At 37.5% G+C, this 72,089-nt stretch overlaps 1 long non-coding RNA gene across 1 annotated transcript; it reads left to right on the top strand.

Annotated features, from left to right (window-relative positions):
* The first annotated feature begins 13,542 nt into the window (after window positions 1-13,542).
* LOC116588294 lies at window positions 13,543-69,547 on the top strand. Its single transcript, XR_004284878.1, has 4 exons — window positions 13,543-13,617; window positions 14,621-14,677; window positions 67,798-67,896; window positions 69,375-69,547. It is a non-coding gene; the product is annotated as an uncharacterized LOC116588294 (long non-coding RNA).
* The last annotated feature ends 2,542 nt before the right edge of the window (window positions 69,548-72,089 follow it).

Genomic DNA, 72,089 nt, shown 5'->3' with positions numbered 1-72,089 from the left:
GATACCAAACCAAAGACACAACAGAAAAGAAAACCACAAGTCAATATCTCTGATGAACAAAGATGCAAAAATCCTCAACAGAATATTAGCAAATCAAATTGAACATTGCATTAAAAGGATCATTTACCATGATGAAATGGGATTTATTCCTTGGATGCAAGTCCAGTATTCACAAATCAATCAGTGTGATACATCATATTAACAAGAGAAAGGATAAAAACCATATGATTTCTAGATGCAGAAAAAGTATTTGACAGTACAGCCATCTATTCATGATAAAAACTCTCAATGAAGTAGGTGTAGAGGGAACATACTTTAAAATGATAAAGGCCATATGTGAAAAACTACCTCACAGCTAACATCATACTCAATGGTGAAAAACTAAGAACTTTTCCTCTAAGACCAGGAATAAGACAAAGATGTCTGCTCTTGCCACTTTTATTCAACATAATACTGAAAGTCCTAACTGCAGCACTCAGACAAGAAAATGAGATAAAAGGCATCCAGACTGGTAATGAAGAAGTAAAACTGTCATTATTTGCAGACAGCATGATACTATATTTAGGAAACCCTAAAGACTCCACCAAAACACTATTAGAACTCAAAAATTTTATAAAGTTGCAGGATACAATAACAACATACAGAAAACTGTTACATTTCTATATGCTAATAACAAAATAGAAAGTGAAAATAACAATCCTATTTACAGTTGTACCAGAAAGGAATAAAATGCATAGGAATAATTTTAACCAAGGAAGTGAAAGACCAAAACTCTAAAAATTGATGAAATTTTTAAAAGAAATTGAAGACAACTCAAACACATGGAAAGATATACCCTGCTTATGGATTAGAAGAATTAATGTTGTTAAAATGTCCATTCTAGGGGTGCCTGTGTGGCTCAGTGTGTTAAGCCTCCACCTTCAGCTCAGGTCATGATCTCAGGGTCCTTGGATCAAGCCCCACATTGGGCTCTCTGCTTGTCAGGGAGGTTGTTTCCCCCTCTTTCTCTCTGCCTGCTTCTCTACCTACTTGTGATCTCTCTCTCTCTCTCTCTCTCTTTGCCAAATAAATAAATAAGTAAAAATGTCTATTCTACCCAAAGCAATCTATGGATTTAATGCAATTCCTATAAAAATATCAATAGTATTTTTCACAGAACTAGAAGAAATAAATAATCCTTAAATTTGTATAGAACCACCAAAGACTTCAAATAGCAAAAACAATATTGAGAAGAAGAACAAAGCTGGAGATAGAAATCACAATTCCAGATTTCAGAATATACTACAAAGGTACTGGCACAAACACAGACACATACAGCAAAAAGAACAGGCTAGAGAGTACAGAAATAAACCCACATTTATATGGCTAATCTATGTACAACAAAGGAGACAAGAATATACAATGGGGGAAAAGACAGTCTTTTCAATAAACGATGATAGGAAAATTGGACAGCTGTGTGCAAAAGAATGAAACAAGACCACTTTCTTTCACCATACACAAAAATAAACTCAAAATGGATTGAAGACATAAATGTGAGACCTACAACCAAAATACTTAAAGGAAAACATAGGCAGTAATCTCTTGGAAATCAACCTTAGCAACACCTTTATGGATGCCCCTCAGGCAAGGAAAACAAAGGCAAAAATAAACTATTGGGACTATACCAAACTAAGAAGATTTTGCATGGTGAAGGAAACCATCAACAAAGCAGAAAAGCAACTACTGAATGAGAAAAGATATTTGAAATGATATATCCAATCAGGGGTTAATATACAAAGTATATAACAAACTCATACACCTCAAAAGAAAAAAAATCCAATTTAAAAATGATAAAGCGAAAGACTTGACTAGACATCTTTCCAAAGACAACATACAGGAGGCTAGCAGACATGGAAAGATGCTGAAAAACATTATTCTTCAGGGAAATGTAAATCAAAACCACAATGAGGTATAATGTCACACCAGTCAGAATGGCTAATATTAAAAAGAGAAGAAATTACAAGTATTTGTAAGGATGTGGAGAAAAAGAAACCATTATTGATGGGAATGTAGGTTGGTACAGCCACTATAGAAAACAGTATGGAATTCCTCAAAAGTTAAAAGTAGGGGCACCTAGGTGGTTCAGTGGGTTAAGCCTCTGCCTTTGGCTCACGTCATGGTCTCAGGGTCCTGGGATCAAGCCACGCATCGGGAACCTCTACTCAGCGGGGAGCCTGCTTCCCCATCCCCTCTGCCTGCCTTTCTGCCTACTTGTGATTTCCCTCTCTCTCTGTTAAATAAATAGATAAAATATTTTTTAAAAATAGAAATATTGTATGACCCAATGATTCCACTGGGTACTGAATATTTACCCAAAGAAAATGAAAACACTAATCTGAAAAGCTATATGCATTCCTATGTTTATTAGAGCGTTATTTTCAAAGGCCAAGATATGGAAACAACCCAAGTGTCCATTAATAGCTGAATGGATAAAAAATGTATTGTATAGAAACAGATAATGGAATATTACTCAGCCATAAAAAGAGATCTTGTTGCTTATTTGCAATAACATGGATGGGCCTAGAGTGGATTATGATAAGTGAAGTAAGTCAGGCAGAAAAAGACAAATGCCTTATAGTTTACTTACATGTGGAATCTAACAAGTGAAACAGATGAACAAACAAACAAAAACAGATTCTGAAGTACATAGAACAAACTGATTGTTGTCAGAGAGAAGGTGGGTTGGGGGATAGGTGAAATAGGTGATGGAGATTAAGAAGCACAAACTTCCAGTTTTAAATAAATAATTCAAGAGGATGAAAAATACAGCATGAAGATATAGTCTATTATATTGTAACAGCATATGGTGACAGTTGGTGACTACATTTATTGTGATGAATAATATACTTTAATAAGACATTTATAAATATGTTAACAAAGAAATGTCATAAATTTCTATTGTTTTCATTTCTCACTACATTCCCATCTCTTAACATAATCTGGTTCAGCTCCCGCTGCTTCACTGAACCTGTGCCCTTAGGACTGTAATTCAGCTCTTCATTGCTATCCTCAAAGGCCCTGTTTCAGCCCTCCTTTTCCTTATATTCTCTGTGGCTTTTGACATGTTTCCTCCTGAAATAATCTGTCAGTCTCTGGGATGAAGCAGCATTACCTTTATGCTTTGTACTCTGTCTTTTTGGTGACTGTTCTTATCAATCCTTTCCCCCCAAACACAAGTTTTTTACAAGGTTGCAACCTTTGCCCCTTCTTTCAACTAATACTTTCTCTTCTGAGAAACTTATCAACTCTTAGTAATACCGGAACTATCTATCATTTCTAGAAGGATGACTCCCATATTTTTGGCGATCATTGACTCTTCTATTAAGATGCAGGCCCACATCTTCAAAGGCCCAGTTGATGCTTCTCATGAATATCCCACCATTGCTTCAAGGACAAGAGATTTAAAATAAAATCCCACATCTTCCCCAACCATGTGTTCACTCACCTGACTTTCAGTTCATAGGTCTTTCAAACCCCCAGACCTGAAATCTGAAACCTACTCTTCAAACCCTTAGGTCTAGCTCTTATCTTCAAGTAGGTTAGTTAACTTGGCTTCTTGAGTATTCTTAGTCTTGATTTCCTTACCCGTAGAATGCGGTTAAGGTGAAACTGAAATGAGACGAGAAGATGTGGTCATGGATGTTACTGTGATCTGTAAATTTAGACTGCTATGTGCATGCTATGTACAACTATTTTCTCACTCAGCCTAGAACATGGCATATAGTAGATACTCTGTAAATATTTGGTGACTTACTGAAATAGTGAATGAACAAATGGTTGAACTATTGCAACCTGTACTTCTTTTGAATGCCTATAACATTTACTGTATGCTGTATCATCCTTTTGGCTCAGATTATGTACTACCCAGTCTTTTGTTAGGTACATATTCACTATATGTGTCCTGACTTCTTGAGCAGATATTCAGATCCCTTGTCTTTCCTTATGTTACTCCCAGGGCCCAGCAATGTCCATATACAGAGCAGATATGAACTAGTAATATTTGACTTTACATCTCATTTATAAATCTTAAGTATATATCAACTAAATTTTTCCATTAAAGGGAATCGATGCATGTTATTTTGCAAGCCCATATTCTTCAGGATTTATTTATTCATATTTTAAATCTTGACTCATATCGTATGGTTCAGAAACTAACACTAAACGGTGATTTTAATGGCATGGTGAGATAGGATTTAGTCAAGGCTCCTCACTTTTCAGATTTGCTTCAGTGCGGTCATAAAATTCCTTCCCTGTTGACTCTCAGTGGCCAAGGGCATCTTCACTTTGATATGTGTAATTTAATCAAGCTGCTCAGGCTATGTTAAACTAATCTATGTGTGGAATTGCAACTACACATTGTACCAGAAGTCGGAGCAATTTTCTTTCTTTCTTTATTCACAGTGGCATTTCCACACTCAAGCAATAACTTTGCTGTCTTTTCTCCCCCTTTCTTAAGGAAACTTGTTCCCAGAGGGACAAACAAAGCAAAGAAACAGTCCCTGCACACTGACCAGCAGGGCAATTATGACAGAAGGGGAAATATGTTATGTCAAACTGCACAGCCTTTGGGTTATCTCGTCTCTGTGAAGAGGATTTTACAGCTGGATTTGAGTGGGTGAAATTGGTATATCACCCACAAAAGTATTTTTATTACCAACTTCCCAGCAGACTTTTACTCATAGCTCTGTCTTTATTATTCTGAATATTGGCACATTAAATGCACTAAGGTTTAATGAAATAGAAAGGAATGGGTGATGGACACTTCTTTGTCACATCTGAGCCAAACAGGGTTTTACATCTCATAAGTTATAGGTGACTGCCACAGGCTTGACTCATCAAATACAGATGAGACACATTGAATACAGATGTCATAGGCTAAAGGCTCAGTATATTTATGAGTCTGAATGACTCTTTAATTTCCCTTTCTCGAATAAACTCCTCCAGGGATGTGGCTTAGACAATTTTTAGTCCCTCATAACTTGTTTTAAAATCACCCAATATAGAATTTTCAATGCAGAATTCTCAAGGGTTTCACTATGAAAAGCATAGATTCTTAAGTTATAAACCTGTACTACTTTTCTAGGGCTGCTGTAGCAAAGTACTACAAACTGACTGGTTTAGACAACAGAAATTTATTTTCTCAGAGTTCTAGAGGCCAGAAGTCCAAAATTAAGTTGTCAGCAGGGCTATGCTCTAAGGAAGATTGGTTCCAGGCCTCTCGCCTAGCTTCTGTTAGTTCCCTGGCTTGGTGGCAGCATAACTGTGATGTTTACAATCCCTATGTGGATATATCTCTGTGTCAAAATATCCCCTTTTTATAAGAACACTAATGATCTCATCTTAATTTGATCATCTGCAAAGACCCTATTTCCAAATCAGGTCACATTCACAGGTCTTGGTAATTAAGACTTCAACACCTTTTTCAGGGACACAATTCAACCCATAACAGCTTCATGCAGTCACTGCAGTAGATGCCCTTCTTTGAGACAGAGCAACAAAAGTCAGCTTGAGCACCACAGGAATCCAGACAACCTTGGATTTGAAGCTCCAGAAATGGCAATACTTCCATCTTCCAAATCATAATTCATATTTTTAGGTTATATTACATTTGGGTTTTTTTTTTTCTTAAAAGGAAGCAAAATGTCCAGACGAGAAATGTTGATCTACAAATAACCATACAAACTAGCTTTTTCCATTTTTTTACCATGAGAAGAAAGATTTGGACATTACCAGCTATACCTAAAGGTTATATACTTTAAAGGTTATCTAAAGGTTAGATACTTTAGAAAACAAATAAGCAGAAAAGAAGCAACTCTACCTGACATTATTTCTTAGGGGAAGGGGGCAAAGCCCTTCAAGTTAACAGGATGCACACCAAAGTAGTAAAGGACAACATTTCAAAAAATGGACTTTTGATTTTTTTTTAATTCAATTTAATTTTTTTCAGTGTTCCAAAATTCATTATTTATGCACCACACCCAGTGCTCCATGCAATACGTGCCCTCCTTAATATCCATCCCCAGGGTTCCCCTCCAAAACCCTCAGTTTGGTTCTCAGAGTCCACAGTCTCTCATGGGTTTGTCTCCCGCTCCGACTTCCCCCAACTCACTTCTCCTCTCCATCTTCCCATGATGTTTTTATAAGTTTAACACCTAACATTGTGGAAACTTTCTCCTTTGAAACATGTAGTTTATTTTCTTTTTCATTTTTATGGCCTCTAGAATATTATATTCAACTCTAGAGCATATCGTGATTCAGGTGGTTTCCCAAGCTAAATATGTTTGTGATAACAAATACAATAATACAAAATAATTCAAAGTAATAATTAACATTTTGTTCTTCCCATGTGCCATGCTTTGTGATAAATTCTTTGCATGTATTAATTCACCTAATCCTCACTGCAACCCCCTAGATAAAGCATCAGTGTTTATCACCATTTTACAGAAGAGGCACAGAACTAACTTCCCTAGGGCCACACTACTACGAAAAAGTGGAACTGAAATATGAAGCTGGAAAGTCTGGCTCTGGAGAATTGGTATATTAACTTCCAAATCTGTAATTTTTAAATGTTCCAGTAAACCAAATTATAAAAACTGAAGTTCTTCTTTTAATTAGCCTTTTGAAATTATCTTAGATCTTACTGCCACCTAGATGAAATTGTTCACTGAAACCATTACAATTTTTTATTCACCATGAGTATAAGGTTTCAGTTTGTTTATATTCACAATTTGGGTTTTGGTTTTTTTTTTTTTTTTTTTGACTTTATGGTACTCTTAACTGGGTAGACCTGACTAAAGTAAGGCTGTTTTGAGGTAGGTTGGTTACTCATATAATCCTCAGGGCAGGGGGAGATTTTATATATATGCATATATATATATATATATATATATATATATATATATATTTTTTTTTTTTTTCCAATCATAGAAGTGAAAACATACACACAAACACATGGACACAGATTTATTCAAAAGAATTCACTTGTGTGATTTGGGTGGTTGGCTGAGTAAGTTCAAAATCTGTAGGACTGGCCATCAAGAAAGGGAGATCACAGAAGGTGGAACTCACAGCCTCAAGTTGAAGCAGCTGTCCACAGGCAGAATTCTTTTTCTCAGGGAATCCTTAGCCCTGCTATAGGATCTTTCAGGCACACTGTCTAGGATAATCTCTCTGAGTTAAAGTCAAATGATCATAGATAATAATTACAGCTGCAAACTCCCTTCAAAGCAACACCTAGATTAGTGTTTATTTAAATGGTTGAAGACTATAGCCTAAAGTTGACATGTCAACACACACATTCTTACATATTTATATACACATGTACAATATGTATTTGTATGTACATGTTTATAAAAAGATAGAAAGTTACTTTTTCCATTTGAAATTGGGTTTTTGGACTGTATAATTAATAATACAAAAAGACGGCTTGGGCATTGTCAAGTGGAACCACTTCTTAATGAGAAAAGGGTGCTTTTTTTTTTTTTTTTAAAGTTTCCAAAGAGGAAGTTTTATCCAAAACTTTTTTTTTTCAAATAAAAGTATTTAGATGAAGAGGACTCAGTTGTAAATTCTTCTAAAAGAATTTTAAAAATTGCTGTTTCTCATATAATTTTACTTGCAAAATCTTTTCCAGGAAAATATTCTACGATGCAGATAAATTTAAGTATTACCAGTTTATGGAATAATCTGGACTTGGTGGGACTCTGACAGAAAACAACTTTCTTTCACCTGTCTTTCCAAATCATCTCTTTTGGACCTCCCATCTACACCCATGGGTGATATCTCAGACAGACCTCATAGCTCTTCCAGTCACTTGCAGTCCGATATTCTGATATTAAGAAAACCACTCCAACCTCTTGACCTCTCACCCAGTAGCTGCCTTCAGCAGCTCCTGGATGGGAAAAGAGAAAGAGTGAAGAAGTCTGAGATGACTGCTGCTATTGTTTCAGCAGATCTCCAGATGCTAGCTCTTCCTGTCATGGGATACTTCAGAGACCTCTGATGCTGTATTCCTCCAGATCACAAGCTGCAATTTCAGTCTGGCTTACTTGGTTCTCCCTCACTTATACCCTAAACAATGTAAACTCCTATAACTGGGGTCTTTCCCCTCATCTGGCAGTGCTCTAGGAAAGTGTCCTTTCGGGATGGCTCTAGTCCAATCAACTTCCATATGATCTACCTAGCTCATGGGAACATTCAGCCTCTGGGGTAACATACCATCTCCAAAGTAGCCTTTCATCCTTGCTTTGCCATTAGCGAAAGCTACAGCCAGCCCCTGGATGATAGGCTACTGCAGACAAGTGACAAATACCAGACACTCCAAATTCTAGGACATAAGATTAGGTCCTCCCAAAACTTTCCAACAGTGTTCTCTTCTCACTTTCCCTTAAGCCCAGCAAGGGTTGAGTGGTGAGCTGTTGGCTCCTTTCTTATAGATAATCTCCATACATGGTGCTCCTAAAGCATCAACTGTTTGGCTTGTGGGGGAGGGGTGATAAGCACAGACCTTCCTACCAAGCCTATAGCTTTCTTCCAAGAAATCCACCCCTAGTCTATCACCTCTAGATCACCATTTTTCTTATTATTAAACTGGAGGTGAATGATAGATCACAGAACCACTCTCACCATCTCTTAGCAAGTTCTGTGTGCATAGTCTATCACTCTTTAGAATCCATGGATGTTTGACACTGTTGACTATTGCTTGGAGCCTCAAGCAGGACTCTGCACTACGGGATATTCCCACTTAACTTCCTTCCATAGTTTAAGGAAACAATTATATTTTGAATAATAAAAAGTATTTCTTTGCCAATTAATCTTTGATGTATCAATACATATTGTATCTACAAACATAGTTCTGAAGTAAATCTTTCATGACATTATGAGGAGAAACTTTTGTCTGTTCTTCAGGCATAAAGTGGAATAAAATATGTTCATGCTTTGGGAATTTGTTATGGCACTTCTGGGCTTGTTATGGACTGAAAGTTTGTGTCCTCTAAAGTTCATGTGTTGAAGCCCTGACCCACAGTATGGCTGTAATTGGAAAAGGGGTCTCGAAAGAAGTAAGGATAAATTAGGTCATAAGTGTGAGTCCCTGATCTGATAAGATTAGTGGCATTATAAGACCAGAGAGTTTGCTTGTTCTCTCTCAACCTGTGTGCACATAAGAGGTCATGTGAGTGTGCAGTGAGATCGCGAACACTTACTAAACCATAAAAAGGAGGTTCATAATGAAACCTACCTTGATGACACCTTGATCTTAGATTTCCTAACTTCCAGAACTGTGAGAAATAAATTTCTGTTATTTAAGACACCCGGTTTATGGTATTTTGATATGGCAGTCTTAGAAGAACTTAGAGGGCAATTCGCAGCTCCACTTGCTCATTCATATTTTCTCATAATAATTGTGTTTCCTGGATCACAGATTAAGAGGTCTCCATCATCATACTAGACTAATCATAAATGTTTATCCTATAAATACAGTCTTGATGACACATTTCCTCTAAGAAAAAGTTATACATGTTACAGGAAGAAGATCAAATAGCAAAGACTCATTTCAGAAAGTAAATCACTTACCAGTTAATCCAAACTGCTAGCAGTATATGAAAAAGAGACTTAATTTGGGAGCAGAGAAATCAAAGTACTAGGAAGAATAAAGTTAGGGCCTAGAGACTTCACATAATATTTGTGTGACTTTAAAGAAGCAACCATTCTGTGAGTTTTTAAAAAAAGAATTTATTATTACACAACCAAACCCATGGCACATAGTCTAGAAAATAGGAATGTAGGCAGCTGCCTCCGTTGGCATCATTATGTGACCACAGCCAAAGAGGGTGATGAGTAGTTAACTCCTGTTGTTATTTCTCTCTATTAAAATTAGTCGCATTAATGGTTCATCATACTGGACGATGGTTCTAAAAGATTCTGTCAAAAGAGAATCTCCTCTACTACTCACTGAAAATACTACTCATCCTTTCTAGTTACTCAATGCCAAATCAATTCTGGTTCAAGACCAAAGCTAATATTAGAAGAAAAAAAGTCTTCAAGTGTTTGTTTATTTTAAAAGAACAAAATCTACCCTAGGGAATAGTGGAAAGTGTAATCCTTCGGTCCACAGGGGTGTGGTGGTAGGTGTTATGTGAGGCCAGGCCTGAGAGAAAAGACAAGGAAAGTTTTTTTTTGTTTTTTTTTTGTTTTGTTTTGTTTTCCCCCATTTTCAGACTAGCCATCTGTGACTTAGAAATAAAAATTTAAAAAAAAGAGAGAGAGAGAAAGAAAAAGAAAAAAAAAGTCTTTAGGAATCTTTGGCTTTCATTTTGCCAATATCTTTGAGAGTTCACTTTCTGTTCAAAATGTAAAAGGGACATAATTATTTCCATGTCTGACTAATATGCACTTGTTTGTTAAGGGCTATAATTCTGTAACCCATGTGGATCATGGTCTTGGTGTGTACTGAAAGTAAAAAATGAGAGCTGTTTTCATCCTGGCTCCTCTGCTGACTGAGTCACCATGTCCTTGGGCAAGTTATTTCCTCTCTGTGTACTTGCTTTTAAAAACAGAGAGATAATAGTGTTCCTGACCTCCTTACCTCACTGAGATGTTGTCACCATTAATAAGCAATAGACCCATATTTTTAGAATAGGAATGAAATTGCTTAAATTTTAAAATACTTTCTCGCCCATAGGTTTATTTTGTACATTTTAAAATTCCTAATTGTATCACAGGGCAGATTTTGTGAAGCAAAGGGCCTCACAAAGGCAGAGTTGTAGTTGACTTTGTGGGACAAATCATTGGAATCTTTTCAGTTTCCTTATGAATAGAACAAAGACTGATGACATTTATTTATTTTAAAGACTTTTTTTCAGAAAGTAACCTCCCAAGTAAATTTTAAAAATTAGAGAATGAGCTAATAAGAAAAAATTATCACATTATAGTAAAAATAACACTAAACTAAGAGTTGGGGGACACAAAAATCTAGATTCTAGATCTTGATTATTAACTTACTTAAGTCAACTTAGCTTCCTAACCTTGGTTATTAGTGTAAGAAATGAGAGCAGATGATAATAGTTATTAGGTCTAGAATACTAAATAGAACAAGGTACAAATGAAATAATATATGTTTCCTTAAAATGATAAAACATCATGTAAATGCTTTAGGTTTTGTTGCTGCTGCTGAACCAACCAACCCCTTTCTCTGGTCACCACAGCATCACCTCATCTGCTTCAAGGACAGTGGTTACACCAATTTTCTTGGGCATAAAAACAGTGCCAACATGTTCCACATAATTGGAGCTCCCACCCAGCCATTTTTCACTTTGACAGGGGGAAAAAAAAAAGGAAGGGAAGGGCCATGTTTCATGGTTAGGCCAACCTTTGATTCAGATGTAAAATGAAAGCTTTGAAGCAGAGGTGATGGGTCTGTGCTGGCTATGAAAATGAACTGTCTCCCTCCAAGAAGCCTTAAGTTTCCCCTATTTCAGGGTGTGTCACAAAGACATAAACAGACAGTCAATTTTCCATACAATAAGGTTTGGAGTATTGCCAGTCTAGTCAAGGGCCGAGGGAAAGATTTGTGGAAGAAGGGCTTTCAACATTTTCAAACATTGAATGGCAAGAAAGCATTTCTTTCTGGATGAAGCTCAATTAGTCTCTGAATCAGCAAATTAAAAAAAAATAATAATAATAATAAGGAAGAACATGAAGTCTCCTTGATTCCTTTGCCCTCTGTTTGAGACCCAAGCATTCTGAATCATCTCAGAAAATAACGTATTTTCAGTTCACCAGAGTCTGTCAGCCTTCCTTAGCCACTTTAGGCCATCCTTACAATTTTTTGTTCTTTATACTGCATTCCTCTAAATTGTACACTTAATGATCTCTTTTCTTATGCCATTGTCTGTTATTTCATGAGGACCCATCTTTGTAACCAGATTATAAAATCTGTGGGTGTAGGAATCGTGCTTCTGGCTTTTCATGTCACTTTATAACCTTAATTCCCTGAGACTCAGACTTGGTGGACTCAACCCTTCCAGGGTAGGGCTTTGTGTGTTTTTGTCTTTCTTTTACTGTTCCCTGAACATCACTCCCCATGACTGACAGTCACACGTTTCCTTTGGTGCTTTGTTCTCCATTCCCCTCCTCCTGACTATGTTTTATGCTTTCAGACACATAAGTGACATCCACAGACCATTACAGAATTGCCCTCTGGGAAGTGAGCCCTGAGATGCTGGCTATGGTGGATCTAGAAAGAATAAAAATATACTCAGTATGGAAAAAGAATTCCAACAATCACCCCATGGTGAGAAATAAATATTGGCAACAGATATAGAAAGGAAAAAAGAAACTATCTCTCAAAACTTAATATCGAGTGGCAACTGTGCATTATTTTAAGTATGAGGTGATTCCAAGAACAAACAGAGAACAGAGAACTTTTAGAAGTTGGGGTTTTAGTATATGTGCTGCCGAAGCGAGCACAAGAAGTTGGGGTTTAACTCCCATCTTTTTACCCTACCACTTTCTACAGTTGCATTAGGCTCTTCAGAGTAGATTACCAAGGTCAAAGAATACTCAGTAAGGGGTAGGAGAGTGTGAGAAAAGAAGCAGCAGAAATGAAGGAAAGATCAGTCACTCTCAGCTGTTCAAAATACTATGTATATCTTCTTTTCCACTGGAGCCAGGACAATGACAGCTAACATACTGTAAAAAGCCAAAAATTTTAGCCCTTGGATGGAATAGAGTAGATTAATAATTCAGCTTTATGTAGAGTTACTGAGACAAGGATGCAGGTGTCTAGGACTAAGGACTAATTTAGCATGAGGATGTGCTAGACTGATGACTCCAAATGTTCACATCTTCTTGTCATCTGTGCCCTTTGCGATACGCCTTTGTACATTTTCCTTTTTATTAGGTGATATCTATTTTTTCATCTCTTGAATCTGGGCTGACTTTGTGACTTGCTTTGGCTCATAAAATGGCATAGAAGTGATGGCATGCTAGTTCTAAGCATAGGCCATGAGAAACCTTTGCTTTACCTCTTCCTCTTGGAATTGGCCTACCAGCAGAAGGATAAGACTGGGTTGGCCTGCTGGATGAGAAAAAAACACATAGCGCAGTCTTCTACCACATCACCTGAACTATATCAGCTGACCACATGAGTGAGATCTTGCTAAAACATTCTATTCCTAACCAATCCAACAATATATGGAAGATGCATTAGTGAACCAAGTGATTAAGCAGTGTCCAGAACTACCTAGTTAGCCCCTAGATTCATGAGCATTGATGAATACAGTAAAAGAGGATACAGAGTCTTTCAATCAATAGTTTGGCCAGGAATTTTGCCTATAGGAAGAGGCACATACATAAATATGAACATAGCCAAGAGCCTAAGCAAGTTACTTTCAGAGTTCATACTTTTACCAGGAATCCAGAGTGGGTTGTTGCAAAGCAAACATTTTTAATAATAACAATAATAATCTTAAAAGCTAACAAATGCTTATTTCAAGGCCACCGTGTTCTCTGATTTCTACAGACATGAGATGCTATTACCCTGGTTTTAGGAGCAGAAGCTGAGGGTAAGAGAAGTAGGTGGGTACCAAGAGCTAAGATGGAAACTGTGGTTGTCTGATGACAAAGCTCAGTTTATGAACACTACACAATAGTGTCACACTGGGGAAGTGGCAGTATTGTCACAGCTTGGTCCTTGCCAACCAAGGACCAAGGTGTGAGGCAAATGTCCTATCCACCGTGGGAATGGGGTTTGGGGTAACTAACTAGGCTTATGCAAAGTTCAAGGAGACAAGGGGGCAGCTGGAAAGAAGGCAGCTGTGTAACACCTGTCAGATATTATTGCAGCAATAAACAAGCCCAGCAAATCCTACTTCTCTCCAGAGAATATTTGTCTCCATGGTGAAATAATGCAAAACTGGGCAAGAGTCAGTCAGAACCGGGGAGGACGGAGGACTCAGGGTCACAGAGGCTTAGCATATTGCTCTTTACTCTCTGCCTCTGACTCATCAATCCCAGAGGAGTAGCACTTGCTTGCTATCAGCTTTCCCAGTCATCTCAACAGACACCAGGAGTGGGGAGCAAATCTGGAATAAATCTTATTCCGTTGGAAAACTCTTTGATTTGGTTGGGGATTTCTCAGTCCCCCCTGTAAGCATGGCAAAATATATTTACCTGTTTTCTGTATGTTTAACCTTCAACTCTCATGAAAATTACTATGTTGAGTGCTCTGGAATATCCTTTTTTCAAGAATCAAGTTATGAATTTATTCCCTTGTATAAAATTAATAGCTAATTTTGCTGTTAGCAGCAACCCTGAGATATGTATTAGTATTCCCATTTTACAGATGAAGAAATTGAATTTTGGGGAGGGGGCAAGCAACTTGCCAAAAATCATAAAGCTGAGCTCCAGTCAAACCTATGTTGGCAACTGTCATAACTCATGCTTTCAACTCTTATCTATTGTCTACAATAACTAGTATGCCAATGGAACTTTTTTTTACTATGCCAATAAATATTCTGGATATGTATTCTGGAGTCAAGGATAAGACTCATTTTGAACTCTTGTCTTTCTTCTCTTTAAGTAACAATTTGGAAACGGCACTGAAGATAGAATTCCAGAGTTGTCAGCACTCTGACAGGTAAGTCCTGTGCATCTCAAGAATTATTTCACTTCTAACATCATCACACTTCCAGATTGCTTATAGCAAATTTCAATTCTGGTGAAATGCAACAGCAAAACCATTAGATTTTTCTCAGGTGTTTATTTTTCAAAATTAATACTCAGGACACAGGTTCCCATTTATGAATCAACCCCACCATTGTTTCTTCTGAGCTATATTGGAAATCTGGGATATGTCTTCACCCAGCCAACTTGCTGTTGCTTAGGACACAGTGACAGGGTGCACTCAGCCAAATGATGCAGCTATGGGGGGAGGGGCCAGTCAAGAGACTAAGCATGTTCTGTGGATTATTTTCTTACACTCAATTCTGTTATGGTGAGTTTCTATGTATAGAATGCCTGGATGACAAGTGGAAGAATATGAATGCCAGATCTTCAGAAAACTCATCATTTTCTTATCATTTCCTTTTTCCTATGCCTTTGCACTTTAAAGTGTTTGAAGTTCATGTTTCTGTTCAACACAAGTCTCACTGTATCTGACCAGAGCATAGTGGAATAGGAGGGCATCCAAGTCCTCTATTTCAATCTTCTCCAGTGCATGGAGTCTACCCACTGCACTCTTTTAGGAGATATGTAACTTTTGTTCAAATATTTTCAGTGACAGACAATTCATTAACTCACAGGAAAGTCCAGTTAATTATTTGAATCATTCTGTTTACCAGTGTGACAGATATTAAACGTCTCCTCTATATGTCAGGCATTGCCCAGAGATGATAAAACATCCTATGTTCCAGAAATTGAGAGTCCAACATTAGAACCATAATCAGCCTCCCTTTAGCATCTAGCCCTTGTATTTTGTTTGTTTGTTTGTTTTTGTTTTGTTTTGTTTTGTTTTTTTGTTTTTTTCTTCTCTCTTTTAAGGAGTGACAAGGTACGTTCAGCTTTAGACACCTGTCCCTGCAAAGTAATGATCCTTATGCCCCTGGGAGAAACTCAATGTGAAGTTAATATCCGTCACATACATCTTTCTGACAGTGAGTCGTAAAGCTTTTCCTTTTGACAGGGTAGAATAGGAAAATAGTTTCTGACCAAGAGAAAATAGGAAGGGAGATCTACTGGTGCTGAAAATGTTTATCATGACTAGACTTTATTGATTTAGCATCAGTGTTAACTGTGCTACAGAATGTGAAAAGAATAGGATTTGTTATTAGCATACCCCTCATGCTAATGACCAGCACTGAATCTTCCATGACTTCTACTGACCACTTCTTACTTCTTAAAATTTCCTTTTCCTTTGCCTCTGTGATTGCTCCATCTCAACTGGCTTCACTGTTTTTTTTTCTGCTGTTTGGTTACTATAAAACTTAGTATTCTCCAGTATATTAAATTTGTCCCTATCTTTTCTTATACATAAGTTCTCTCATGTGGTACCCATTGCTTCCACCAAATCTAAAAGCTGACCATTCTACTCTTCAGTTTGTATCTGCAGCTCTCATATCTCTCGTGGGTTCCACAACTATATTTCCAATTTCCTAATCCACTGTATTTCCTTTAGGCTTATCAAGTTATTCCCTTTTCCTGTCCCCTTTTCAGTCGGGCAAGCTCATATTCATTTTCAAAATTCAATCCAAATGTTGTATCTTCTGGGAGACATTTTATGATCCATCCAGGCAGTTATTAATGTATTCCTATGCATTGGTGAATGGTCAGCAGTATGTGCATCGGACATCAGACATGGTAGATGTGTGCTGAATAATGAATTTACCACATTTAGGAGGATCCAAAGTCTGTACTCCATAGGGTATATAATCCAGAAGAGAAGACAGAGGATGTACATGTTATTTAGGTACATTGATTTTTATAAGGAAGCTATGTGTTATGGTTACCTATACTATAGCTAAGACTATCCAATATCATATTCTGTATCTGTGAAATGTCCTGTATTTACACAGTCCAATATGATAGCTACTAGCTACACATGACTAATAAATAAATGAAACATGTCTAGGCAAGTGAGAAATTAAATTTTTTAATTTATTTGATTTTAATTTATTTAAATTTAACTGTTCAGCTAGTAGCATCTATATTGGAAATGTACTTCTATATGTTGAGGAAGTTTTATCTGAAAGAATGAAATTTATTTTTGCACATGAAGGGTTGAACAGATCTGAAGGGCAGTTAAGAAGTGGAAAGAATATTAGAGTGTAACACTGTAAAGATCCCAGTCTCACAAATTCATGTTCCTCTATTAAACCCACACCCTACCCCCTAGCTTTTGTAAACTTAAGATAGTTCCTGACACATAGTAAGTGCTCAACATGTATTTGCTATTATTATTATTATTATTATTATTATATTGTTCTGGTTTATAGACTTCATAAGTTTTATTATATGAGTTCTCCATTTGTGTACTGTTAGTCTCCATCAATTTCATAAAAGTGGGAACTGTCTCAAATTCTTTTCTGTTCTGCCACAGCATCCTAAAGAGTTCTGTGCAGGCAAATTCACTCTCCATCTGAAACATGGTACATTTTAAGGGAATTAAATTTCAATGAGGACATAAAAGTTCAAGGGACGATCATCTCCACACACCAAGCTTCGGAGCCTTACAGCTCCCAAGGTCAAAACATAGAGTTAAGCTAATCAATTCTGAGAACTTTCAGTTAGTGCTTAAACTAAGTGTTATGCCTCATGTCCTCTGTAGTCTTGGATTCATCTGCAAGCTACTTTGCAGTGAAAATTTTGCCTCTTACAAGAAATGTAATCCCACCTCACACCCTGCTCCACATTGCCATTGAAAAGAAAGCATTCCTGTCCCTTTTGTACAGATACAATTTTACCTTGTTCCTGTATGCTATTTTATATATAACATTAGAAAGGCGTGGGCAAAGGAAGTGCTATTTTGGAAGGCATGCTTATCAACATATAACAGGTGTACTATGCAGGTGGCTTGGCCATCTGAGCAGCTGACTCCACAACCTCATCCCCAAACCTAAAGAAGGGCTTCAGCTTATTCTTATTCAAGATATCTGTATAAAGTATCAAGAGCTATAGATAGATGAGAAGAAATTGGATACAGAGAACTGAAAAAGGGAATTATCAACAAACTGCAGGTGAGAGAGAGGCAGAAAATGACTGACAAGACCACAGCAAGGTCCTTCCTACTACCAAACCTGATTCTACCATTTGTGGTTAAGAGAGACTTCTCACCAAATTTTACCCAGTGTTTAAGACCTCGTTTATATCCCATTTTTCCCTAAAGATCAATGAAGACCTGTTATTGCTGAAACACCAGGATATTTTTAATTTGTATGTTGGCATTTAATTATACATTGTCTTATATTATTCATTAAGATTTCATGGGCTTGGGTTTAGCTCCCCAACCAGAATATAAATTTCACAGGGTGAAACAACTATGACATAACTATTCTGAATTCCCAATGTCCTAGCATGAATCAGGGACCTTCATGGAGCCCTTGATAAAAATCTTCTGATTTGTTCAATTATATGCTAGAAGGCAGACCAAGCAGTGAGACCAAAAAAAAAGGGGGGGGGGGACAGGGTTCAGGGCTTGCCCTAATGAAAGCAGCTAAACTTTCCTGAGATGACTCATACAATAAGAATGCCAACACTAATGAGCGGAAGTGAGGTAAATGGCTTGGACACTTGAACTCTGCTGTTCTCTTATTATTGGCTGACATATGGATTACATTGTCCCCTGACAGTCTATAACGGGCCAAGTTCTTGGAAAAGAAACATCTATTCCAACGTTAAGAAAAAGTCTATATAAAAGGGTTTCTCACTCCAGAGGCTGGTGAAAATTACTAATCAGGCAAGTTGTCTGACCTATGGTCCCAGAATATTAGAACTAGAAAGAGAGTCAGATATAATCTGACCCCAGTCCCATTTCACCATCAAGGAAACTGAGGTCCAGTGATATGAAATGATTTGTTCAATGTGATATACCTGGTTAGTGGCAGAACTGAATCTAGAACCAAGGATTTCTGGTTTCTAAAACCAATGATCTTTCCACATCAGTTTCATGAGGAGAAACAGAATTCTACTGGCCTAGTTAAGTAAAAACTACCTATGGTTAGTCTGTTTTTCTCCTCACTTGATTTCTTTCTTTAACCAGCGTGGACCCCAATCACCTAAACTATTCTCCCATCAAATCTGGATATCAGTTTCCTCATCTACATGTCCGATTGTCCCTGCCCCCAAAACCCTACACAAAGTGAACCCAATAATCTTCCTGTTCCTGTACTTCCTATGACTCCAACTCTCAGCAGCTATTCCAAACCTGGAGCTCTCTCCTTTGCTTCACATGCCTCACTCTCATTAGCAGCCTCACCTGGTACTTCACAGAAGAAATGGATATTTGTCATGTAAAATTCCTCAAACTTTAACCCAATCCACAAATTTACATTGTCTCCACTAAACCTTACTTCCTTCCCTCCATTTTACATCTTCAGGGCCAGGTACTATCAACCCCCTTTCTGCTATATAATCAACCTCTCTCTCTTTGTTGGCTTCTCTTCAGCACATAAATATGTTCAAATATGTCAACATGTCTTCGATAAACCCTGTCTTGACTCTGTATTATGCCTATAGCGGTCATCCTACATATCTTTTTCTTCAGAACCCAAATCCTATGGAGGAGGCTATTCTTGGTGACTCTAATTCCTTGCTTCCCATTTTCCTCATAAAACACTGTAAACTGGTGATTCTTGCCCTTAATTCTGAAAATTACTAGAAAAGATCACCTATAATATCTTAATGTGCAATAATCATTTTTATGCCTATTGTTAATTACGGCAAATATATGTAACATAAAATTTCTCATTTTAGTCATGTTTAAGTGTATAATTCTATGGCATTAAGTATATTCACAGTATCATACAAAGCATCACCACTATCCATTTCCAGAAGTTTTCATCATCACAAACAGAAATTCTAAATACATTATACAATAACTCCCATTCTCCTCTACTCACAGCCCCTTCTTCTTCTACCTTTTGTCATTAGGAATTTTCTTATTCTAGATAACCTCGTGTAAGTAGAATCATACAGTACTTGTCCTCTCGTGCCTGGCTTACTTCATTTTGCATGTTTTCAAAGTAGACCCATGTTGTAGCACATTACCAGAATATCATTCCTTTTCAAGGCTAGATTATTCCATGCCACATTTTGTTTATTGACCCATCAGTTGATAAACATTTGAGTTGTTTCCACCTTTTGGCTTTTGTGAATTATAGTTATGGACATTGGTATACAAGTATCTGTTCTGCTTTCAGTTGTTTTGTGTACATATGCAGAAGTGTAACTGCTGGATTGTAAGATAATAATTCTATGTTTAACTTTTTGGGAACTACCAAATTGTTTTCGACAGCAGCTGCACTATTTTGGTTTTGACCACCAATGCATACAACTTCCAATTTCTCCAATTTCTCCACATCCTTGCCAATGTTTATTATTTTGGGGAGTTTTTTGTGGGGGTCTTTTGTTATTTCTTTGGATAATAGCCATCCTAATATGTATGAAGTGTTATCTTACTGCTGTTTTGATTTGCATTTCCCTAATGACGAGAGATGTAGAACATCCCTTCTTGTGCTTATTGGCCATTTGTATCTTCTTTCAAGAAATGTCTATTCAAGTCCTTTACCCATTTTTGAATTGTATTGTTCAGTTTTTTGGTTGCCGAATATTGTCATTTTAGCCCTTTTCTTATTTGATCTCTCTATAGCCTTTGTCCGAACTCTTAACTAGAATGACCCCTCCCTCTGACTATATAACTTCACTCTTTCCTTTTCTATCCCTACTCTGATCTTTCCATACTGATATCCACACTAGCTCTTGCAGCATTTAACCCCTCTCCCTTCCAACATTTATTTAGCACTTTGTATGTACCAGACACTTTGCTAAGTGTTTAACATATATTTTCTAAGGTAATTAGTGACAGAGCTAGTTTTTAAATCCGAGAAACTGATTCCAGAATTTGTAGTCTTTTCCTATCCACTTTTTTTTTTAAAGTTTTTTTTTTTTTTTTTTTTTTTTTTTTTAATCAGAGAGAGAGAGAGGGGGAGAGAGCGAGCACAGGCAGACAGAATGGCAGGCAGAGGCAGAGGGAGAAGCAGGCTCCCCGCGGAGCAAGGAGCCCGATGTGGGACTCGATCCCAGGACGCTGGGATCATGACCTGAGCCGAAGGCAGCTGCTTAACCAACTGAGCCACCCAGGCGTCCCCCTATCCACTTTTATTAAAGCATTAACTACTAAATCAAGCTGATACAACCCTGTATATGTAAGTTGTGTAATTGAATTGTGTGGTTGCAAGCCAATAGAAACACTTTGACAACTTAAAGTGGAAAGAAATTTGTGGTAAGGTTATGAAGTAATTTGCATAATTGGAAGGAAAGCTGGAGAATTTAGTTTAAGAAGAAAAACCTGGATAGATTGCAGCACTAGGGTTGTAAGAAGTAAGGGGCAGTCTTCTCAGGGCCCAGTAACTTGAATGAGTTGTTTCAGCAATGGGGTCAAGACTGAAATTCTAGAGAATGAGCATCATATTGGTCTGGTTGGGACATGCGCTAACCCAGGTTACATGGGTAGGGAAGACAAGAATAAAACATGGTGATTGGCAGTCTAAACCTGGATGTGCCCAGTGCCCAAAGGGGAAATGTTCACACCCCCAGAGCAAAATAAGAAACAATGATTAAGTGGATGCCAAATCACACATCTACTATACTCCTAATCTTTTACTTTCGCCGAGACCTCTCTCATAAGCTCCAAACCTAAATATCTGATGATGATATCTCTACTTAAAAGTTGTTAACACACACTGATAACTACTTGCTCTTCCCAGCTGGGTAGAAGCCTCCCTTATAAATAACTCTCTTGCTGCATTTCTCACTCTGGAACAAAAATATATGTCCATTTCTCTCTCTCTCTTTCTCTCTCTCTCTCCTTCATGAGACTATGAGCTCCTCCATTGTATTATATTCTTCTTTCTACCCTTAGCACTAAGCATGGTGTCATTAATGTAGCCAATACTCAATAAATTTTTCCTGCCTGATGAATGAACCTATAGACTTGAGGGGAACTAGAGTATCAGACATTTATGTAGCAAAAGATCTTGAACAAAAGAGACCTTGAAGTTTTAGTTAAATGCAGGTACGATACATACCAGAAATATATTATAAGCTGTCAAAGAGTGAAGCTGATGTTAATTGTGTCAATATAAGTATGATATATATATATGGTGTGTGTGTGTGTGTGTATATATATATATGTATATACATATATATATACAGACAACATCTGCAGCATTATTACTATTTCTTGTCACCACATTATATGATGGATATTGAAAAACTTGAAATGTGTGGAAACTGTATCACATGAAAAAAACGTTAACTGAATAGGGAATATTTATAATGGAAAAAAGAGGAATTAAAAGATTTGATCACTATAATTATTCAGCAGGCCCATGAAAAACAGAAAATTAGACTTATTCTGTATAATGCAGATAGAATCAGGATGAAAATGTAGAAAAATAATCTGCAAATAGTTGATCATAAATGGAGTAAGTGGAGAAAGACAACTATCATATGATCTCCCTGATATGAGAAAGTGGTGATGCAACATGGGGGCTTAAGTGGGTAGGAGAAGATTAAATGAAACAAGATGGGATTGGGAGGGAGACAAACCATAAGTGGAATAATCTGTTTTATAACATAATAATACTTCTATAACTGGAAATACTCAGACAAAAATTATGTTGACAAACCTTAACATATTGTTTATATAATAACTTTATTGATTAGTACATTGACTAGATTAGATATCACAAACTCAAATATCCTTGGAAACAAGGCAGCAATTAGTCAGCACAAATGAAATAAGTTGAGTATCAGACAGAAGATGGTGGGGATTGACAGGGGACTAAATAACGTGCCTACCTGAATGTGTTTGAATTTATACATTTTTATAGCATGGAGAAGGTCAAATAGGAACATAAAGAATAGCATGGAGGACATTAGGAGAAGGAAGGGAAAAATGAAGGGGGGGAATAGGAGGGGAAGATGAACCATGAAACTATGGACTCTGAGAAACAAATGAGAGTTTTAGAGGGGAGGGGAATGAGGGATGAGTTGCCCTGGTGGTGGCTATTAAGGAGGGCATGGATTGCATGGAGCACTGGGTGTTATACACAAACAATGACTCTTGGAGCACTATATCAAAAACTAATGACGTACTGTATGGTGACTAACATAACATAATTTTTAAAAAATGTGAGAACTAAATTAGATACTTAAACTGTCAATTTGTACTCCACTAATTTTTTAAGATAAATAAATAAACTTAAGACTTAATTTTTAAAATAATTTCCAACTTGAAGATTCAATATTTTTTTTAGGGGGATAGGTGAGCTTGGTGGTGGGTATTAAGGAGGGCACAGATTGCATGGAGCACTGGGTGTTGCAGATAACATACTTCTTAAACAGATTATTATTGATGTTTAGATATGCAAAAATTTGTGAGGTAGAGAATACCACTGAGAAATGTAGTGGTGAAAAGAGAAGCTATTAGGTTCACTATGGATTCTTTTTCTTTGTTTTAGTTTCAGATTTTTATTTAATACAGAGTGTAATACAGGTTTCAGGAGTAGAATATGTAGTGATTCATCACTTACATATAATATCCAGTGTTCATCACAACAAGTGCCTTCCTTAATACCCATCACCCACTTAGCCCATCCTCCACCCATCTCCCTTCCAGCAACCCTCAATTTGTTCTCTATAGTTAAGAGTCTCTTATGGTTTTCCTCCCTCTCTTTTTTTTTTAAATTCCTTTTAATTCCTTCCTCTATGTTCATCTGTTTTGTTTCTTAAATTTTACATATGAATGGAATCATATGGTATTTGTCTTTTCTCGGACTTATTTTTCTTGGCATAAGACACTCTAGCTCCATCCACATCATTAAAATGTCATTAAAAATGTCAAGATATTCTTTTTGGATAACTGAGTAATATCCCTCTGTGTGTGTGTGTGTGTGTGTGTGTGTGTGTGTGTGTACACCCCATCTTCTTTATCCATTCTTCATTCACTGGGCTCTTTCCATGATTTGGCTGCTACTGATAATGCTACTATAAACACTGGGATGCATATATCCCTTCAAATCAGTATTTTTGTATCCTTTGGGTAAATACATAGTAGTGCAAATGCTGCATCACAAGGTAGTTCTATTTTTAACTTGTCAAGGAATCTCATACTGTTTTCCAGAGTGGTTGCACCAATTGGCATTCCCACCAATAGTATAAGAGTGTTCCCCTTTCTCTACATCCTTGCCAAACTTGTTCTTTCCTGTGTTGTTGATTTTAGCCATTCTAACAGGTGTGAGGTGAGATTTCATCATTGTTTTCATTTGTATTTCCCTGATAATAAGTGATGTTGAGCATCTTTTCATGTAGCTGTTAACTGTATATATGAGAATGAAGACACATCAGTCCAAAACCTATGGGATACAGCAAAGGTGGTCCAAAGGGGGAAATACAGCCATCCAAACCTCACTCAAAAAAACTGAAAAATCCAGAATTCACCAGCTCTCTTTACACCTTAAAGAACTGGAGAATCAACAACAAATTAAGCCAACCCCACACACAAGAAGGGAAATAATCAAGATTAGAGCAGAGATCAATGAGATAGAAACTAGAGATACAGTAGAACACATCAATGAAACTAGAAGCTGGTTTTTTTAAAGAATCAATAAAATCAGTAAATGACTGGTCAAACAAATCCAAAAGAAAAGAGAGAGGACCCAAATTAATAAAATTATGAATGAAAAGGGAGAGATCATAACTAACACTGAGGAAATAGAAACAATCATCAGAAATTATTATCAACAGTTATATGCTAATAAGTTAAGCAACCTAGACAAAATCGATGCATTCCTGGAAACCAAGGTCAAAGAGATTGCTGTCTGTGTTCTCCTCTAAGATTTTGATGGTTTACTGTCTTGCATTTAGGTCTTACATCCATTTTGAATTTATTTTTCTGTGTGATGTGAGAAGGTAGACCAGTTTCTTTCTTTTGGATGTTGCTGTTCAGTTTTCCCAACACCATTTGTTGAAGAAACTGTCTTTTTTTCCAATGGATGTTCTTTATCAAAGAATAGTTGACCTTAAAAGAGCACTATGGATTCTAATGAAATTGCTAAGAGTTTTATAGATGTAAGGATGCTGTGGTAGGCAGAAAAATGGTGAAATCAAATGTGAATATGTTACATTAGATAACAAAAATCTTGTTAGATAACAACTTTTCAGATGTGAATAACTTGCAGCTAATTAATTCAAGTGGCTGGACTTTGATTATCTTGGACTATCCAAGTGAGCCCAGTCTAATCACATGAGTTCTTAAAGGTGGAGAAACTTGTGGCTATGGTCAGCAAGAAGGGGATGTGACTTAACAATAATCAGAGAGAAGAAAGATCAGCAACATTGTTGGCTTCGAGAGGAGGCCACAAGCCAAGGAAGATAGGGATCCCCTAGAAGCTGGGGAAGGCAAGTAAGAAGTTTCTCCCCTGAAACCTCCAGAAAATAATGCATCCCTTTCAAATCCTTGAGTTTAGATTTGTGAGATTCCTGTGGTACATCTGATGCACAGAAGTGCAAGATAAAAAATTTTATTGTTTTAAGCCTGTAAGTTTGTAGTAATTTATTATAGAACCAATAGAAAGCTAATATAGATGCTGGAAGTTAAAAGGATAACACATTTGAGAAAAGAGTCATTTACTGTATAAATGCTTTGCAAACAGGACTTTAGGTTACAGTTAATACACTGTTTTTATGTGGTTTTTTGATAGTGGATACATACCCAAGACTGGCAATAAGCATCTAGTTGTCTAGAAAAAAATTTAATGAAATGAGTATAAAGTATGACGTCTGCTTTGCTCCCAAAAACCATATTTTTACATAATAGTTTATAAAACAATATAATCAAGGGCTAAATTATGTATTATAGCAAAACAAAGGACTATAAATGTGATTACTTAACATATGAGGTTTTTCAGACTAAGCTAAATTTAAGATGTCCTGAATGGCTATAGATACAACTTTAAAAAGGACTAGAAATTCCTCTGTTTTATACTTAAAATTTACTCCTGCTCTGGAAATGACACACTGTTTGTCAGTCATGTCCAGCTTTTTGGCTTAGAAGCTATAGTCATCATGATGATAGGAAGGTGAGAGTGAAGTTTAATAGGACTGGAGATGTCAGAGAAGTGTGTGGGTGTGTTATGTATATATGTAAAAGAACAGAACTTCAGTACAGATTAAAAATTAAAAGGAAATACACCTCCTTGCCTGATTTTTTTTTTAGGAAAGAGTGAGCTTTAAATGACTATAAGTAGAAGATAGAGTTGACTTGAAAAAGAAATACCTAATACAGTTTAGTAAGTGAAAATAATAATGAATAATGTTTGTGAATTTGCAATAGATTATCTTTTTTATTTATGAAATAGTAGGTTCCCTAGGTTGTAAGTCTACAGAACTGAAATTTTGAAACAGCTTGTTTGGATTTTTGATTAGAAGAACAGTAAATTTGAGCAAAATGAAAACAGAAGGATATGAATTTATAGTGGGTGAAACCAGTTGGTATTATATATTGTAGGTTTCCCAAAGAGTTGCTGAAGTTGAATGAGGAAAACATTGAAGTTTCCCACATAAGACAAAAAAGAAGGAAAGTAGTCCAGAGCTATGAAAAGGACCACCCTGACAGAGTTGATGCTGCTCCAGAAAGAGCAGAGAATATATATTAAGGAAAACATAAGGACCCAAACTTTGGAAAGTAAATGGCATTTAGGACTCTTGTGATCCCTAAAAGTTAATTGTAGAGTACAGAGTTCAGTCAAATCGCGGTTGTTAATATGGACAAAATAGCAAAGGATGTTTTCATTCACTTTAAACTGGAGACTGTGCAAGTACTTGAAATGACTTCAAAATGATCTTTATTTCTGTTTAATGCCAGCCAATTACAGATGAAATCATGACAGACACTAATTTTTAGTGAATATTTAACCAAGAACTATTTAACATGGTTTTCCACTGCATCTCCAGCCCTCATATTTGTACTGTCTACTAATGAAAAGTCAACCTTGGTAGTCAGCTGGATATCCCTGAATCAATAAATCTAACTTTTGTGGTTTGCTGTTGATCTTCAACTTGTCCTTCTTTGGCTATAACTAGTACTCACCTAGGTCCCCATTACTGAGTTATTCTTCCTCTAAGACTATGGATGTGCCACCACCTGCACAGACTGCCCTCTGCTCTGTAGTTCATCTCAACAGCCTTGATCTTGGTGAACCCTCTCCCCTAAAACTAGTTTTTAGAGATCATAGGACTTGTGAAAGAAAAACTTAAAGTAAATGAAAATGCCCCAGTTGACACTAAATGAAAAGGGTGTGGGTTCAGATTCAGAGAATTTCCTTGAATTGATCTATACTTGTGCAGTCAGAAGCTTTTTTAAAAATGCCATCCTACTCAAAATTCTAAAAGCATGATTTTTTCCATTTTAATGGGAAATTTATATTTGATTGAAAAGATAGAATAACATTCTCAGTTTAATATTTCTCAGTGAAGTTTGTCATTCACTGGATCATATGCTTAATATAGGTTCAAAACATAGAATTTAGTTAATTTATTTCCAAGTAGGAGGATGAATTTATATGAATCAAAGAATAAAATAATAACAACTTTCCTTTGAAGAAAAATACTTTAAGGGATTATTTAATACACATTTATTGAGTATGTTCAATGTGCAAAGCAATATCTTGGGAATTGAATAAATATACAAAGATTTTTATGACATGTCTTCTTCAGGAAATTCATGCCTAATAAGAGAAATGAATACACAAATATCTTACTGTATTTTTTATTGTTGCAAATGTCAAAAAATTAAACATTATCATTGGGAATTTGAAGAATGATGCAATCCTTCTTGGATGATAAGATCAAGAGTATATTAGAGGAACAGCTACCTGGATTTTTTTTTAAAGGTTAAAATAGGTGTAGAGATAAAAAGGTGGGATGTATATTTATAGGGAAAAGAAACACTAGAAAATCAAAGACAAAGAGGAAAACACCACGGAATGTATTCGTGAGCTATCAAGTACAAAAGTTTGGTTAAAACATAGTATCTAAGTGGAATGAAGTGGAGAAAAGAGGCTTAAAACCAAATCAATGGGACTTTCAAATGGTAGGAGTTACCAAAGGTGTTTAAAAAGACATAATTCACCAAGACATATCTGGAGAAAATGTAGAGAAGATGGAGGCAAGGTAAAGAAGAGGCAACTAAGATAGCTCTGGAGAACTAACAAGTATCTTAATTTTCAAGATCTTCATGTCCTACATGTGTAATGTGTCTTGATGCTATGCAATGACTGAGTATCTGCCCTCTCTGTGTATACAATGCTACCCTACCTGACTATATATTTTACCATGATTTACTGCTAGATCTATCCCTCTGAGTCTGGTGTTCAGTGAGAATGTATATGTCAAGGTCCCAAGTCTTCCCAGCCTTCACCTTCCTGCTGTAGTTAACAAAGCCATAGTTGTCAATGTATCAAAAGGATTACTTAACAGACATAATGGGCTGTGTGTATAATATTACAGGCAAAACTAATGATGGGTTCAACACCCAATGAAAGAGGCAGAGAAGGAGTGCCCCCTGAAGGTAAGAACAAACCTAGATAGTACAATGCCATGGACTCTATAAAGCAGTGTTTCAAGAACAAAGTATTGAAAGCCATCTGTTTCTGTGGAAATGAATAAAAAAGCTATGGTATTTGGGAATGACCATATTTTATACATACCACATCTGTTCTAATTTATACTTCAGTGCAGATGTTCCCCCAAAGGCATGGTTTAGGGTCTTACTGCACACCTACCATAATGCCTGACACAAAAGAGCATCCAAGTAATTGTTTCTTCAGTAAGTGAATGAAGTAATAGGTAGTAGCCATTCAATATCACCTTCAAAAGAAAATATTGCTAATTACGAAGTCAGGGAGGAGGGTAAAAAGTGAATGGTAAGGAATGAGAAGCAAACAATGCAGACTGAAATACTCAGAAAGGAAATAGTAAGATAAACTAATAATTAGCACAAGACATTAGTAGGGGTTTGTGTTGGTGGTGGTCGGTGTTATTATTGTTTGCTTTTGCCTTTTGTTTTTTAAGTATAAAGGATATTGGAAACCTTGTATAGGTTGTGGACAAAAGACAATTGATAAAAAACAGATATAGGTAGGGATAGGGTGAGAGAAAAGATGACTTACAAAACAAATAAATGTTCTTGATGAAGTCCCAAAAGTTCATTTTCACTTTTGTTTCCTTTGCCTTTGGAGACATATCTTGAAAGAAGTTGCTGTTGCCGATGTTGAAGAGGTTACTGCCTATGTTCTCCTCTAGGATTCTGATGAACTCCTATCTCACACTGAGGTATTTCATCCATTTTGAGTTTATCTTCTTTGTATTTTTACAGCTTTTCCTTGTTGATATGTATTTAAGAAAAATTTCTTTTTTTTAAGAGATTTCTTTATTTATTTTTAGCTTTTTTTTTCATTTATTTATTTTCAGCATAATAGTATCATTATTTTTTCACCACACCCAGTGCTCCATGCAATCCTTGCCCTCTATAATACCCACCACCTGGTACCCCAACCTCCCACACCCCCGCCACTTCAAACCCCTCGGATTGTTTTTCAGAGTCCATAGTCTCTCATGATTCACCTCCCCTTCCAATTTACCCCAACCCCTTTCTCTCTAACACCCCATGTCCTCCACGCTTTTTGTTAATGCTCCACAAATAAGTGAAACCATATGATAATTGACTCTCTCTGCTTGACTTATTTCACTCAGCATAATCTCTTCCAGTCCCGTTTATGTTGCTACAAAAGTTGGGTATTCGTCCTTTCTGATGGAGGCATAATACTCCACAGTGTATATGGACCACATCTTCCTTATCCATTCATCCGTTGAAGGGCATCTTGGTTCTTTCCACAGTTTGGTGACCATGGCCATTGCTGCTATAAACATTGGGGTACAGATGGCCCTTCTTTTCACTACATCTGTATCTGTGGGGTAAATACCCAGGAGTGCAATTGCATGGTCATAGGGAAGTTCTATTTTTAATTTCTTGAGGAATCTCCACACTGTTCTCCAAAGAGGCTGCACCAACTTGCATTCCCACCAACAGTGGAAGAGGGTTCCCCTTTCTCCACATCCCCTCCAACACATGTTGTTTCCTGTCTTGCTAATTTTGGCCATTCTAACTGGTGTAAGATGATATCTCAATGTAGTTTTAAATTGAATCTCCCTGATGGCTAGTGATGATGAACATTTTTTCATGTGTCTGATAGCCATTTGTACGTCTTTATTGGAGAAGTGTCTGTCCATATCTTCTGCCCATTTTCTGATATGATTGTCTGTTGTGTGTGTTGAGTTTGAGGAGTTCATTATAGATCCTGGATATCAACCTTTTGTCTGTTCTGTCATTTGCAAATATCTTCTCCCATTCCGTGGGTTGCCTCTTTGTTTGTTGACTGTTTCCTTTGCTGTGCAGAAGTATTCGATTTTGATGAAGTCCCAAAAGTTTATTTTCGCTTTTGTTTCCTTTGCCTTTGGAGACATATCTTGAAAGAAGTTGCTGTCGCTGATATCGAAGAGATGACTGCCTATGTTCTCCTCTACGATTCTGATGGATTCCTGTCTCACATTGAGGTCTTTTATCCATTTTGAGTTTATCTTTGTGTACGGTGTAAGAGAATGGTTGAGTTTCATTCTTCTACATATAGCTGTCCAGTTTTCCCAGCACCATTTATTGAAGAGACTGTCTTTTTTCCACTGTATATTTTTTCCTGTTTTGTCGAAGATTATTTGCCCATAGAGTTGAGGGTCCATATCTGGGCTCTCTGCTCTGTTCCACTGGTCTATGTGTCTGTTTTTATGCCAGTACCATGTTGTCTTGGTGATCACAGCTTTGTAGTAAAGCTTGAAATCAGGTAATGTGATGCCTCCCGTTTTATTTTTGTTTTTCAACATTTCCTTAGCGATTCAGGGTCTCTTCTTATTCCATACAAATTTTAGGATTATTTGCTCCAGCTCTTTGAAGAATACTGGTGGAATTTTGATCGGAATAGCATTACAAGTATAGATTGCTCTAGGCAGTATAGACATTTTAACAATGTTTATTCTTCCGATCCAAGAGCATGGAATGGTCTTCCATCTTTTTGTGTCTTCTTCAATTTCTTTCATGAGTGTTCTGTAGTTCCTCGAGTACAGATCCTTTACCTCTTTGGTTAGGTTTATTCCCAGGTATCTTATGGTTCTTGGTGCTATAGTAAATGGAATTGATTCTCTAATTTCCCTTTCTGTATTTTCATTGTTAGTGTATAAGAAAGCCACTGATTTCTGTACAATTGACTTTGTATCCTGCCACGTTGCTGAATTGCTGTGTGAGTTCTATTAGTTTGGGGGTGGAGTCTTTTGGGTTTTCCATATAAAGAATCATGTCATCTGCAAAGAGAGAGAGTTTGACTTCTTCATTACCAATTTGGATACCTTTTATTTCCCTTTGTTGTCTGATTGCTGTTGCTAGGACTTCTAATACTATGTTGAACAAGAGTGGTGAGAGTGGGCATCCTTGTCGTGTTCCTGATCTCAGCGGGGAGGCTGCGAGCTTTTTCCCATTGAGGATATTTGCTGTGGGTCTTTCATAGATAGATTTGATGAAGTTCAGGAATGTTCCCTCTATCCCTATACTTTGAAGCGTTTTCATCAGGAACGGATGCTGGATTTTGTCAAATGCTTTTTCTGCATCTATTGAGAGGACCATGGTGGATAATCTTTTTAATGTGCTCTTGGATCCTGCTTGCTAGGATCTTGTTGAGAATCTTAGCATCCATATTTATCAGTGATATTGGTCTGAAATTCTCCTTTTTGGTAGGGTCTTTGCCTGGTTTGGGGATCAGGGTAATGCTGGCTTCATAGAAAGAGTCTGGAAGTTTTCCTTCTGCTTCAATTTTTTGAAACAGCTTCAGGAGAATAGGTGTTATTTCTTCTTTGAAAGTTTGGTAGAATTCTCCAGGGAATCCGTCAGGTCCTGGGCTCTTGTTTTTTGGGAGGTTTTTGATCACTGCTTCAATCTCGTTACTAGATATTGGTCTACTCAGGTTGTCAATTTCTTCCTGATTCAATTCTGGGAGTTTATAGTTTTCCAGGAATGCATCCATTTCATCTAGGTTGCTTAGCTTATTGACATATAACTGTTGATAATAACTTCTGATGATTGTTTCTACTTCCTTGGTGTTCGTTGTGATCTCTCCCTTTTCATTCCAAATTTTATGTATTTGAGCTTTCTCTCTTTTCTTTTGGATTAGTGTCGCCAATGCTTTATCAATCTTATTGATTCTTCAAAAAATCAGCTTCTAGTTTAATTGATACGTTCTACTGTATCTCTGGTTTCTACCTCATCGATCTCAGCTCTAATCTTGATTATTTCCCTTCGTATGTGTGGACTTGGTTTGATTTGTTGTTGATTCTCCAGTTCTTTAAGGTGTAGAGACAGCTGGTGTATTCTGGATTTTTCAATTTTTTTGAGGGAGGCTTGGATGGCTATGTATTTCCCCCTTAGGGCTACCTTTGCTGTATCCCATAGGTTTTGGATCGAAGTGTCTTCATTGCCATTGGTTTCCATGAATTGTTTCAGTTCTTCCTTGATCTCCTGGTTGATCCAAGCATTCTTAAGCAAGGTGGTCTTTAGCTTCCAGGTGTTTGAGTTCCTTCAGAACTTTTCCTTGTGATTGAGCTCCAGTTTCAAAGCATTGTGATCTGAGAATGTGCAGGGAATAATCTCAGTCTTTTGAGTCCTGATTTGTGACCCAGTATGTGGTCTATTCTGGAGAAAGTTCCATGTGCACTTGAGAAGAATGAGTATTCTGTTATTTTAGGGTGGAATATTCTGTATATATCTATGAGGTCCATCTGGTCCAATGTGTCATTCAATGCTCTTGTTTCTTTATTGATTTTCTGCTTCGATGATCTGTCTATTTCTGAGAGAGGCGTGTTAAGATCTCCAACCATTAGTGTATTCATATCAATATGACTCTTTATCTTGATTAACAGTTTTCTTATGTAATTGGCTGCTCTAATATTGGGGGCATAGATATTTACAATTGTTAGATCATCTTGGTGGATAGTCCCTTTAAGAATGATGTAATGTCCTTCTGGATCTCTGACTACAGTCTTTAGTTTAAAACTAATTTGTCTGATATGAGAATCACTACCCCAGCCTTTTTTTGAGGCCTATTGGCATGAAAGATGCTTCTCCATCCCTTCACTTTCAGACTGGGTGTATCTTTAGGTTCAAAATGGGTCTCTTGTAGACAACATATGGATGGGTCCTGTCGTTTTATCCAGTCTGCAACCCTGTGCCATTTTAGGGGCGCATTTAGGCCATTCACATTGAGGGTGATTATTGGTAGATACGTTTTTATTGACATCGTGTTACCTTTGAAGTCTTTCTTTCTGTAGATTGTCTCTATATTTCTGTTCAATGCTATTCTTGGGCTTTTCCTCCTTTAAAGAAGCCCCCTTAATATTTCCTGCAGTATCGGCTTGGTGGTTGCATAGTCTTTGAAGCCTTGCCGGTCCTGGAAACTCTTTATCTCTCCATCCATTTTGAATGTCAGTCTTGCTGAATAAAGTATTCTTGGCTGCATGTTCTTCTCATTCAGTACCCTGAATATATCTTGCCAGCCCTTTCTGGCTTGCCAGGTCTCTGTGGACAGGTCTGACATTATTCTGATGGGCTTTCCTCTGTACGTAAGGAGCTTCTTTGTCCTAGCTGCTTTCAAGAGGTTCTGCCTACAATTATAATTCTTCATTCTTACTATTAGGTGTCTCGAGGACTTTTGAGAATCTGTAATCTTGGGGGGAAACCTTTCAGCCTCTAGTACATAAACGCTGGTTCCATTCACGAGATTTGGAAAATTTTCATGAAGAACTTGCTCCTCTATATCTTCTAGACTTCTTTCTTTCTCCTCCCCTTCAGGGATTCCAATAATTTTGACGTTGGAACGTTTCATGGCATCATTTATTTCCCTGATTCTGTTTTCGTGGCTTCTAAGCTGTTTGTTCCATGCTTCCTCCTGATCCTTTCTCTCTATCTGTTTGTCCTCCAGATCACTAATTCTATCTTCTGTCTCAGTTACTCTAGCCTTGAGAGAATTTAGATTAGATTGAAACTCATTGAGAGCATTGTGAAGCTCATCCCTGGTAGCTTTCAGCTCTTCCCTAATATTGAAAACATGATCTCTGGTCGTTTTTAGTTCTGCCCTAGTCAATTCCATTTGGTCACCCCTGGCTTTCTCCAACCTAGCTATTGCTTGGATAATTGTTAGCCTGAATTCTCTTTCCGACATATTGTCTATGTTGATATCCATTAGCTCTGTTGCAGAAGGTCCATCCTCTGTATTTTTCTTCTGTTGGGCATTCCTCCTCCTGTCATTTTGGTGAGAGATGGCTGAACGGGTGTAGCTGGGTGTATCGACTATGGTGCAGTCAAGGTGCACCCTGGAATGCTTCTGAGCAATCAGGGTTCCCTACCCAAATGAGAGGAAAAAGAAAAGGAAAAGAAAAAAAAGAGAGAGGGAGAGAGACAGGAAAGAAAGGTGAGATAAAAGAGAAGGTTTAGCCCAAATGGGCCCCAAGGTAAGATTTATGAAGTATACAAACAGACACAGACAATCAAAAAGACTGTTAAAAGTATATGACAAGAGAAAAAATAATAATATATATATTTGCATATATATATGCAAATAAAGGAAGAACCTCATCAAAAAGAACCCTGAGTGTAAGATTTATATACTATCAGGACAAACACAAAAACACAGAAATACTGGTGGAAGAAAAAGATGGGAGAGTGGTTGTAAATTCTCAGTGTGGGTGAGGAAGGTTGTTTGATTCTTCCTGGATGTATCTTGATATCTTTGTTAAAGGACTCATACCTATAGGGGTGGCATTGATTGGGGAAAGGGGATTACCTTGAAGTTATTTGAATATTAGAAAATAAAAATTAAAAAAAGGAATAAACTAAACTAAACTAAAATTTAAAAAAAAGAAATTTAAAAAATAGAAATGCAAAAGGAAAACACAGGTGTATGTATCAAAAAGTTCAGGTTAGAAGGTTATTATGGAATTTGATGTACTAGACATCTCACTGTGACGGTAAATAGGTTAAAAAGTTATCTATATAATAATAAAAAATTACCTATATAAAAAAAATGAGCCAGAATAGTGGGATTGAATTAATAATAAAAATTGTCCTGTGAAATAGTGGTGGTTGTTCTCTTGTCGTCTCTCTTTTTTTTTTTTTTTTTTTTTTCCCTTTCCCGGTTGGTTTTCTGGGGGAGGGACCTGGCACGTGGGTTTTCAGTCCCTGAAGTTCTCTCAGCTAAGTCCTCCCGCCCCCCTCAAGGGGGTGGGCTCTGAGGAAACTGGTTTTTTCAGGCTTTTGTTCTCTGGAGGTTTTTATATTTGTTCACTTTTGTTTTTCTCTCGCGCCTTGACCACTTTTGATGGTTTTTGTAGGTTTAGAGGAAAGCAAACTGCACCCTGACCTCCCTTTCAGAGAAGAGCTTCTGTCCAGCTGCAGAGCCCATATAAATCCCCCCTTGGTTGCTGGCAGAGCAGGTTCCCAGTAGCGGTCCCTGGGGACTCAGGATTTTTTGCTTGTACCCAAAACCACGGCAGCGGTGGCTGTCTGGGCAGCTCCCGACCGCCAGAGAAGTTCCAAGCCTCGATCACACACTGAGATTTTCCCGCTGGCCTGGGCTGGGAGTGCCTGGTCTTTCTGGTCCAAGAGCACCTGGCTGGCGTTTGTGTGCACCTCTCTCAGGGGAGGGCGTGGGGCACTACTCGGACTCTGATGGCACAGCAGGGCACTCGTGTGGGGACTGCAAAAAGGCTGTGCTTCTGTTGGCTGGCGAGGCTCCCAGCCCCTCATGGGAGCCGGGGGCCACACACTTTCAGGCGCGCTGGTGGTTCAGGGACCGAGACCTGGTTTCTCTGCCGCACTCTCTCTGGCTCTGCGCCAGGGGTGGCTGTCCTGGGTCTGGGTACTTAAGCCCCGACCCTAACACTCCGATTCCTGCAATTCCCTCCCTCCCCCTGTGATCCTTTGCTCTTTTTGAGTGCTTTCTACCAGATTCCCAAGTTAATGCTGGTCCCCAGGCGCAGGGCACTCTCGTATTGGGATATTACTTTCCAACAGGTCGCCTCTGGTGGCTCCCACCCCCTTTTGTTTATCTTCCGATATAAGTCTGACTTTCCCACTCCACTTTACCTGCCCACTGGCGTCTTCTGCTCCAGTAGAGATACAGACGTGTATAATTCTGATCTCAGGCTGATTTCATGGGTGATTGGAGATCTTTGGAAGGTAATCAGGTCACCTTAGGGTGCAGGTTGAACAGGCGCCTCCTCCTACTTCCCCACCATCTTGTCTCCCCTTGAGTTTATCTTCATGTATGATGTAAGCAAATGGTCGAGTTTCATTCTTCTGTATATAGCTGTCCATTTTTCCCAGCACCATTTGTGGAAAAGACTGTCTTTTTTCCATTAATTGATTAGTTTTCCTGCCTTCTCAAAAGTTAGTTGCCATAGATTTGAGGGTCCATATCTGGGCTCTCTATTCTGTTCCCTTGATCTATGTGTCTGTTTTTGTGCCAATACTATGCTGTCTTGATGATCATAGCTTTCTGATATAGTTTGAAATGAGGCAATGTGATGCCCCCAGGTTAGTTTTTCTTTTTCAACATTTCCTTAACAATTCAGGGTCTCTTCTGGTTCCATACAAATTTTAGGATTGTTTGTTCCAGCTCTTTGAAAAATGCCGGTGGAATTTTGATTGGGATGGCATTGAAAGTATAGATTGCTCTAGGAAGTACAGACATTTTAACAATGTTTATTCTTCTGATCTATGGAGCATGGACTGACCTTCCATCTTTTTGTGTCTTCTTTAGTTTCTTTCATGAGTGTTCTGTAGTTCACAGATCTGAGTACAGATCTGAGTACCGATCCTTTACCTCTTTGGTTAGGTTTATTCCCAGATATCTTATGGTTCTTGGTACTATAGTAAATGGAGCACTGGGTGTGGTGCGTAAACAATGAATTCTGGAACACTGAAAAGAAATTTAAAAAGAAAAGAATTTTTTTTTTTTAAATTACAACAAAAAGAAATAAAATAAATTAGAATTCACTCTATTGAATTATTCATAGAATTCACTTCATTGAATATGGAAAATAAGAGAATACTATGTTGATACTATGCTTGCAATGAAAAAAAAAAAAAAAAAACCTCTCTGTCTTGAAAAAAAAAAAAGTGCTTTTTTCCTGAGACCAAAAAAAAAGAAAGAAAGAAAGAAAGAAAACAAGCTGAGGGTTACTGGAGGGGAGGTGGGTGGGGGGATGGGGTAATTGGTTGAGGAGCATAAAGGAGGGCATGCGATGTGATGAGCACTGGGAGTGATACCCAGCTGATGAATTTTGGGGCACTACATCTGAAGCTAATAATGTACTGTATGTGGGCTAACTGAATTTGAGCAAAAAAACACAATACAAGGTTCTATGTTTTTTTGTTTTCCCAAATAAATAAATAAATATCCAAAGAAGATCAGAAAACATGAGATAGAGCAAGTCCTCAGAAAGGAAAAGTGATATTTATTCTAAACAAAGAAAGGAGATATTTTTATGTTAAAAAAAAAATCAACAGATCTTTGGAACATAAATCTTGAGCTAGATACAGAGAAATCCTGAGATGAAGAATTATATAATTATGTTGGCCTTGACTTCCCATGAAAGAAGGGAATGAGAAATTATAGAGTTGAGGTTTGATGATTAAGAAGAGTAGGAATGATTAAGAAGCACTATCTTGGAAATACATTTAAGATTTATAATACAGAGTTATTAACCCTGAGGGCCATAGGTGATGACAAAGGACTTTGTGAATTGTAGGAGGTTCAATCAATGTGTTTTGTGACTTCCTCCATGAAACAGCTCAGGGATTTGTTAGACAGGTACATGCAAAGGTCACAGAATGAGGGGCCTCAGATCATTAAGGAGAGAAAGCCAATTGGTAATAAGAAGAGCTAGAATTTCTCAAAAATTAACTTTAATAATTACTTGCTTAGCAATGATCTCTCCCAGTGAAGTGTAAGCCCCATATAGGCAGGGTACAGTGCCAATTCAGAGTCAGCCCTCAAAATATAGTTGCTGAAGCACAGAAAAGAGATGAAAGGAGAGGGAGAGGAGAAAGGAGGAGAAAATAAGGAAGAGTAGTAGGACTTTTAGACCTTTTGTTTAGAATGAATGGTCATGTTGTTCTTCATGTTATTTCAAAGAATGTTCCCTTTGTCAAGAGGAACACCCACTATACATTCAGAGCACAAAATAATGTGCTGAGAACTATTTTACATTCTTTCACTTACTTTAGAAGAAGAAGCTAAAAGCATGTTGAGTGTATATTAGCTAGAGAAAAGTCATATAAGGCAGTCAATAAGATGCCCATTAAGTTTTCATTCCTAAGAGAAAGTGAACTCTCTTTCTGACAGCAATATCAGATTAATCAAGAAGTCTGTTAGTGAAAATAACAAGAAAAATGGCACAATTTACTATTACTCAGGACATGTTCAAAAATAAACCTATCTCACCAGATCTTTGAGTAATATCAGTTATCTACTATTGCAATCTCAAATACTTGATAAAATGTGTCCCTGCCTCTCAAATATGTTTTCAGATAATTCTTCAGAGAAAAGTGGTGTTAGTTACTCAGATGATAACCATCTGCATAAGGGGACAGTTCAGTGAGTAATTTTTTACAAATACTTTTTAGCCAAGTTTGTAACAATCAAAAAAATTTAAAAGTAGTCACATCCATAATTAAAGACTTATCCAGGCCAGAAGGTGTCTTAGTAATAGAAAAGGAGTGTGGAAGTAGCTATGATCATAGGGTCAGTAACATCATGGGAGGACTTCAGGGTTTCCCTGCATTTCTCAAGGTTGAAATCTTCCAAAATTTTCTAAGGGACATGTTATTTCTTTTAACTCATCTTCTAGTCCTAGAATCTCCCAGGAAGGACCTATGGAATATGCCACTTTAATGGGTAGGTCTAGCCATCTAGTCCATAATTGGTGCTAACAGATGCAAGAGAAATAATGCAGATGACTAATAGTGACTTAGAAAAAATCAACAGGTGCAATTCTACTCCAGTTCCTGAATTAAGAAATATAGAAACATCCTTGGCATACCCCATCAACTTGTCCCTCACCACACAACACTTTTGTCCATTCTGGCCATTCTGACTTAAAACTAGATGCCCTGGCCATCACTTTAATCACAGTTGAACCTAGGCTATGGTAACAAAAGGCTGACCCCTAAGTGCCTCCTATGCTACTTTAGTAACATCTCAGCACACCCAACAGAGAGCCCCATCCTAAGATCTTTCTATGTGACCACTTCAATATTTATTCTGATGCCTTCTTGGGGTTCTAGCTTCCCTGAGAGGACTGTAGTACTCCTTTATGTTTCCAACATTCCTTTCTCAGGTAGTAAAGATCTTACCCTCAATACCACCCAAGTGTTTGTGTTATTTATTGCCTACCTGGATCACCAGAATTTAGCACAATGTCTGGCACATAGCAGCTACCTTGTAAATATCTGTTGAACAGAATTGAAACATGACCTGCTCTGGGTTTCCTAGGTCCAATGCCAATCATTTGTTTGAAGTGTGCCTGAGGACTATCACTTCCTACCTGCCCTCTGTGCTGTTTCTTGCTTGGCCAACTGCAGCTCTGCTGCCAGTCAGGCTGCCATTGAGTGTGGAAGGCCTAACGTCAGGTTTTAAACACCTGGTTGCCACATCCTACTTTAGGGAATAGTCAGGCCCAGCCAATAATTTCCAAAATTTGACAAGGACAATCTACTCCCAGGTCCAGGGCCTCTTACAGATACTTTCCCATTAACAAAGAACCTATTTTGAACTTGATTCCCTAAGTCAAGTCAAATTTTATGTGATGCTCCTCAGACAACTAAGCCTTTAGGTATTTTCCTGTATTATGTATAGACTTAGTTCTTCTGGTATGGTATATAAGTCTCACATGCAATGCATATGACAATGCATGTAACTAATATTTTAGTATTGACCCACATTCTGTCCTCTTCTAAAAGTTATCTAGTTAAAATGTACTAGGCTATCCCAGGACATTCTGAAATTTTATCAAGTAGACACAAGTCTTTCTTGGCAAGAGAAACTGTAGTCAACCTTCAGAAAAAGATGTTTAGAGAAAATATTCAATTACTGATCCTTGTGTAAAGTAAAAATTTAAGCAAGAAAATATGTGATAACAGTAGCTGCTCATCTACAGAATGGCATATGTGTCAAAATGCTTGTTATTTCACAATGTAAGAAATTTAAGATGTAATTATTATCAGATGTTTATACATGCATAGGACTTTAGTTTAAACTCGTGCTTTCATCTTCTCTGTCAAGAAGAGCAGTTGTCAGCTTGAAAAGGTCAGAAAAAACAATAAGAGGGAACTAAAACCAAGATAAATGTAGAGATGATAAGTGAATAATTGTAAAAGAACTTAAGTCTCATGGTCTGGACAAAAATGTATATGGATATTTCAGGGGAAGGGAAGTAAGACGAGGAGATGTAAACAAGTTCTCTGAATTGAATCTATGAGAAGCCAGGGGAAACAGAAGATAACCCACTGTGGTTCACATTTCCAAAGAGGAGAGACAGATTTTACAAAACACAAACCAAAAGATTTGATAAGTGTTTTGGGCAAAATTCTTGACTGAATTACTAAAAACGGGGTTTGTAATACATGAAAAGAAAATAGGGATAATGAAGAATAAATCATCCCAGATTAATTGTTGGTAGAGTTACTAAATTGGCAAGAAGGAATGATATAAACGTGGCATATCGTAATTGCAGCAAGATGTTAGACAATGTCTTTTATAAAACTTTTCTTGTGTTCAAAACAAATAACTATAAACTGGATTACAGAAATTAGTTAGCTTTAAAATGGGGTTGAAAAACTGCAGTTTAAAAAAAAAATCAGTGTCAACATAAAGGAAATTCCAAGAGGGTCTCTTGTATCTCATTCAGTGCTTTTAGCAGTGGTTTGAATAAGAATTCTCAGCAACTCTTAGAGTACCTATGCTGGGACAGATAGCAATTACCCACATGACAGAAACAGGACATGAAAGAGCTCATTTGGCTTCAGTATCAAACCAAATCAAACAAAAATGAAACTTAGATGAAAGAAATAACTTTTAACATGGATTTGAAGGGCCAGAACATTATTATGAAAGAAGGTATTTAGAGAGATGGAGTAGGAAATAAAAGGCAGAGAGCTTTGGTAAAAGGACAGTGCATTAAGCATCCTAGGACAGCCATAACAAAGTATCAAAAACCAGGTGACTTGAAACAGAAATGTGTTGGTCTCACAGTTCTGGAAGCCAGAGGTTGAAATCAAGGTATCAGCAGAACCAAGCTCTGATGTCTCTAAGGGAGAAATCTTTCTTGCTTCTTCTAGCTTCCTGCCAAAAATCCTTGGCATTCCTTGGCTTGTCCATGTATCATTGTAATCACATGACAATCTTCTTCCTGCATCTTCACATCATCTTCCTTCTGTGTGTGTATGTCTCTGTGTCCTAATTTCCCCTTTTCATAAGGACACCAGTCACATTGGATTAGGGCCTGCCCTAATGACCTCATTTTATTTAATTATCTTTGTAAAACCCTGATTCCAAACAGGGTCACATTCTGAGATATTGGGAGTAGGACTTCAATATATCTTTTATAGGGGGACACAATTCAACCCATAACAAGCCACTCAGTATGAATGAATAGCAATGTGGTCAACATGGAAAGCATGACTGCAAAGATCAGGAAGAAAGGAAGTTCTGCTTCCCTGGTCAGGGCTCACCTACAGAACTGAGATCGATTCTGGGCCCTTTAACAAGTGATCAGGATGATGAGGATACTTAAAACCAAATTTTTGGACCATGTTTTAGAGGAAATGGGAATGTCTAGCCTGAGGAAGAACAGGCACAAGGGGAAATGAAAGCTGCTTTCAAATACATGATCAGCTGGCTGAAAGTAGAACTAGAGTTGTTTTTTATGGCTCTGAAGTCAGAATTATATTACTAAGAGAGATTGATTCAACTGGATGAAAAGAAAATTCTAAAAGGTAGTGTGTCCAGAGGCAGTTAGAATTTCATAGAAATACTGGATTCTCTATCTTTGGATGTCTTCAAGAAAACCTTGAACACAGAGGGAGGGTGGTTTAAAGGGAATGATAACATTGGAAATTAGCTTGGATCATGAGTCTTCTGACTTTGATATTCAAGTAGTCTAAGAAAGAAGTTATTCTTTTAACTAAAATATATTAACACCCAAAGTCACACATAATATCTTCTAAGGAAATGGAATATATAACCAAAGTTTAGGATTATCTTCTATTAAAAAATGTGAAGGAAAGAAAAAGGAAAGGGATCATATATTTTAACAGTATAAATAAAAAATAGATGGTGTAAGTAAATGAAATAGGATCAGTAAGAATATAGAAAAACCACGGAATCAAATAAGGGAAGCAGAAACCTTATCCAAGTCACAAGAATTTTAAAATAAAAGCATCATTTCAGTTTTTATAGAAGTAATGTAAAAGATGAAATATAGAACAAGAAACAGAAAATTCAATAAGGACTAACATTTTCTACCCCAATACCCAGGAGCATAGAGGAAACAAGTAGAATAGATACTCTGATGAAGTGAATTGATTTCTCTAAAGAGGTTTGGAGGGAGGAAGAGATCAGTGAAAATGAGCTAATAGAAGGAGGTCATGTGGGCAATGGTAACGGTACCAAGTTTGGAAATAAGTCTGAAGACCAGCTGATCGTGGCTTAGCCACCAACCACTGCACACAGTCACAAAAAACACTTCTCTCCTCCTCAGTTTGCTCTGTTATTAAAAAACAAACAAAGAAGAATCAGACGATGTTTTAACAATTCCATCCAGCTGTAAGTTGTGACTCTGATGACTATCCACAGGTAGGGAGTGAGGAAATACTTTAATACAATAAAGACTTAAGAACATACAACTTTAAAACACTGAAAGCAAGAAACAGCAAATGTATCTGTATAAAGGACTGGAATCATTTACAGGATTGAAACAATAATAATGATTATTGCAAAGGATTGCAAAGGATTGAAACAATAATAATGATACTGTAAATGGGGATGTGCCAATAAGCCAAACATCTACATACAGAGACTCTTTGAGTTTCAAGGAAAATAAAAGGGAAGTCATTAAATAGTTAACGTATTAACTATTACACTTAAGTGTTAGCTTTGCACTACCAGTGAACTTATGAGTACCTTGTATATAAGTGACAAATATTTCTGTAAACTCACTCATTCCTAGTACATTGCTTTGTAAGATCCAAGATGTAATATACCCACAAACTGGAGACTATGTATTTGGCTTCCAAGTCTAATAATGTCAATTTCTAGGGAGCATAATTTATAATTAAGTTCTCAGTTACTTTTTCTGCAATAGCAATTTCATAAAAATTCTCCACATTTGATATGAATTTAATGGTTACTATAACCCTTGGTTTTTAAATCTAAAGAAAGACATGAATCAACTAATATTCATTCATTCATTCATTTATATTATGTTCAGTTAGCGAACATATAGTACATCATTAGTTTATGATGTAATCTTCAATCACAACATGTACCCTCCTTAATACCCATCTCCCAGCTACCTCATCCTCCCTCCCCGCTCTCCTCTGAAACCCTCAGTTTGTTTCCCAGAGTCCAGAGTATCTCATGGTTTGTCTCCCTCTCTGATTTCTTCCCTTTCAGTTTTCCCTGTGGTCCTCCATGATATTCCTTATGTTCCACAAATAAGTGAAACCATATGATAATTGTCTTTCTCTGCTTGATTTATTTCACTTAGTATAATCCCCTCCAGTTTCATCCATGTCAGTGCAAATGGTGGGTATTCATCCTTTCTGATGGCTGAATAATAATTCCATTGTATGAAAACATTTATTTCTAATTCAGAATAAAACAAAAGGATTCAACATACAAAAAAGGTTTAAGTTGACAGTGTTACATTGGGATCTTGAAGGATAAGTAGGAGGAGTTTGGTGGGGGTTTTTTGCAATTTTTAAAATTTCTTTTCAGCGTAACAGTATTCATTGTTTTTGTACCACACCCAGTGCCCCATGCAATACATGCCCTCCCCAATATCCACCACCTGGAACCTCCAACTTCCCACCCCCTGCCCCTTCAAAACTCTCAGGTTGTTTTTCAGAGTCCATAGTCTCTCGTGGTTCACCTCCCCTTCCAATTTCCCTCAACTCCCTTCTCCTCTCCGTCTCCCCATGGCCTCCATGGTATTTGTTATGCTCCACAAATAAGTGAAACCATATGATAATTGACTCTCTCTGCTTGACTGATTTCACTCAGCATAATCTCTTCCAGTCCCGTCCATGTTGCTACAAAATTTGGGTATTCATCCTTTCTGATGGAAACATAATACTCCATAGTGTATATGGACCACATCTTCCTTATCCATTCGTCTGGTGAAGGGCACCTAGGTTCTTTCCACAGTTTGGCTACTGTGGCCATTGCAGCTATAATCATTGGGGTAATCAGATGGCCCTTCTTTTACTACATCTGTATCTTTGGGGTAAATACCCAGTAGTGCAATTGCAGGGTCATAGGGAAGCTCTGTTTTTAATTTCTTGAGGAATCTCTACACTGTTCTCCAAAGAGGCTGCACCAACTTGCATTCCCACCAACAGTGTAAGAGGGTTCCCCTTTCTCCACATCCCCTCCAACACATGTTGTTTCCTGTCTTGCTATTCTAACTTTGGCCATTCTAACTGGTTTAAGGTGGTATCTCAATCTGGTTTTAATTTGAATCTCCCTAATGGCTAGTGATGATGAACATTTTTTCATGTGTCTGATAGCCATTTGTATGTCTTCATTGGAGAAGTGTCTGTTCATATTTTCTGCCCATTTTTTGATATGATTATCTGTTTTGTGTGTGTTGAGTTTGAGAAGTTCTTTATAGATCCTGTACTTTCATTTACAACCTTTTGTCTGTACTGTCATTTACAAATATCTTCTCCCATTTCATGAGTTGCCTCTTTGTTTTCTTGACTGTTTCCTTTGCTGTGCAGAAGCTTTTGATCTTGATGAAGTCCCAAAAGTTCATTTTCGCTTTTGTTTCCTTTGCCTTTGGAGACATATCTTGAAAGAAGTTGCTGTGGCTGATATTAAAAAGTTTACTGCCTATGTTCTCCTCTAGGATTCTGATGGATTCCTGTCTCACATTGAGGTCTTTTATCCATTTCGAGTTTATCTCTGTGTACAGTGTAAGAGAATGGTCGAGTTTCATTCTTCTAAATATAGCTGTCCAATTTTCCCAGCACCATTTATTGAAGAGACTGTCTTTTTTCCACTGTATATTTTTTCCTGTTTTGTCGAAGATTATGTGCCCATAGAGTTGAGGGTCCATATCTGGGCTCTCTACTCTGTTCCACTGGTCTATGTGTCTGTTTTTATGCCAGTACCATGCTGTCTTGGTGATCACAGCTTTGTAGTAAAGCTTGAAATCAGGCAACGTGATGCCCCCAGTTTTGTTTTTCTTTTTCAACATTTCCTTAGTGATTCGGGGTCTCATCTGATTCCATACAAATTTTTGGATTATTTGCTCCAGCTCTTTGAAAACTACCAGTGGGATTTTGATCGGAATGGCATTAAAAGTATAGACTGCTCTAGGCTGTATAGACATTTTAACAATGTTTATTCTTCCGATCCAAGAGCATGGAATGGTCTTCCATCTTTTTGTGTCTTCTTCAATTTCTTTCATGAGTGTTCTGTAGTTCCTCGAGTACAGATCCTTTACCTCTTTGGTTAAGTTTATTCCCAGGTATCTTATGGTTCTTGGTGCTATAGTAAATGGAATCGATTCTCTAATTTCCCTTTCTGTATTTTCATTGTTAGTGTATAAGAAAGCCACTGATTTCTGTACATTGACTTTGTATCCTGCCACATTACTGAATTGTTGTGTGAGTTCTAGTAGTTTGGGGGTGGAGTCTTTTGGGTTTTCCATATAAAGATCATGTCATCTGCGAAGAGAGAGAGTTTGACTTCTTCATTGCCTATTTTGATACTTTTTATTTCTCTTTGTTGTCTGATTGCTGTTGCTAGGACTTCTAATACTATGTTGAACAAGAGTGGTGAGAGTGGGCATCCTTGTCGTGTTCCTAATCTCAATGGGAAGGACATAAGCTTTTTCCCATTGAGGATGATATTTGCTGTGGGTCTTTCATAGATAGATTTTATGAAGTTCAAGAATGTTCCCTCTATCCCTATACTTTGAAGCGTTTTAATCAGGAACGGTTGCTGGATTTTGTCAAATGCTTTTTCTGCATCGATTGAGAGGACCATGTGGTTCTTCTCTCTTCTCTTATTCATTTGTTCTATCACATTCATTGATTTGCGAATGTTGAACCATCCTTGATTCATCACCCAGGGATGAATCCCACCTGGTCATGGTGGATAATCTTTTTAATGTGCTCTTGGATCCTGTTTGCTAGGATCTTGTTGAGAATCTTAGCATCCATATTCATCAGTGATATTGGTCTGAAATTCTCCTTTTAGGTGGGATCTTTGCCTGATTTGGGCATCATGGTAATGCCGGCTTCATAAAGAGTCTGGAAGTTTTCCTTCTGCTTCAATTTTTTGAAACAGCTTCAAGAGAATAGGTGCTATTCTTCTTTGAAAGTTTGGTAGAATTCCCCAGAGAATCTGTCAGGTCCTGGGCTCTTGTTTTTTGGGAGGTTTTTGATCACTGCTTCAATCTCGTTACTAGATATTGGTCTATTCAGGTTGTCAATTTCTTCCTGGTTCAATTTGGGAGTTTATAGTTTTCCAGGAATACCTCCATTTCATCTAGGTTGCTTAGCTTATTGGCATATAACTGTTGATAATAACTTCTGATGATTGTTTCTACTTCCTTGGTATTAGTTGTGATCTCTCCCTTTTCATTCATAATTTTATTAATTTGAGATTTTTCTCTTTTCTTTTGGATTAGCATGGCCAATGGTTTATTGATCTTATTGATTCTTCAAAAAATCAGCTTCTAGTTTCATTGATATGTTCTACTGTATCTCTGGTTTCTACCTCATTGATCTCTGCTCTAATTTTGGTTATTTTCCTTCTTATGTGTGGACTTGGTTTGATTTGTTGTTGATTCTCCAGTTCTTTAAGGTGTAGAGACAGCTGGTGTATTCTGGATTTTTCAATTTTTTTGAGGGAGGCTTGGATGGCTATGTATTTCCCCCTTAGGACTGCCTTTGCTGTATCCCATAGGTTTTGGACCAAAGTGTCTTCATTCTCATTGGTTTCCATGAATTCTTTAAGTTCTTCACAAAAAATGGAGAAATATTCCAAACAGACCATTTAAAGCCATGGAATTAGGAAACAAAATGAAAGATTCAGGAAATCACAACTGGCTAAGTATTTCTGAAACAAAGTACCAAAGTAGACAGCAAAAGGTGAAAGAGAAGGAGATAATTAGTTCACAAAGGACTTCCTGGATCACTCTAGCAGGGAAGGTCTTTCTTAAGGGCAATAAAAAGCCACTAGAAGACTTTGCGCATTTAAATGATAGGTACAACTGGTGTTTTGAGGAAAATTATTCTGGCTGCAAAGTGGAGTGGTTATATGAGCTGGAGAAGAAGTGAGAGGGGCAGGGAAATGAACTGAATTAAAGCCATAGCCAAGGAGGTGGGGCAGAGAGGCTTTAGGAGTGAAATTGGTGGGATTTTGGTAACCAATGATACATTTCAGACCTGCTATAGAGCTAGTCATAGAGAAAGAACCACAAAAAGAAAAACAGGTTTGGGGGAGGGAGGTCCAGTTTGGACCATATTGAATTTGAGATGCTCAAAAGACAAATACACACACCTCTATATCACCTTTTTCTTTTCTAGCCCAAACACATTTAAAAAGTCTAATTTTAGATAATACAAAACCTAATTATCTGATTTATTTTGTTAGTTAAATCTCTCTGTAAGAAAATAAAAGAGGGGTGCCTGGGTGGCTTAGCTGTTTGAGTGTCAGACTCTAATTTCAACTCAGGTCCTGATCTCAGGGTCATGGGATTGAGCCCCATGTCAGGCCCTACACTCAGTTTGTCCCTACCTCTCAGCTCCTCCTCTCTATCTACCTATATCTATCTCTAAAATAAATAAATAAAATCTTTAAAAAAAAAATAAAAGAGAACTGTTTTCCTCCAGACTAAAATCAAACCCCTGTGATGCTCTAGGGAATGACAGTTTCTAAAACAAAACCTCCCCTAATGCTATAAAAGGTAATACCCAATCAAAGACCAGTTAATCAAATGCTTTGTCAATAAAAAGTAATTGTATATGTCACACCTGGATCATCAAAGTTTAAGGAATGGGAATGCAAAAGATATGCTTAATAACAAAACTGAACACAACCTCATCTTCCAGGATTCAAAGATTCTTCAAGTAAATGTGCTCTTTGCACCTTACTTAAAACTGTGCATAATGTGCAGAAATGTTTTTGCCTTTGCTGGATAACCAAGTCAACTATCCTGCTCTGTGTAATGGCTTGCACTTGGTTTGGATAGAAGAATCTGAGGAGCGACAGCATCTGTAAAAAGGAAGGGGACAGTAGGCCAAGTTTGCATTCTCTTTTGGCAACATAGGGCCAGACTCATAGGAATGTGGTCAAGACATAATGTAACATTTAACTGATATTTAACATGCCATAGTTGGGAAGGCCACAGAGTTGCTGCAGTGTGTGTCAATAAGCCCTATGAGAAAAACAGACTGTACAAATGTTATTTCCAAAAGTCACACACTGGCAGGGTGACAGACACTAACACATTTGGTTAGCAATAGCCAATCCAAGGTTTTCTTGCATAATTAGTAGATTTGGTACTCTTGAAAAAAGGACATTTTCCATGAAGAACTTGCTTTGAAGGCAGACTTTCACTGCCAGGTCTCCTGGGAGAATCATTTTTTCCAGCTCTCACTTTTGCTATCTCTGACTCATCTCTCAAAGTTTAAGGAAAAACATTCTTATGGGGGGAACATGTTGGGGTCAAGATAGAACTTTTTGAGTGTCCACTATTATCAGAGCCTCATGTAAGTTTGTGAAAGCTCCAGTGTGGTGACCCCAGTTTGGGGGTCCATCTTGGTTATAGGGGCAGCTTGACATGCAGCACCAATGGTGTGCCAATAATATTTCATATCATGCACCAATAGTCCCTAAGATCCACAAACCCTGTCATTCTTGGGAGGAGTAATGATTTACTCTTGAAAGAAGAAATAGGGATAAAGTTCTGGATAATGTAGGGTGGACAGTCAGGAGGAAGATGAGGAAAGGGAGATCATCCAGATCATCCAGACACTTTGAGAAATGACTAGAGAGTATCAAACAAATTTGGGTGGCCTTCCTAAGCCCCTGCAAAAATAACCCCCCCTGAATTAGCTATGATAGAAACAAATATGGCCCAGAAGAACAAACTTTGGCTGCCTTGGCCTCTTGGATTTTAAAAGCATTTGAGGGAAATAAATTGACCCTTTGATGCTGTAGTGATTAAATATGGAATTATCTTTGACTTCTTGTTGCAACTGGTTCATCTTTCAAATTCTTTCTCATTCCTTATCAGTACCTTTAAATTGATCAACTTGTGAGTAGGGGATATATAGGGGCAGATAATGGCAGCTAGTTCTTACCTGGTGTGTTAAATATGACCCACACTCCTAACCAGCGGACTCGGCTTCATACCATAGAGCAGTAAACTCTCAAGATCTTGGTTCAAGCTATCAGTAGCCTCAACTAAGAATGATTCCTTTTACCAAGGTTCAGGGAGATAATTAGAGCTCTCTCTGGCAGGTGAGCTTGGCAGAGACTGGCCATATGCCTTGACATTGACAGTGTAGCCTGCCTCTGCCTCTGGAGGCCCCATCACTAGGGTTCACGCAACTCTGGTACTACATAAGTTATATACAAAAAAAAGTAAAGAAATTCTTCTTTGAGGTGGAGAGGGTGCTGATATTTTCTGATTTTTTTTTTGTTGTTGTAAGAACAATTCACCATTCTATAAGCAGTTTTCTATGGCCCTGGTTTTATCTTAATTACATATATCCATCTTCGTTTCGGTTTTTTTTTTCTTCTCCCAAACCTGGGCAGTAAAGATTTACACATTTAAAGAAACCACATACAGACAGAAACCACATTCTTGGAATGAAACACCCTGAAATAGCATCTACATGTTTCTTTTGACGGATGTTGATGGCTTCCACAGGTTTAAAATTACTCACAGCAATTGGGGCAGCTTTTAGGGGGTTGGGAGACTGCCCACCCTTCTTCTGCAGGATCTGATATGCTTCTGACCTACTGTCTGTGAGGAAGGCAGGGCCCAGGAAATTTTTCTTGGGGTTCTGGTTTACTTCCTACCAAAATATAAAAGATTCTGATATCAAGTTTGTAAGTCATAAGAAAATGCATGTTCTTATTGGAGTCCAGGGATTGGAATGAAAGGCTGTATCCTCTTGAGTTCAATTTTACATATGAAAATTTATAAAATCAAATACATATGGACACACACACACACTTTTATGCTTTTTGTTAGAGTTAAACTTATTCATTCCTCAAAGGCCATTATAAAAAATATCTGATGAACATATTATTCCTATTTAAGTAAAAATATAAATTTGAAATCAGAAGGTTCTCTCAGTGCACCTTCTCGGGAACAGAGTAGTGACTGCCCAGAAAAAGCTTTTATTGGTAACACTTTATTGGGGCAAAATCCTTGGAGAACCATATCATGGAGGGTTGTAGCAGACAACTACAGGAGCCCCAAAAGGGATAAAATCTCCATATGGCATGGGTTAGAGTAACCCTTTATGCTCCCAAAAGGCTCTGGAAGAATGTACAACTTTGAGCTGTGACATTGCTGCACCTCTGGAGAGATGCCATTTCTAAGTGATGGTCATGGCCCTTCCACAAGAGACAGCCTGTGTCTCCCAGACCACCGCAATTATGCCTCTACTCTCCTGGCCTCTGCCCGCAGCATGGGTCAAGATGCCACTATCCACTTAGAGCACTCTCGTTTACAGTCCCAAGGGGATTGTGAATACTACATATGTGAATTTTGGGGACATGCACTAGGGAAACAACCCAGCTTGATTCAGAAATAGTACAACAGTAAAACCCCAATATATAGTCAGTATTTTTCAGGGGTTCTATATAAGTGAATGTTCCAGAAAAACAAAAATAACTTTTTAAATCTCAAATGCTTTTAAATGATTGATTTAATGAAACAAAATCCAAAGTACTATTATGCTCTTCCTTGTCTTCTCAATTTTTGGATATAACTTTACCATTATTAATAAACTGAAATCAAAATTTTCTATTATTAAATATACCTGATTTGGTGCCATATGCATTCTATTTTGGTCTCTTACCCCATCCTCACATAACTTGAGCTTTAGATAAAATGGACTATTCTCTGGTTGTCTTTATATTCATCACTTTTAATACTTCAGCCTTAATTCAGGCATGTTTGTTGAGAACGACTCTAGTTCTTCTCTGGTCCCCATTTCCGCAGCTCTTCCCAACTTTCCTGACTTACTGCATTAGGTGGTCCCCTCTGATCCACCTTTTTGCACAATACTGGAAATAATATTTCCCTAATTTAATGTCAATTTTTGAAATTTTTGTTGTGACATTTGCTAGTCTTTTTCATGATTATTTATATACTTATTTATGTGAATATAAGTTGTTGAGATCAACAGGCATATTTTATAGACCTTAGTTTACCCTGTTGTGTTTTAAAACAGTACCTGACATGAACAGATATTTTAAAGCCATTTGCTGAATGCGTTCATAGTAAAGGTCTTGGCTGGCCAAAAATGAAATTTGTTATAGCTGGCAAGTGAAGCTAAGTGAACCTCCCTCCATTCCCAAACCAAATTCCTTTGTCTATTCTACAGTCATTAATCTAAGTAGAGGCTGAGAGTTTCCCTGAAAAGAAAGCAAAACAAAACAAAACAAAAAACAAAAAACAGTCTAACCCTGTCCAGAATTGGAATCCATTTCTTACTTCTAGTGCATGTTCTAGTGCATGGAATAAAACCTGCCTCATGGTAGATGTTCAATAAATAAATAAACCAAATATTGTGACAGAGCCAGGCTTACTGACTTTTCCTTGGCTAATTTTAATGAAGCATATCGCCTCATCGTACAAGAGACTTTAGTCTTCACCTGCAGGAAGAATAAGGATATTGGTGACTGACAAGACTATCAAGGAGGTAAAGCACGGGCCTAGTGTCCACCATGGCCACTGGGTCGCCCTAGCCTGCAGTGGCAGCACTATATCTTGACTCCTTGGGCTTCAGCTCAGGAGAGATAAAGGCACTTAAGGAAGAGTATTCCCAGCTTTTTGGAGAAAAGAGCAGCAATGAAGGAGAATCTCAGGCTCCCTCTATTCCTCGAATAGCAGTGGGAACCGGAATGATTCATGTGAATCATGCACTCACAGAAGAATCTCTCAGAATATATGGGCATGATTTACAAGAGAATGCAGTTGCTACATAAAAAGACTGCTGTCGTTAGCTGGTAAAATTTGGTCTTATCATTTAAGATGATATTATTTTGCCCAAGGATAGGTAAGGAACCACTTTGGAAATGAATAACTGACTGACTGAAGGAATGAATGAATGATCACACGTAATAAAACTGAATTCTTAGAAAACTGTTTCCCTGCCCCCAAAGATGTTAAATATTTTAGTAAATCCTAATAGAGAAATATTTAAAGTCAACAAGTATCAGAACTACTGGGGACCTTAGCAACCAACCAATGTGGAGCTCTGGTTTGCTGATGAACCTCCAGTCTTATGGCTTGTTGTTGACCTACTTGGGACCAGTAGCCAGGCCTGCTGAGGCCTGCGACTGGAACTTTCTCTGTACCAGAATAGACACTCCCTAAAACATGAGGTGGAAGTCAGTTTTTCTTGGAGCCAAACTGGGACAAGGAAAGATGTCTATACTAAGAAGAATCAGGCTCTGAGCCCTAATGTTCAGGTCACACTGACCAGCATCAGTGGTTCCTACTAATGAACAAGCCAACTATTTTCCATTCCTATTAAGAGAAAGAACTACATAGTGTATCAAAAATTTGATCTTTTGTTTAATAAAAGCTACCACAAAGACCATACTTCCCTTGAACCATCACATCTCAAAGTAAAATGACTTTGATTTGCATGAACTCTACGAGTCATTTATTTCCATGGTTGTTTTTAATTCAGGAGTGGAGGGAAAAGAGGAAAAATTCATGGATAGCAATAGAACAAGGATAAGTGTATCTGGAAACTTTCCTTTAGCAGCTAAAATTCTGCTTAGAAACGTGTGTGTGTGTGTGTGTGGTGTGTGTGCTCAATTACAAAGTCTTTTTAGTTGTAATGATAGTCAGCCTTTCATCCATTCAGCAAATATTTATTAAGGACCAACATCTTGTCAAGAATTATGCTAGAGATAGAAAAATCACAAGGACCTAAGAGCCAAGTGCAGACCACATGGACGACTTACCTAAGGAACTGAGTCCTAAGTATTCCCAGCTTTTTGGAGAAAAGAGCAGATAATAGTTTTTAACCCCATGAGGCCTGGGAATAAGGACACTGCAGACTGAGGCAAAAGAGAACATAGTGTTCTTGGAATAGAACGCTGTTCATGGAGCCTGGATTACTGAGTGGGGAAAAGCGTGCAGTAACAAAGGAGGCTGGTGAGAAGGAAAGATCATCTTAGGGGTTTGAGCTGTGTCTCACAGGTGATGGGGAGCTATGAGAAATATCGAGGAAGTGTTACCTGATCTGATTCATTTTTAAGAAGAAGTCAATCTTAAATGGCCTTTAAATATAAGAGAATAAGCTCTGTTTAATTTAGAGATACTGCTTATTACCTATTGGATTAACAAAAACCAAAAATTTTACATAGGGCAGAGAAACAGGCAATTACCCATATTTCTGGCAAAAGTAATAACAACTTGACTACACATACTAAAATTACAAGTGCACATAACTTTGACCCAACAATTCCAACTCTCAAAATCTATCCTGCAATTACTCTCATGCCAGTATAAAGTGACATGTGTAGGACTTCCTTCACTGTAGCACTGTTTGTTATAGCAAAATATCAAAAATTATTAAATGTCCATTAAAAGCTGACTGGCTAACTACATTTTATTATCTTCACATTATGGACACTTTGCACTTTAAAAGGATAAATAACTTCTTTATATGGAAAGGTCACCTAGATACATTGTATAGTTTAAAAGACAAACACAAAACAGCGTGTAAGGCATGGTATCTATATGTAAATAGGAAAGACATATTAATATATTTTTTTGTATATGTATAGAATATCTATGGAATAACGTAAAAAAAAAAAAAAATCCTCACCATGATTGTGTGGAAGGAAACTGAGTGGCTGGAAGACAGAGTTGGGAGGGATGCAATCATTTGTGATCTTTGCCCAAAGAGTTTTCATAGAGTGATGTGGGCAGAACCCAAACCACAGATGAGGACTGGATAGATGAGGGGTGATGGATATATAAGACCACTTTCAAGAAGACTGGTTGTGGAGCAGCTGAGACCAACAAGGCAGGGTTCAGGGTGGGACTAGGAGAGCAATATCAGACCAAGAAATGTCTCTCTTGGACTAGAAAAACAGACTTGAGGTTGTTTTCAAATGCAGACACAGAGACCAAAAGGTGAAAAATATAGGATAAAGAAGGAGACATTGATGATATGAGGCAAGTGAAGAGACAAAAATATAATGAATTTCCAAACAAGATTTAAAACCACAAGTCCAAGGACAACACATTTTTTCGTCTTTTTTTTCATTCTTTTCTTTTGCTTTCTACTCTCTATGGTCTTTAGAATGGTTGTTTGTACCAAGAAAGACTCACTAAGTGTTTATTTACCATCCAATGTCATGGCGCCCAAACTTGTGTCTTATAATGTTTCTTTTCACTGAACATGGCTGCCACATGGCACATCCAAGAAGATACTCTATAGCCAACAGTATATGCATGTATTAAAGCAAAATCAAAGTGACATGCACCCACTTTAGAAAGTATAGGCAGGAATCCTACCAACCCTACATCCCTACCTGTCTCTGGAAGAATGAAGAACACTGCTCTTCCCTCCATCACCCTGGCCTCCACTGTCAATCCTGCATAGAGCTCCTAGCTCTGTGTGGGTCCTCCACCACAGGCTGTTTTCAGCAGGTCCAGACCCACATTCAGTGTACAAGTCAGAATACAGCTCCACAAATTCCTTGCTAAGTTTTTAGTGTTTTCTATACCCCAGCCTTCCAACCCCCCCTTCCTGACTTTTTTCAAAGTGAAAAATTTGACTCATACTCCCCCTAGTGACAGCCCCAGGAATGCCTTTCAGTGACCTAAAGCATACATCACTGATAGCAAAGAGAAAGAGCTAGCCCCAAGTGTGCACTTTCACTTCATTCATCCCTGCCTGACACGTTGGCTGGCATTGCTTTCTGTGATTGGAAAGAAATATTCAGCAAACTGAATAGTGAGAAACAATAGATGGGAGAATGACTTTCAGTCACGGTGTAATGAAGACATTGTCAAATCTTCCTTGTTCTGTGAGGAGGAAAGTATTAGAAGCAGAAAGGCTCTGGATATGCAGAAAGTAGAGGAGAGAAACATGGAATATGCTGGATGTACCCAGCCTGTTTTTTTATCACTGCCACACACAGGCTCAACGGAAGAAGACAGAAATCATAAGGCTTAGGGCAGTGAGGACATACAGCCTGTAGAAAAGAGGACAGTGACAGCAGTGATTAAATATGTGCAGGCTGACATGTGGAAAATTAAACTTTCTTGTTTGTAACAACTCAAATTAGTGGCCCTCAAACATTTAAGGGTCAGTTTGAGAACTTGTCAGTCTATGAACTTTCTCTCCAGAAAAGCATACTTTCATAATTCACAAAGAATCATAGGGAAAAATTAATGGCTAATAAACATAGAGACAGGTGTTAAGTCTACTTAAAAGTCTGGGCAAAAATATCCAGGATATACTTTTTTTACCTGTCAATTTGGAAAAGATCAAATAATTCAATAATGCAAAGTGTTGTCCAAAGTGTTGAGAACCAGGCATTCTTACACTATTGATTTATTATAAACTGGCACCATCTTTTTTGGAAGATGCTCTATGTGTTAAGCATCTCCCCATGCTATAATTACAGTTCCCATCTTTATGCCTATGATTCTCTAATTTATATCACCGATGCAGTTCAGGCATCTCTTTGAGCTTTAAATATGAATAATGAATTGGCTTCACTTGACTGTCTCAAGGTTCCGCAAATCCAATATGTGCAAAGCAGGATTAAAAACTCCCACAAACATGGTCCCCCGGTACTGTTCCCTGCTGCTCTTTAACACCCCCATCCACTTAGTTGTATTAGTCAGAAATCCCAGAGGCACCATTGACATTTCTGCAACTACTTCGGCCTACTTGCCATGTCACCACACCGCTTTAAGCCTTCATCATGTCTCACCTGGAATAACTGTAATAATCTAACCTGTGTCCTGACACCTACTTTGTTCCTCTGATGGCTACAGTCAGAGTAATCCTTTCAAACCTTAAATCTAATTATGATAATCCCCTTGCTTAAAGTCCTGCAACTGCTTTTAAGATAAAGCAATCTACATTTACAGAATCCTAAATGTAGCCTGGAGACTCTATAATGTCTCACTTCTTATGACATTTCTAGGTCCCTTTACCCCATACGCTCCTTTATTTCCACACTCCTGCACTCTGACACACTCCAGCCCTCTGACTTCTTTCTCTTTCTTTAAAACTCCTTTTTTCTCTGACCACAGGGCTTTTTTATATGTGTTTCTTCTATCTCAAATGATCTCCTCTCTTCACCTAATTAAGTTTTACTCAGGATATAATCTCAATCTCTAAAGAAGTCATCCCGGTCACCCCTGCTCAGCTCAGTTTTCTTTTGTTATTTTGTATGTAAGAGCATAGAACTTTGTGTGTTTTTTTTAATGGCACTTATAACAATTTGTAATTATGCCCTAATCTATGTGATTATTTTAGTTCTATCTTTTCCTGCAACTAGACTGTAATCTTTATAACAGCAGAGCCATTGTCTTTCCCAAAGTGTGTTAGTGTGTCTTGAAATAGCAAGACATTGTGTGTGTCTTGGCACTGTGTGTGAGTGTGCATTTGAAAATGTGAGGAAGAAAAGACGCAACAATGTTAACAGTGGTTATTTCTAGGTGATGGCCTTATGCATGATTTTTGTCCTATTTTATTTTTCTCTTTTTTACTATACTTTATACAATGGGCATGCATTTATTTATAACCAGACAAAAATCAGTATTGTATTATTAAAAGCCTAATCAACTGAATTTCAGAGGAAATGCCAAATATGAGTAGATCATAAAGGATTACCAGAAAAAGTATGGAAAACTAACAGCATAAAAGGGAGTCTAAAATGAAATTGTTAAAAAAAAAAAAACTAACTAACTTTAGGGTAAGCAACAGAACAAAAGAGGTTGTTGTTATTTTTTTTTTAATCTGAATTAGCATCCTCAGAGACATTTGAAGAATGCTATTTTTATCATAAAAAATGGCTATGAAAAAAGAGGGCAATCAGAGAACAAGAACAAGATTGATATAATTAAAAATATATTTGCAAAAAGTAAGTGAATAAGCTGCATGATAAAATATACACAGCTGAAGTTAGTGAGCTAAAAGATAAATCAAGTCAGTCTCTCAAAACAGGAAATTTAAAGCGCTGGAGCTATGAAACAATTGTTAAAAGACATGGCAGGTAATCTAGGTGGTTCAATCTATGTAGAAGGTTAAAAAAAGAAATAGTAGAATAAAATTTATCTGAGCTAGAGACAAAAGGGATTTTAAAACTGAGTTCTAGAATGTACCTATGTTTAGAAATCAAAGACATAAGAAGAAAAGAATGAAGAAAACTGAGAGGTAGTAATAGGCAGAAAATCATGGGAGTGTCATGTCCCAGAAGCCAAGGGGAAAACATGCTTCAAGAAGGAGAGAATAATCAAAACTGCTGACGGGCCACATAAGATGATCACTGGATTTAGCAACATGAGTGTAGATAGTGACCTGGACACAAGTGGTTTCTGTAGAACCATGGGAAGAAATTGGAGACAGTGAGCGAATATAAGTAAGGCTTTAGATTTTTCTTACTATAAAAGGAAGAAAGAAGTGAAAGATAACTGGAGGGGAAAGTAAGGTCAAGAAACAATTCGTTATGAAAAATAACAGCGTCTTTGAAGGTTAATGGAAAATCCAGTAGCGAGCAGGAACTTAAACTTGATGAAGCAGGAATGAAAGGGGGAATAACCAGAGCCATGTCCTTGCACAGACAAAAGGAGATGGGATGCAAGGCCGAAAGAGAGAAGCTGGGCTTGGCAAGGAGCTTGGAGAGTTTAGCTGAGAGCAGCAACAAGAGCTACTTCGGGAGATGCGGGGTGAGCAAACGAGGTCCCGGAAGCCTGTGGAAGTGAGAGTCTTCTATTTCCACAAAGCCTTTGACTTAACAATAAGGACAGAAGAATGGAAAAGAGAAAGAGTAGCATCTACGTGTGACTCAGAGAAGACCAGAGATAGCAAGAAAATCTACTTCACCTTGATGCTTACAATAATCTCCTTCAATGAACTCAACTGGGACAGCAGTTGTTTGTGTAAAAACTCACTTTTCCTTTTCTGTGGGTTTAAGCACATGACTTGCTTCTATAGTGATACTATTACTATGGAATATTACTATACACATAGGTTATAGGTATATGTATTTTTTAAATATCATTCAGTAGTCTCAACATTTAGAAACCATATACAAAAACTGAAGCCAAATATAATTAAAGAGTATAATGAAACTATTATAAACCTTGATAATATAAAGACAATATGATAAATAGAATCAGGGCAAGGGAATGAGGTAGACATAAAGTATGCTAAAACTCTCATTTCTGTGTAGAGTTAATAGATGCTGTGTAGAATTTATATATCAAAGGGGCGCCTGGGTGGCTCAGTGGGTTAAGCCGCTGCCTTCGGCTCAGGTCATGATCTCGGGGTCCTGGGATCGAGTCCCGCATCGGGCTCTCTGCTCAGCAGGGAGCCTGCTTCCCTCTCTCTCTCTCTGCCTGCCTCTCTGTCTACTTGTGATTTCTCTCTGTCAAATAAATAAGTAAAATCTTTTAAAAAAAAATTAGCCCTTAAGGCAACTACCAGAAAAAAAAAAAACTGAAAATAATAATATAACACATTTAGGAAACAGAAGGAAAGATAGAAGTTGGTTAAAGTTCTTTAAATTCCTCATCTTATAAATCACTGGGTTAAAATATCTATATACTCTAACTTCATAAATCAAGAAATTAAAGTGTAGCTTAAAATTATATTGGTCAATTCCAAAAAAAGTGAAGAGCAATGTGACTACTTCTAAAGTATCATTAATTGGAGAGGAGATGGTAAGGAAGACTTACTTCTCATACATTTCAGTATCATTCGATTTACCTGTGCATTAGTACACATGGATTATTTTCAAGATGTTAAAAAGATTAAGTAATTTCAGGAGCCCTGAATGCTATTTTTAAATCAAGTAGGACCTCCAAAAGATTATATAACTAAATATTGGTGAAATCTAGCTCCTTTCACACTTGACTCCACCAAGTACTAACATTAATGTGCTAGCTTTCATCAAAGGGTTGCTTTGAAAAGTAATCATTAAAAAATATTTCCTGTTTATTTTAAAGCTGTTGTTGACGTCATTGTTTATCATATGATGTAACATTCACTCTAGAGACTTTCAAGTTAGTGTCTTTTAATTTCAGTGCTAAATAAAACTTTGCTTCTGCTGAAAGTCTGTCTTACTTTTGTTGGTTGTTGGTTTTGTTCACCTTTTTGACCAACAATCAGACTGGAAGCCTTATCCCAACAATTGTGTTACTCTGTATAGGTGGCATATTTGTATTTTCCTTCTCCTTGGTTGTTTTCTGTTTATATTTTGTCTTTTAATTTTACCTATTTGGAACTGTATGATGTAACATCATTTGTAAATTGAGGTAGGGCAAAATAAGTAAAGTTTGTTACATAATAAAATATACTGTTTGACCATTAATAAAATGCCGTAGTCCTTCTACTTTCCCAAACTGCCAAATCATACACAAGAGATTTCCATCACCCTAGAGGTTCCACTGGCTAAATTTAGGTGCAATTTTACGAAGTACAGACCAGTATGTCCTCAAAGTTTTTCAAATAAACTGGACAAAATTTTCAAACACACATACAGAGAGAAAGCTTAAATACAATAAATCTAAATACCAAATATAAAAGAACATTTCCAAGTAGTCAGAGCCATTCAAAGATGGGAATGGACTACCCTATCTTCAGCAATATGTCCTCTCCTAGGACTCCATATTCCTTTCTGCTGGAGTAAGGGAAACACATGTTTACGTTCCCCACACCAGGAACACTGTCCAGTATTCTCACCTCTGATGATCTCAGTGTTGGAAAACATCACTGGATTATATACTCAGGATAGGAGACTTGATGTCTAAATCTCTGCCTTGTCCTTTCCCTATCCCCGAATCAAAGACAAGTATTAGTTTCATTGGCCATTGGCTCAGTCAGTCTGAGTCACCATGAAGGAATGTCGACTTCACCTGTAGCCTTGGTCCCTTTGGAGACAGTTTATTTTTTGGCCTCTACCCATTACATGAATTAGTAAGAAGATGACTGCAACGGACAAAAAGTACTAACTCAGCAGCCTTAAATGTAGTTTGGGAAGCTACAATGTAAGCATATACAACATTAAAATTGCCACTCCATGAGCTCACCTCATTGTCAGATTCAGCTACAGAGCCAACACCAATGCTGGGGTGCCTGGATGTCTCAGTCAGTTAAGCAGCTGACTCTTGATCTAAGCTCAGGTCTTGATCTTAGGGTTGAGAGTTCAAGCCCACATTGGGCTCCTATCTAAAGAAAAAGAAAAAAAGAAAACCTAATACAGAATCCAGCTACTTTGTAAGCAAGTCATGGTAATCATCTAATACTTATAACCATTGGAACAATTTGTAATCTTCTATTTTCAAACATTGCTGAATCACATACAGTACCCATTTTTCTATTATTTTAGGGATTAAGCAGACATGGTTACTCAGCATTACAAACCAGAATCTTTTCTGAGGTTTTGATGAGTTGGGAAATACTCAGGGAAAAAATTTCAGAGGACTTGAATCATTTAAAGAATTATGCAGAGCAATACCATATAAGGTCATATAACAGAGAGTGCCTGGATCACCACTGACTTTAATTCTCTGAGGGTAGAAACTTTAAAGACTCATTCAAACCAAAAGGGGCTCCAGTGTCTGATGTCCATAATATCTCCTCAGAGCTCAAATTGCAGCCCTGTCCTTGGGTAGAAGTGAAAGAGCCAACGAAAGAAGAAAGACAAATTCTGGGTTAAATATGAAATGAAGGAGGGAAACTCAGGACTTAACAACACCTACATTGTACCACCTAAGCCAGACACATCTAGATCTGTGTTCAGCTTGCATCAAAAAACGGTCTGCAAAATTTCATCCCTTTCCATGATTTAGCTATTTTGTAACTTTTTCTTAGTTCTATGTAGAATTATCATGGTAAAACGCTAAAAAATTATAGATATTACACAAATGATAAATTAGAGGGTGAGTCTCCACTTTACAAAAGGATTATTGGCTTCACAAAAGAAAAAGTCGTAGCATTTTAAAAATGACTACCTCCCATTTTAGACCTAAAATATATCATTTTGTTTTAGTCAAGATCCCAACAGAAAACACCACACTCAAACCAGGATCATTTATTATGCAAAATCTCTGTAGCTCAAGCTCAGCTCATTATTACCTAAAGTCTTGACCTAAAATCCTCTCAGTGTTATGCTAGATGCTGGAAGAGATTCAGAAGTATACAATATTCCTTTCTTTAACTCCCTTAAAGTTTAATGAAGCTTAAAGTTTTGTTAGAAGGACAAGACATATGTATATGAAGTAGTAATAACCACTATAAACAGAATTTGTTTTAAATTTTGTGATGTGTTTTGCAAAAGCTGTGGAAGACTGCAGAAGCTATGATGGCTAAAATGATCTAGGGAGATATCATGGAAAAAATAAGAAGTGTATAACCAGCTGAAATTTCTCCAGCTAAAGAGAAGAAATGGAAGGAACACAAAATGGGAACAGGTATAGATGCTAACAAGATAGTCTGCAGACTGAGAAAATAAGTTCCGGAATACAAGGGAGATCCTCAGTACTAGTGCTTCTTTTAAATGATGGGCCATATTTTATATCTAAGCCCTATTTTAGATCCAAAAAGATCCAAGCAATGTGAGATGATAATCCATGCCACCTCTACTCACTCACATAGACCTCCCTCCAATAGTTCTGAAGACAGATGGATGAAGATAGAAAGTTAGAAGGAAGTTAACTGATCGATCCTGTAAGACTATAGCTGCTGACTAGACATGCAAAAAGAAGCCTCCCATTTCACCAGTTACATAATTGTCTCCCTTTTCTCCACTAGCAACCAAATCAACCCTGATGGCAGGTCACAGCAAGTTTCCTGGCTATGGTTCACAAAGATTAACTTCTGATTGTGTATGAGTTGAAGAGATACTAGGTTTGAAAATGAAAAAAAAAAAATGTTTTTCCCTTACCTATGATATCAATTTAATGCTTGTTTGTTTGTCCAAAATACCATTTCTTGCTAGGTGAAGTGAGTCCTTACTGGGTGGCTCAGTCGTTGGGTTTCTGCCTTCCACTTAGGTCAGGATCCCGGAGTCCTGGGATCAAGGCCCACGTCAGGCCACCTGCTCGGCGGGGAACTGCTTCTCCCTCTCCCACTCCCCCTGCTTGTGTCCCCCACCCCCGTCAGATAAATAAGTAAATAAGAAATAAGAAACATCACATCATCAAAACTGTCCCACTAAAGCGCCCTGAGGTTTCCCTGCCCTGTAGATAAAAATCTAAAAAGAACATTTTGACCTGGAAATCAGGAATATACAAGCCAAACCTGCATGTGGACAAATGGTAGGGTGATAATGTAACTTAGTCTCCATCTTTCCTTTCTCCTCCCTTTCCTTACTCACACTCCTATTTTTTTAAAGTGGCTGTTCCATTGCCAGTAAAATCAAGGATGATGGAGAAATCTCTTTGGGGGTATTCCCAGTTACTGACCTCACTGAAAGGGAGTGGGTGGGAATACCACAAAATGCTGAAAGGAGCACATAACCCTAAAGGAATTCTGTTCTCCCCAAAGCAAAAGTTTGCATGACTCACCAGGGTAAAGATGAAACCGCCATCTTTCTTTCCATAGCTGATGTAGTCACATAGGAAACTGATTGGAACTAAGCTCCAGGATAGGATAGAGAGTTTGATGTTTTATGTACCAAGATAAGATCTTGAAAATTGATGAATTCGTATGCTTTCTTCCTATCCTGAGATCTCTGTTTTTGATTCCTGTAGTTCTCAGCCTGGCTATACCAAACAATCATCTGGGAAGCTTTTCAAAAATGCTGACCTCTCTACACATTCACACACAAAAACACCCCAAACCTTCTTTCAGGGTTTGTTCTTAATCCTTGATTTTCTATGGTTTGAAAATGAGATGCCTATGTGTAGTTTTTTGGCATTTATCCTTGCTTGGTGTTCTCTTAGATCTGTGGTTTGGTGTCTGACAATAACTTAGGGAATTTTCACTCATTATTGTTTGAAATATTTCTTTTGCTCTTTTGTCTCTTCTGATGGTATTGCCGTTACATGTATGTTATACCTTTTGTAGTTCTATCATCATTGGATATCCTGTTCTAGTTTTTTTTTTTTTTTCAGTTTTTATTCTCTTTGCTTTTTGGTTTTTATGGACTTTATTAATCTATTGTCCAGTCTACTAAGCCCATCAAAACCATTCTTCATTTCTATTACAGTATTTTGCTTTATTTTGTTTTTATCTCTAGCAACTTAGGGGGTTCTTGCTTAAAATTTGCATCTCTCTACTTACATTGCCTGTCTGTTCTGGCATGCAGTCTGTCCATTAGAGACCTTAGCATATTATTAGCATATTAAATAAAATTAGCATATTAATCATAGCTGTTTTAAATTCCTGGTCTGACAGATTTCTATGACGTTGGACATTTTTCTCATGTTCCCTTCCAGCCAATCACCACATTCCATAAGCAACAAGTTATGACTTAAATCATATGGCACATACTCTTGTATATGATTGCTTATGCTCAAAATAATGTTTTTGAGATCCATTCATGTTAGTGCATATAGAAGTCATTCATTCCCTTTACTTTTTAATATACAATTTGCTGACAGTCACTGCATATGTTGTTATGCAACCACCACCTCAATGTAGTTCCAAAATAAGTTTTATTACCTCAAAAGAAAGCTCCATATCCATTAAACATTATACCCTATTCTCTTCTTCTTCCATCCCCTGGCAATCACCAGTCTGCTTCTGTCTGTATGGATTTACTTATTCTGAACATTTCATATAAATGGAATAATATAGTATATGACTTTTCATGTCTGCCTTATTTCTCCTAGCATAATGTTTTCCAGATGCATCAGCATTGTTGCATGTATCAGTACTTCCTTCTTCTATGGTTGACTAAATTCCATTGTATGCAAACACCACATTTTGTTTATTCATTCAGTGGTTGATGGACATTGTTTCTACCTTTTGGCTATTGTGAAGAGTGCTGCTATGAACATTCATGTACAAGTATTTAAGTATCTATATTCAGTTCTGTTGGGAAATATCTAGATGTGGAATTGTTAAGGTAATTCTATGTTTAACTTTTTGAGGAATTTCCAAACTGCTTTCCACAGAGGCTGCACCATTCTACATTCATACCAACAACATACAAGTGTTCCAGTTCTCCACATCTTCACCAACAGTACTCATTCCCACTTATTCCTGTTAGTGTTCCATTGCATAAATATACCACAATTTGTTTATTCCTTTTCTAATTGATCAACATTTAGGATATATGGGTATTATGAATAAAAATACTCTGAACATCCTTGTACAAGTCTTTTTGTGAGCAAATATTTTCATCTCTTTTTGGTAAATACGTAGCAGTGGGATTGCTGACTCATAGGATAGGCATATGTATGTATAACTTCATAAAAAATTTCCCAACAGTTTTCTGAAATTGTTATTCCATTTTACAGCTCTGTCAGGAGTCTATGATAGTTCTCAATTCTTTATATTATGGCCAACATTTAATGTTATCAATCTTTTTAATTTTGGTCATTCTAGTTGGTGTAGAATGTTATCTGTGGTATCTCATTGTGGCTTTAAAATTCATTTCCCCAAACAAAACCAATGTTGAGCACCTATTCTTCTGCATATTGGTCATTTGTATATCTTACTTTGTAAAGTGTATAAGTTTAAGTTTCATCCATTTTTCATGAGTTGTTTGACTTTTTTTATTGATTTGTAAGAGTTCTTTATATTTAAATATTCTTGAATATGCATTTCATAAATGTGTTTTTCGGATCTGTGGATTGCATTTTCATTTTCTTAATGGTGTCTTTTGACGTTCAGAAGTTTTCTATTTTGATCTTCAGATGTTCTTTTTTCTTTATAATTTGTGCATTCTCTGTCCTAAGAAATTTATACCTACCCCAATTTTGTGAAGATATTCTCATGTTTTTAGAAACTTTTTTAAAATATAACTTTTTATTTAAATCTATGATCCTTATCAAATTGATTTTTGATTATTTTATGGAGTGGTGTCAATAGAGTTTTTCCATAAAATTAGACATTTATTCTAGCACCGTCTGTTGAAATGGTCCACTAAGTTACTGATTTCTCTAATTCCTTCTTGCTTTCTTGGGATTATAGGAGCAATTGTACCATGTGCTAGGAATGGGCAATAAACCCACAGTATCTTCAAGGTATTCCTGTATATCCTTCTAGATGGCAGGGTGTGTGTGTGTGTGTGTTTTCAAATGTCCTTGACAATGTTGGTGCCTATAAGCTCCTAGCTTCTCTGTCCTATCCAGCCTTTTCCTGACCCCTCTGAGGCCAAGACTGGTAATATAACAGTAGGCACAGTTCCCACCAACTGGTGGGATCTGGAACTCATCTTATTACTGTGGTTATGTGATAGCCAAGTTGAGCCTTGGGCTCCTGTGAGTATATGGAGTTACAGCCTTCCCAAGTCCCACTGGGTTTACACAATCCACAGGACTGGGCAGTTGGACTGCCTGAGTTTTCTGATAGGTTTTTGTTCTCCATCCAACCTTGGGAATGCTGTTCCACTGAAACTCCTCAGTGAGGTCCCAATAGTCAGCTAGCTCTTGCCAGTGTTCCCCTTCCTACGGGACTCTAAATTGGATCCTCAGCCCTTGGCTACTGTGCCCATCTGCCCAAAAGCATTTCCCGGAAATTTCAAGCACAGCAATCCACCATCAAGATCAAACTCCCCCGGGGTGCGAAAATCACCAGGCATTGTTGACACTGGATTCGGGTCACTTTCATCAGCAATCAAGCCTAGAATGGTTTCCCCTACCTTTGAAGTACCCTGGTCCCAGGAGCTCCTCTTCCCACCATTCCACCTCAGTCAACTCAACATCTGGTTTACTGCTTATTTACATGTTCAGCTGTTTTGAGCCATTTGTTTTCTTCTTTTGCTTAAAACTAATTACCCTTTACTGAGCACTGAGTTTTTTAATCTGCAGTAGGGGGTGACAAGATTTTAATTAATTTACTTACCAATGTTTCAAAACAATGAAAACTTACTTTTCTGCCCACCCTTTCCTATGGTTGGCTCAGTACCCCTTGCTGTGAATTAACTCTCACATTATAGCCCATTCGTCCTTGTCAGAAGGAAAAAGAAAAGAATGGAGAAATAACCAAAGGAAATTTATTTATATCATGTGTTCTCCTTTCAGGGTGGAGAGGGTAAGATGAGCAGTATCCTTTAATCCACTGATGTCAAGATGTCTGCCTTTCTTTTTTTTTTTATGTGTGTTTTCATTTGATCTAAACAAGTGTGCTGGGCTACATCTTGTTGCTTTCATATATCAGACAACAACCCCTCTGTAGTAACAAGGTGGAGAAGCCTACAGTTCTACTTTGCCCAAAGTGACACATATAGGAGATTATTTTTATTTTTTTATTTTTTATTTTTTTTTTAATTTTATTTATTTGACAGAGAGAAATCACAAGTAGGCAGAGAGGCAGGCAGGGGACGGGGGAGGAAACAGGCTCCCTGCGGAGCAGAGAGCCCAACGCGGAGCTCGATCCCAGGACCCTGGGATCATGACCTGAGCTGAAGGCAGAGGCTTTAACCCACTGAGCCACCCAGGCGCCCCTAGGAGATTATTTTTAAAATGGAAAGGCATAGTTGCCTAATAAATAATCCTGGGCAAGTTTAAGTGGCAGGCTTGTCTTTCAAAGAAGGAAAATCATCAAAAATATGAGCCATTATTCCCTAATGTCACGTTTTTTTTTTTCTCAAAGACAACAGTATTTTTGATATCATGTAGCTAATGAGCACACAGTATTGGAGGGCAATGAAGGAATTGTGCACGTTGTCTCAATTTCAGCTGCCACCTCCCAGTTGGAAGGAAGCCATGTATCAAGCTAAAAACAAAACATATTTCATAGGCTGAGAAGAAGACTGGGTACAAAGTAGGAGAAGAAATGGAGCCTTAATCACCTTGGATTTTGCTATTATACATAATAATTGAGGTAGAAGAATAAAATTCAGAAGACAAAATAAAATTCATAAAGGCAATTCTCCTTTATATACAAGCCAGACCCTACATATAAAAAGAGTGTGGAACTAACTAATCAGTTGAATTGAACATGATTATGTATTCCTGTTTTTCTAGCAGTTTACAGTGCTGTCAAATTCCTACCATAGGAGATGGAACAGAGGAGCAAACAAAGCAGGGGCTGTAAACCCAGCCCCTCCAGCACAGGGCAGGGAGGTGAGTAGGTGAGGTGAACCCATTGGGGATGCTGGTAAGCATGAGGGCACAGTCCTTTTCTACTATCTGACAGGCCAGCTGCTGCTCAGCCCCAGCCTAGCAAGGCCATATGGGAATGCCACCCCAGTGCTGACAGATACTCCAAGGCTTTTCAAGAGAAGTCGGAAATCTGGGTATTTATGAGAATTCTCTAGATTTCTAAATATTGGCAATTGGCTTAAAGAATTTTCAAGCCCCCAGTAAACCCAACAGTAAACATGTGCACACCAGATGCTACTTTCAGACTTCTGGTTTGTGTGCTGTGTTCTAGACCATGGGAAAGAGTGGGGAGGAAGAGGCATATGTCAGGCTGGGTGAAGTCCTGCAGAGGTGAGATGAGCACAGCCCTTTAACAAAATCATATGTGTTTAATATTTTATTTATTTTTTAAAGATTTTATTTACTTATTTGTCAAAGAGAGGAAAAGCAAGCACAAGCAGGGAGAGTGGCAGAGGCAGAGGGAGAAGCAAACTCTCTGATGAGCAAGGAGCTGATCCAGGTGGGACTCGATCCCAAGACCCTGGAATCATAACCTAAGCCTGGGAACTGACTGAGCCACCCAGGTGTCCTATTTAATATTTTAAATTTAATATATTATATATATATAAATGTCTAAGCCTTTTGTATCAATGAATATATACATATATATATATACCCATATATATTTATAGAAATGGTCTTTCATTCATTATTTATCTATGTATACAACATCATTCACATTGCCTTGCATATACAAGGGAGCTGTTAAATGTTTGTTCAAAATGTACTTATTGAATACCAGTACATGCCAAGAACTGTTCTAGGATCCTGAGACAAATTAGTGAACAGAGCAGACAAAGATTCTAATTCTCAGGAGGGGTCAGTTTCAAGGGGTGGGCAGTCAGGTAATCAATGAACATAATAAGTCGATTATATTTTGTGGTAGGAGGTAGGAAGTGCTACAAAAAATGAAAGTAAAGTAGGTGAAGGGGGCTAGGATTACTGAGAGTGGTACAGCTTGCTGAGATTATGCTGAGTGAAATAAGTCAAGCAGAGAGAGTCGATTATCATATGGTTTCGCTTATTTGTGGAGCATAAAAAATAAAACGGAGGACAGGGGGAGATGGAGAGAAGGGAGTTGGGGAAAATTGGAGGGGGAGATGAACCATGAGAGACTGTGGACTCTGAAAAACAATCTGAGGGTTTGGGAGGAGTGGGAGGTGGGTGGTTGGGTGAGCCTGGTGGTGGGTATTATGGAGGGCACATATTGCATGGAGCATTGGGTGTGGTGCATAAACAATGAATTCTGGAACACTGAAAAGAAATTTAAAAAATAAATAAAAATTTTAAAAATATATATTAAATTGGTTAAATTTTTTTATTCTAAAAAAGCTAAATGGGTTTTTCTATTTTTATTTTATTTCCACTATCTTTAACATATAGTGTTCTATTCATTTCAGATATGCAATGTGGTGATTCAGTAATTCTATATATTACTCAGTGCTCATCATGGTAAGTGTACCTTTTAATTCCCGTTACCTGTTTTAGCCATCCCCCTCCCACCTCCCCTCTGGAGTCATCAGTTTTTCTCTATAGTAAAGAGTCTGTTTCTTGATTTCTTTTCTTTCTCTCTCTTTCTCTCTCTCTCTCTCTCTCTCTCTCTCTCTCTCTCTCTCTCATTTTTCCCCTTTGCTTATTTGTTTCTTAAATTCCACATATGGGTGAAATCTTATGGTATTTGTCTTTTTCTGACTGACTTATTTCACATAACATAATATACTCTAGCTCCATCAAGGTTATTGCAAATGGCAAGATTTCATTCTTCTTGGTTGGCTGAGTAATACTCTTTTGTAGATGCACCACATCTTTATCATTCATTCATCAATCAGTGGACACTTGGGCTGCTTCTGTATCTTGGCTATTGTAAATAATGTTGCAATAAACATAGATGGGCATGTATCCCTTTAAATTCATGTTTTTGTGTTTTGGGGGTAAATACACAGAAGTGCTATTACTGTACTGTAGAGTAGTTCTGTTTTTAACTTTTTGAGGAACACTCCATACTGTTTTCCACAGTGGCTGCTCCAGTTCCCAGTCCTACCAACAGTGCATGAGGGTTCTTATTTCTCCACATCCTTGTCAACACCTGTTGTTTCTTGTGTTTTGTTTTGTTTTAATTTTAGCCTTTCTGACAGGTGTGAGGTGATAGCTCATTGTAGTTTTGATTTGCATTTCCCTGGTGATGAGTGATGTTGAGTATCTTTTCATGTGTCTACTAGCCATCTATATGTCTTCTCTGGAGAAATGTCTGTTGCCCATTTTTAAAAGGATTTTATTTTATTATTTACTTTATTTTAGAGAGAGAGCACAAACAGAGGAGCAGAGGAGCAGAGGTGGAGAGAGAGGGAGGGGGTTAGAATCTCAAGCAGACTTCACACAGAGTGTGGAGCACAAAGTGGGGCTCAGTCTCATGACTCTGAGATCATGACATGAGCCGAAATCAAGAGTCAGATGCTTAACTGATCAAAAGTCAGATGCTTAACTGACTGAGTCACCCAGACAGCTCTCTTCTGCCCATTTTTAAATTGGTCTATTTTTTTTGGCAGGGGGTATTGAGTTGTATCAGTTCTTTATATATTTTGGATACTAACTTTTCATTGGATGTGTCATTTACAAATATCTTCTCCCATTCACTAAATTGCCCTTTAATTTTGTTGTTTCCTTCATTATGCAGAAGCTTTTTATTTTGTTGCAGTCCTAATAGTTTATTTTTGCTTTTATTTCCCTTGCCTCAGGAGTCATATCTAGAAAAATGTTGTTAATGACCTATGTCAGAGAAATTACTGCCTATGCTCTCTTCTAGGATTTTTATAGTTTCAGATCTCACATTTAGGCCTTTAAATAGATTGTTTTTATGTTAACCTAATGGTAAAGCAGGATAGGAGACATCCATTATATCCACTGGTAATTCCAAAGTTTTATGTCAGTGATTATGCCTAGTTTTTCTTCCACCTTTTTTTTTTTAACCAAGGACTATGTAAAATTACAAAGTGAATTTCTAATTTCACATTTTTTTAATTCTTTTTCTACTCATATACTGGTTAGTCATTTGTTTATTTGTTCAGCTGTTATTTAATGAACACCCACTATATGCCCCACGTCAGGGATAGGACAGAGAAAGGAGGATATGACAGAGACAGAAATTAAAAAAAAAAAAAAAAAAAAAAACTTTGGTAAAACAACCTCAGGGACAAAAACTGTACAGAAATAATGGCCTTATTTCTGCCCAGTTCCCTAAGAATGATATGCCTTTAAGCATCAAATCGGTTTTCATCACTGAAAATAGTGAATAGTTCCATCTCTGAGGGAACCAGAGCCATGTCTATCCATCTGTAGAGATGTGGGTGGCCTCTTATATATTTCACACCATTTCCGCTGCTTCCCCTCTCTAATCAGACACATGACCATGGTAAAAATTAAATCAGTGTGGGCTCCCAGTGTAATCTCAGGAGCCAATGCTCCTACCTCTCTGTGATTCTTTCTTGTAAATACTCATGCATTTTTAAATTATCTATAGGATGATAGAGTGTACATAATAGGCAAGACATGGTGATGGTGAGACTACTGGTTTGGGAGGTGGCATTTATGTGCATACCACCGGTATGCACAAGTTACCACCGGTAACTTGTAAGATTTAATCTCTCTGACTGCAAAATGAAGTAGACCTGTATATCCTTTACACTTCACAGGATTCTTGGGAGAACCAAATGAGTCACTGGAAGAGCCCCCTGTAAACTGTAGTTAATAATAATAAAACAGAGTTCATGCTTATTGAGCGCTGATCATATGTCAAGCATAGTCTTACTTTACATATATTAACTCAGTTAATGCTCACAACAGTCACTGAAATAGGTGACATTATCTTCATTTTCCAGATAAGGAAACCCAGACACAGGGAGGTCCAGTGACTTGCATAAGGTTAAACAGCAGTCAAATGGAACAGCCAGCTATCTATCCAGGCTATCTGACTCCAGAAACAAGGTCTTTAACCCCACTTGTAAACATTGCTATACAACTCATAGAAACATGATCCATTCACTGTGTTCACCATCTTCAATATGCAAAGTGCCATGTTAAGTAAGATGATGAATAGAGGATTTAAAAAAATTTTCCTC

The sequence above is a fragment of the Mustela erminea genome, chromosome 4 (genome assembly GCF_009829155.1).
Source record: "Mustela erminea isolate mMusErm1 chromosome 4, mMusErm1.Pri, whole genome shotgun sequence".
In the NCBI taxonomy this organism is placed as follows: domain Eukaryota; kingdom Metazoa; phylum Chordata; class Mammalia; order Carnivora; family Mustelidae; genus Mustela; species Mustela erminea.
Note: the sequence above shows the minus strand (reverse complement) of the source record. Positions and strands in the feature narration are given on the sequence as shown.